Here is a 69,838-nt window from a genome sequence, read left to right as displayed (position 1 = left end):
CATAAACATGAGAATCTAACTAATCATCACATATTTATTTGTTGGAGTATAATCTCACAATCACCGTTGGATGCAGCAAGCTAAAATCAATGTCATTCTCAACAGCTGCAGATTTGTTAGAGGTTGAGCTCGTTCAAGATTTTATTGAGCTCGGCATTTTATTGAGCTCGGCATTTTATTGAGCTCGGCATTTTATTGAGCTCGGCATCATGCAGCACTTCGGCATGTTGATGCAAACCAAGAAACGGGAAGTAGCCGTTGGAACAGTTATAACTGGTTTGTTAACTAACATCTCAAGAGAGCCGTTGGAGGATGAAGGGACTGATATAAAGCAGACGAAGGCTGCATCTGAAAAAGTTAATCAGCTACTTCGATATTCAAGAAAAGAGTCTCCAAACTATCACTTGATTAGTTCTTGGTTTAGAATTAGATTAGAGGTGTTGAGTTCTTGGAGAGAGTTCTTGAGTAATTGTAAATCTCTGCATATTTCTCAATATACTGAATCATATTGCCTTTGGCCGTGGACGTAGATCTTACGATCGAACCACGTAAAACTCTAGTGTTCTTTCTTTTTTTCCGCATGGTTGTTGTTATCATCGATCTTTTGCATACTTTCATAACAAGTGGCGCCGTCTGTGGGAAACGCAATCGGAGTTGATATCGATGGCGACGACGAGGTTCGAAGCGGAGAAATTCTCGGGGAAGAATGACTTTGGTCTGTGGCAGATCAAGATGAAGGCTCTGTTGATCCAGCAAGGGCTCGATGAAGCGATCGAGCCAATTGATCCGAAGGGGAAAGAAAAAGAAGATCTCGATGAGAAGAGCGTGAGGAAGAAGGCTGAGATTGCCAAGAAAGCCCATAGCGCCATTATTCTCAATCTCACGGACAAGGTGTTGCGCGAGGTTGCGAAGGAAACCACGGCGCATGGGGTATGGACGAAGCTCGAAGCGCTGTACATGACCAAGTCGCTTGCTAATCGCCTATACATGAAGCAGCGCCTCTTTTCATACAAGATTCTTGAAGACCGACCCTTCGCAGAGCAGATTGATGATTTCAGCAAGAATCTGGATGATTTGGAGAATGTAGATGGCCCCATGAAGAATGAAGACAAGGCCATCTTGCTCTTGAATGCTCTTCCCAAAACATTCCAGCATCTTAAAGATGCAATGCTGTTTGGCCGGAATGCAGAATCTGGCATCACATATGAAGAAGTTCAGTGTGCTCTTCGATCAAAGGAGCTGGAAAAGAACTCTTCGACGACAAATGAAGGAAGTGGCAGTCAAGCCTTGAATGTAAAGGCTTTCAAAGGCAAGAAAAAGAAATTCAATCAGAATCAAAAGCCTAAGTATCAGAAGCAAAATGAGGAGAAGCGAAGCTGTCATTACTGCAAGAAACCTGGGCATCTCAAAAGGGATTGCTACTCGTGGATAAGGAAGCAAAACGAAGAGAAGGCTACCCAAAATCAGGCTGATCTTGCAGAAGACACAGATCCACCCCAGATCATGAATGTGGTGAGTGGTGGGATAGAGAGTTCTTGGATAATGGACTCCGGGTGCAGCTTCCATATTTGTTCCAACAAAGCTTGGTTTGAAAACTTTTCTGAGGCAACCGGGTCAGTAATGTTGGGGAATGATCAGATGTGCTACATCAAAGGCATTGGAGATATCAGATTGAGAGCTCATGATGGATCAACAAAACTGCTTACTCAAGTCAGGTACATTCCTGAGATTAAGAGGAATTTGATTTCACTTGGCATGCTTGAATCTAGAGGTTTCAGGTTTTCTTCTGAGAAAGGCTATATGAATGTCTCACTTAATGGAAAAATCTTGCTGATTGCTGAGAGAAGAAACAGTTTATACTATCTAGTAGCAGAAACTGTTGTTGCTTCAGTGAATCTTGCAGAGGACTCTGATATGAGTCTGTGGCACAAGAGGCTCGGCCATCTTGGAGAAAGTGGGATGAGAGAACTAATCCAGAAAGGGGTCATTCCGGCTGGAAGTGATCAGAGGTTCAAGGAATGTGAACACTGTGCTCTGGGAAAGAGCAAGAAGCTACCATACAAGGCTGGTAAACACACCTCCAAATTACCTCTTGACTATGCGCATTGTGATTTATGGGGTCCAGCTCAGCCTGCTTCTATGGGAGGAGGCAGGTATTTCATGTCGATAATAGATGATTATAGCAGAAAAGTTTGGATATACATCCTAAAGCAGAAGTCACAAGCATTTGAAAAATTCAGAGAATGGTGCACAGAGATGAAGCTGAAGAAATCCACCACTCTCAAGTGCTTGAGGACTGATAACGGGCTGGAGTTCTTATCTGAAGATTTTGAGTCTTTCTGCAAATCAAATGGGATACAAAGGCATAGGACAGTCCCGGCTAATCCGCAACAAAACGGAGTTGCTGAAAGAATGAACCGAACACTCCTCGATAGAGTCAGATGCATGCTTTTATCATCAGGCTTGCCAAAGATGTTCTGGGGGGAGGCAGTGTGTACTGCTGCGGTGCTAATTAACAGTTCTCCATCATCAGCTATAGGAAATGAAATCCCAGATGTCAGATGGTATGGTGGAGATAGAGAGTACAATCAGTTCAAGGTGTTCGGTTGTAGAGCATATGCCCACTGCAAGCAGGGAAAGCTTGATGCAAGGGCTCAGAAATGTGTGATGGTTGGGTACCAACATGGAGTAAAAGGGTACAGGTTGTGGTGCACTGAAGAGGGGAACAAGAAGATAATTGTGAGCCGAGATGTGATCTTCCATGAGCATCATATGCCATTCTTGAAGACTGAGGATCAGATGGGTGAAAGAGTATCTATTGATCAAGAAGTTCAGCATGGCCAGCCACCACCTAGTGATCCAGATGATCAGAATGGAGGTGGAGCTTCAAGTTCCCATAAAGCTTCAAGTCCACAGCAACCCCAGCAACGAGATCAGATTGATGATGATCAGAGATCACATATTATAGCCAGGGACAGAAACAGAAGAGAGATCAGAAAGCCAGCCAGGTTCAGTGATTATGAGATGAGTTTTTTTGCTCTCTGTGTTGCTGAGGTATTGGAGTGCTTAGAGCCATCCACCTATGCTGAAGCTATGTCGAGTAAGGAAAAGGAGAAATGGCTTGCAGCTATGAGAGAAGAGATCCAGTCACTACTCAAAAACCATACTTGGATTTTGGTGAAGAATCCAGGGACCCAAAAGCTTATTAGCTGCAAATGGATCTTCAAGATGAAGATTGAAGTTGGTGAAGTTGAGAGTGTCAGATTTAAGGCACGGCTTGTTGCTAGAGGATTCACTCAAGAAGAGGGGATTGATTATAATGATGTGTTCTCTCCGGTTGTAAAACACAGTTCCATCAGGATATTGCTTGCTCTTGTTGCAAAGTATGATTGGGAGTTACACCAACTCGATGTCAAGACAGCCTTCTTGCATGGTGAACTTGAAGAAACAATATATATGCATCAACCCGAGGGGTTCATGGAGGCTGGGAATGGATTGAAGCAAAGTAGTAGGCAGTGGTATCTCAAGTTTGATGAGCATATGATGAGTATTGGTTTCAGAAAATCGCAGTATGATAGCTGTGTTTACATCAGAGAAAGGAATGGTGTACCAATTGCTTTTCTACTTTTGTATGTTGATGATATGCTTGTGGCAGGAGCAGATCTGGGAGTGATTGAGAGAATCAAGGCTGAACTGGAATCCAAGTTTGAAATGAAGGATCTTGGAAATGCAAGGAGAATCCTTGGCATGGATATACTGAGGGATAGGCCAAAGAGAGAGCTCAGGTTGTTGCAGAGGAATTACATCCAGAGAGTTTTGAAGAAATTTCAGGCTGATGACTTCAAACCTGTCTCTACACCATTGGCTGCTCACTTTAAGTTGAGCATGGATCAGAAACCAAAGAATGACTCAGAGAGGAAAGAGCTGAGCAAGATACCTTATGCAAACATCATAGGAAGCATAATGTACACAATGCTATGCACAAGACCAGATTTGGCTCAGGCTATAAGTGTTACTAGCCGATTTATGTCAGACCATGGGAGAGAGCATTGGATAGCATTGAAGTGGTTGCTCAGATACTTGAAGGGTGCTTCAGATTATGGTCTGTTGTACAAGGCAGATTGTAAGGATCAAGGTGGAGCACTGGTGGGGTTTTGCGATTCTGATTATGCATCAAATAGAGATAATAGGAGATCTCAAACTGGATATGTGTTCACCCTAAATGGCACTGCTATAAGCTGGAAATCTGGATTACAACATGTGGTTGCTTTATCTACTACGGAAGCTGAGTACATGGCAATGACAGAGGCTGTGAAAGAAGCAATATGGCTGAAGGGAATCCTAGAAGATTTTGGGGAGAAGCAAGACACAGTGGAGATAAACTGTGACAGCAGCAGCGCCTTATGCCTTGCCAAACACCAAGTGTTTCACGAAAGAAGTAAGCACATAGATGTGCGGATGCACTTCATAAGGGATGAAATACAGAGAGGTGAAGTCAAGATGGTGAAAATATCTACTGAGCATAATGCGGCTGATATGTTGACAAAGCCGTTGCCAGCCATGAAGTTTAAATACTGCTTGGGGCTGGTGGGACTTGTGGAGTGATGAGTTTGAGGTTTTGTCAGAGGATTATGATTCATTGTTGATTCTGAGATTAAGGTGGAGTTTGTTGGAGTATAATCTCACAATCACCGTTGGATGCAGCAAGCTAAAATCAATGTCATTCTCAACAGCTGCAGATTTGTTAGAGGTTGAGCTCGTTCAAGATTTTATTGAGCTCGGCATTTTATTGAGCTCGGCATTTTATTGAGCTCGGCATTTTATTGAGCTCGGCATCATGCAGCACTTCGGCATGTTGATGCAAACCAAGAAACGGGAAGTAGCCGTTGGAACAGTTATAACTGGTTTGTTAACTAACATCTCAAGAGAGCCGTTGGAGGATGAAGGGACTGATATAAAGCAGACGAAGGCTGCATCTGAAAAAGTTAATCAGCTACTTCGATATTCAAGAAAAGAGTCTCCAAACTATCACTTGATTAGTTCTTGGTTTAGAATTAGATTAGAGGTGTTGAGTTCTTGGAGAGAGTTCTTGAGTAATTGTAAATCTCTGCATATTTCTCAATATACTGAATCATATTGCCTTTGGCCGTGGACGTAGATCTTACGATCGAACCACGTAAAACTCTAGTGTTCTTTCTTTTTTTCCGCATGGTTGTTGTTATCATCGATCTTTTGCATACTTTCATAACATTATTGAAAATAAATATCTAAGTAGCCTCAATTCAGTCAATTGATTGCAAACCGAAAGAGTGCATATAATAATATAATACGTCTGCTCGACATAATTGTGCTAATTAACAAACCTATATTAAGGCATGAAATAAAACCTAAAGTTAAGAACCTAAGCAAAAGTCCATTTTAATAATGGTACTGATTAATGAAGCCCAACAAAAGTTATGGTAGTAATAACACAGAAAGCCCAACTTGATCACTTAATTTAAGCCCAAACACTAAAACCCAAGCTTAAAAGTTGTAATCCTTCTTTCCCAATCTCAATTCTGATGGATGGGCGAATTTTTGATGGTAGTAAATGCAGGTAATGAATATAGATCACGACACAAGGAATTACGTGGTTCGATTTACTGAGGTAAATCTACGTCCACGGGAAGAAAGGAGGGCAAGATTGTATTGCTTGATCTGGTTTACAGCTTACAAATACAGACTTGCTATATGATCTTTGATGTCTAGAGAGCTCTTTTCTCCTATCTGATCTAAGTTCTATTTATACATTGAACTAAGATCGTGGCTTGCATCACCACTAACTAGGTCGTGGCTTACATCATCACTAATTAGGTCGTGGCTTACATCATCACTAATTAGATCGTGGATGTCGTGGAGGTCATGAGATCCTGCATGGGTCCACCACTAAATAGATCGTGTAGTGGAGGTCGTGGAGGTTCTGCATGAGTCCACTATCTCCCAGTTCGGTCGAATACTGAGACCGAACTGCTGAACTATTGCCGAGCAGCTTTTGCCGATCTGAGAGTAGAGCTTGATTGGTCGGCTTTTACCGAGCTGTAGGCTGGGGCCGAACTCTTTGGTAATGCCGAACTGATACTCTTCCTTGGGCTTTGGGCTGATGGGCCGTCACTGCTATTGGGCTTGTTTAGTACGTACCCCATCACTACCCCCCCGAAAAGCGAAGTGAATCACTTCGGCGAAGCGAGTCACTTCGGCATTCTGGATAAAGGTACGGGGGAGGCTGACGTCAGGGGACGTGCCTTGCGCGTGACTGCATTAAATGCGACAGTAAAATCCGGCCGTTGAATCCTGAAAAGGTGGGAGTCGAAACGGTGCGATGATTTTGAAATCTTCTCCGAATCTGATAAATACGTCCTTTCTTCATCATTTGAACACTTTTGCTATTGCTTCTTCTGCATTCTCTCTCTTTTGCGTAAAAATTTCCTTCCGCTTTCAAGAATTTCTTCAGAATTTCTTCAGACTTTCAAAGAGTAAGAACCATGTCTTCTTCTTCTTCTTCTGAGTCAGGTAGCGGTAGGAAAGGGGGTAAGGGGTCTTCTAGCCGGAAAGAATCCGGGGAGAAGACCGTAGAGTATTTTCACAGCATCTTGAGTAAGGATACTGTGATATCCTTACACGAAAAATATTTTTTTCCTGGGGGGAAGGTTGCGATTCCCGACGACCTTCATAGGGCTGACTCGCCGCCGGAGGGTTACGCCACCGTTTATGAAGCCGGCTTGGAATGCGGGCTTCGTTTCCCTCTTCCCCCTCCTGCCTTTGTAGAGCTGCTAGATTTTTTTCAACTCCCTTTAGGTCAGGTGACTCCGAACTCTTGGAGGCACTTATCGGCCTTTGCTGCCGAACTGCGTAGGCTAGATAAGGATCTGTCTCTGAGGGCAATCCTTAATTTCTTCCAGTTTAAGAGGAAGGGATCTTGGTTTTACTTGATCCCTTTACAGCCCTTTAGAGCCTTTTGTAAAACCAAATGGCCGAAATGGCAAAATCGCTTCTTTTTTTATAATAGGACTTCGGCTTCGGACTTTTCCTGGAGAGGGCCGAAGTCCGTTATTCCTCATCCTCGGGTAGAACCGTTGGACGAGCTCGAGGCCGAGCTCAATAAGATTCCTATGATTAGGAAGCAGTACCTGGAGTCTGAGCTCGTCAAGGGCGACTTCGTGTTCGACTCCTCGTCTTCGGACGAAGAGACCGAGGGTGAGGAATTCTTTTTTGTGCCTTACTGCTTTTGTGGCGAAAACTAACCTTGCTTTCTTGCTTTTTGGCAGTGAACATGCTAAATAAGATTAGCCGCAAATCCTCCGAGCTTAAGGAGCCGGAGAAACAGAAGGCTACCAGCTCGGCGCCTGATGCCGAGAAGAATCCGAAGAGGCAAAAGACCTCTTCTTCGGATCCAAAAAAGCCGGAGTCGACTTCGGCAAATAGGAAGGGGAAGACCCAGAAGCCCCCAAGAGCGCCGGAGAGAGACATCGTCTTGGCGCCCCCTTCGGAGCATGTCTGTGAGCCTTTTGCATGGCCAACGGACTTTGCCGAGGTAACTTCTCTTCTTGATTATTTGGCTTTGCTTCTTTCCTATGTTTTTTTGGTGGCCCCTCTGTTGACTCTTTCCTTTTTCCATTTTCAGAGGAATAGCATGCTCAGCAAGCTCGTCGCAGTCGAACTTTCTAAAGCGTCCAGCGACTATGCTGAGATGCAGAGGAAGTTGGCGGCTGCTCGTCACCAGGCCGAACAGGCTAAGGCAGACTTTGAGAAGGCCAGAGCTGCTAGGATCTCGGCCCAGGATGAAGCCCAGTTTGCCAAAAACCAGCTCGTCATCCAGCGAGAGCAGACGAAACGGAGGGATGCTGCCGCCGTGGTTGCCCAAGGGGAGGTTCTCCGTGCTTTCGCGGAGAAACTCTTTCTGAGCAATCAATTTTCGGCCTTTGTCGGTGATCTGCTGAAACTGATGACCGATAATGCCGAGCAGGGGCCCGAAGCCGTCCTGCCGCTGTACGGCCGAGAGATAGCAGCTCGTCTCCAGAGTCTGCCGCTCCTTGAGGAGCTTGCTTCGTCCTCGGTCCTGCTTTCTGCTGACCGAGTTCGTAGTTGCCGAGCTGACCGGGACGAGAATATGGAGGCTATCTTTGCCTCCTTAGGGCCAGTTTCACCCGCTCCAATTTTCCACGGAGAGGGTGAGACCGAGCAGCTTGATCAGCAGACCGGAGACAGGCAGGCCGAGCAAGAGGTGCTGCTGATCGGTGATGGGGGCACCGAGCAGGCTGGGGGGAGCAGGGAGGCCGAGGCTGAAGTTGAGGCAGACAAGGAGAAGGAAGCTGAACCTCACCGAGGAGCCGGAGACGAAGCTGGCGGAGTATGATTTCGTCTCCCTTCTCTTAGTTTAGTTTCTTCCTTCTTGTAAAATGGCCTTGAAGCCCTCCTTGTGTAAAAAAATTTTTTTCTTATGAATGAAAAAATTCTTCTTTCTACACTTGTGTCTTCGTATAGCTTTTCGTACTCTCTTTTACTCCTGTTGTGGTTTACTACCTGCTCAGTAAACTGAAATGCCGAACTGACATAGCTGCTTTGTATTCTTAACTCTTAAGGAGCTGGAGGTACTTCACTGGAAGCGGCTGTACTCTTCCGCTTTAGACGAAGCTGAGAAAAAAGCCATAGCTGACCAGATGAAGAATGACGAACTCTTGGCTTGTTTAGTGAAGCTGGAGGCCGACAATAAGGACTTAGAGTCCGAAAAGAAAGATCTGGAGGCCGAGCTGAATACTGCCGTCGCTGAGAGGACTGCGTATGAGGATTTCATCTGCGGACGCGGGGGAATGAGCATATCTGAAGTTCAGAATCAAGTTGATGAACTGTGGGAGGAGCTTCATGTACTCCGGAGGAACAATGCGCTGGAGAGCTCGGCTTGCCAACAAGTTGTGAAATCATTGCGGCGCTGGGCTTCTCGGTACGACATCGTTCTTTCCCGGCGTCCTTCAATCGAGAGATTCCTTAGGCATTTCCCGCCAACAGATGCTCATACTCCAGCTCAAACCTCTGATCCACTTGCTCAAAATCCTACTCCAAATCAGCAACGAACTCAGGAGCAACCGGAAACGTCAAGACGAGAACGGACTCAGGAGCAACCGGAAACGTCAAGACAAGGACGGACTGAAGTTCGTAGAGGAGCTGTGATTATGAGTGAGCAAGATCAACAAATGCTTCGTGAAGAGACTCTTCGCCGCCGAGGTGCCAGAACTTCCCGGACTCAAGGAAGAGGCGGTAGGTCGATCAGAGCATCTCGTCGACCTGCTTATTCTTCAGCTGCCCGGAATGGCCGAACTCGGCTTCACGAGGATTTTGTGAATAGATGGCTCAACTTTAGCAACCATAGACAGTAGAATAGTCCTTTGTAATGGCGTAACGCCTTCTCGTAGGGCAGCAGAATTATATGCCGAACAAGATTTAATAAATGAAATTTTCATTTCGCTTCTATCACTGCGTATTTACAGCTCAGCGAAAAAATTTCATCGTGCTCGTCCTCGGTCTTATGAAGTAAACTTCTTTGACCGGACTCGTCCTCGGTCTTATGAAGTAAGCTTCTTTGACCGGACTCGTCTTTGGTCTTATGAAGTAAACTTCTTTGACCGGACTTGGTCCTCGGTCTTATGAAATAAACTTCTTTGACCGGACTCGTCTTTGGTCTTATGAAGTAAACTTCTCTGACCGGACTCGTCTTTGGTCTTATGAAGTAAATTTCTTTGACCGGACTCGTCTTTGGTCTTATGAAGTAAATTTCTTTGACCGGACTAAGCTTGTGTCCTAATTTGGCGAGTTTTATCGCTCGGATCGGACTTTCCCTTGTCCTAATTTGGGGATCGGACTTTCCCTTGTCCTAATTCGGCGAGTTTTATCGCGTGGATCGGACTTTCCCTTGTCCTAATTCGGCGAGTTTTATCGCGTGGATCGGACTTTCCCTTTGTTGCAGTTCGTTTCAGACGAACTGCTTGTTTCTTAAGCTGAATTGTGGTCTTGTATCCTCCTTAAAAGCTTGGACTCACAATCGTTGGCTTATATATGTTCTAAAAAGGGGATCAGCCTTCGAAGAACAAGATACCTCAGTAACATTTGTAAGAGACGACACGCACATAGACAGACAAAACGCACATAGACAAACAAAACGCACATAGACAAACATGAAAAACAAGTAAAAAACAAAGAAAGCACATACCCCTAGGACCGAACTAGACACAAGACTGACTGACCGGACTGTCTCTTACAAATGGAACTTCTTGAGGTTGGAAATGTACCATGTTCGGGGTACTTGTTCTCCTGACATGTGAGTCAATTTATAAGACCCTTTGCCGAGGACTTCTGACACCCGATATGGACCTTCCCATGTGGGTTCGAGTTTGCCCAGCTTTTCTGCTCGGCTTACTTCGTTGTTTCTCAAGACGAGATCTCCCACTTGAAATTGCAGCTTTTTCACCCTTTGGTTATAATACCGGGCTACTTGCTCCTTGTACTTGGCTGCTTTTATGCAGGCCAATTCTCTTCTTTCTTCGGCCAGATCTAGTTCGGCTCTCAGTCCGTCATCATTCATTTCTGAGGAGAAATTTAGAGTTCGGGGACTGGGTACGCCGATCTCAACCGGAATCACGGCGGGCGGGCGGCTTCTCAGGATTGAGACGTGGCCCCAATCGGTCTTGCACCGGAGTCCTTTGAATCCTTTCAAAAGGAGTTCGGCGAGGATGTCCCTGATCGCCAAAAGGAGTTCGGCGAGGATGTCCCTGATCGCTATGATCGGGCTTCCTCCTGTCTCCTCGGGATGAGCTGTCTAAAGACCGTTTGCGACGGTCTGCCTCATCGGCACGGGAGAACTGGTCCGCAATGTCCCACATCTCTTGAGCTGTTTGCGGACTGCATTCCACGAGCTTTCTGTAGAGAGCTCCGGGCAGGATTCCATTTTGGAATGCCGAAATGACAAGTAGATCATTGAGATCATCTACTTGTAGGCATTCCTTGTGGAACCTCGTCATAAAGTCGCTGATCTTTTCATCGCGACCTTGACGTGTAGAAAGCAGCTGAGCCGAAGTGATTCGGGCTTCCGCTTTCTGAAAGAACCTCCTGTGGAAAGCATCCATTAGATCTCGGTAAGATCTAATGCTGCCTTGGGGGAGGCTATCGAACCACCTTCTTGCGTTCCCGATAAGCAGCTCGGGAAACAGCTTGCACATATGGACCTCATTGAGACCCTGGTTCGCCATGTTATACTGATAGCGTCCCAGGAAGTCATGAGGATTCACTAACCCGTCATAAGTCATTGACGGAGTTCGGTAGTTCTGTGGTAAGGGAGTTCGGGTGATATCGTCCGAGAACGGAGTCTTCAATGCTCCGTACATGGCGAACCCGACATCTCTTCGGTATGGAGGAGATGGAGTTCTCCTGTGATTCCGGTACCGAGGAGGAACAGGAACATGTCGGGGTTGAGGATTCTTCTTCCTGGAAGACACGGCACTACTGCGGTAGTGACTTTCATGTCTGGATGAGGAGGGAGAATCCACCGTTTTCGTCTCCGGCTTTTGGCCCTTTTGCAGGAAAATTAAGAATTCTTCCTGCTTCTCGGCCAAAAACAACTTGACAGCCTCGTTCAAATCGGGCTGCTGGGAAGACTCGGTGCGATGAGTCTTTGAGCGGTTTGTTCCTTCTCCGTGAGAACTAGAAGTAGATTTCTCCCGAGGCTGTTTTCCAGACCTGCGGGCTGGACTAGCTTCCTCATGGTTATCACGAACGGTATTATGGGTGTTACGTGATCTGGTATGCATTTTTTTGGTGGAAGAGGATCAAAAACTCGCTTTATCACAAATTTGGTTCTCTGTTTCCCACAGACGGCGCCAGTGATGGATGGGCGAATTTTTGATGGTAGTAAATGCAGGTAATGAATATAGATCACGACACAAGGAATTACGTGGTTCGATTTACTGAGGTAAATCTACGTCCACGGGAAGAAAGGAGGGCAAGATTGTATTGCTTGATCTGGTTTACAGCTTACAAATACAGACTTGCTATATGATCTTTGATGTCTAGAGAGCTCTTTTCTCCTATCTGATCTAAGTTCTATTTATACATTGAACTAAGATCGTGGCTTGCATCACCACTAACTAGGTCGTGGCTTACATCATCACTAATTAGGTCGTGGCTTACATCATCACTAATTAGATCGTGGATGTCGTGGAGGTCATGAGATCCTGCATGGGTCCACCACTAAATAGATCGTGTAGTGGAGGTCGTGGAGGTTCTGCATGAGTCCACTATCTCCCAGTTCGGTCGAATACTGAGACCGAACTGCTGAACTATTGCCGAGCAGCTTTTGCCGATCTGAGAGTAGAGCTTGATTGGTCGGCTTTTACCGAGCTGTAGGCTGGGGCCGAACTCTTTGGTAATGCCGAACTGATACTCTTCCTTGGGCTTTGGGCTGATGGGCCGTCACTGCTATTGGGCTTGTTTAGTACGTACCCCATCAAATTCTCTCCCCGATTCCCGTGCAGCTTTCCGAGCGCCAGAACCGCCCTTCGCCGCAACCTTCCCTGACGGCGAGTCTGAGTATGTTTTAGCTACTTCCTACTTGTTCAAATTCCATTACCGTTTAATGCTTTTTGTATGCCTACCATAAGATGCTAATAGAATCATTACACTAATCTCAAACTTATTTTAATGTAAATGTCCTACTAAATAGTTATTTTACTTCAATCATTTACACTAAATTCAAACCCAAAAGAATATTCCCAACTTACTTACTTTTTATATTTTTCAATTATATCTATATATTTTATCTAAACTACAAACTAACCATGACACTTTATCAACCCAAAAGAATATTCCCAACTCACTTACTTTTTATATTTTTCAATTATATCTATATATTTTATCTAAACTACAAACTAACCCATGACACTTAATCAATATCTTAAATTAAATTAAAAAATATAATAAATTTTATTAATTAATATAACTATATATGAAAGGGTATTATTTAGTAGAAAATAAAAAAAAATATTCAACCTAGAAAATATAAATACATTAATATTCTATGAAAATATTACTAACATACACTAATCTATTATAACTAACCTATGTTTCTGTGAAAATACACTATGAAAATTTAAAAGTGCTTTTTTGAGTTATATTATGAATTATATTATAACTTTGTTATCTATCTTATTATATTAACAATGTTAAGTTTAACTAAAAAACGTGTAATATGGGCTAGCCTACTATACATAACACAATAACTAACCTAATATTAATAAAAATAATTAGGGCGTGTTAGTTGATGCTTAATTGGCCTCAAATCTGGCCAATGCATGTGACTTGAGGGCATTCGGTGTTCCCTAGTACAAACCGCACGATCCAAGAGAAAATCGAGGGCCCGCACTGTTGACGCAGACTTTCGTCTTTTATAATTCACGGTCCGGAGTCAATATTTGAATTATGGCCCGCTACAGTATTCAACATTTGTGCACGATTTTCCAATTTTGCCCTTAAAATTTTTGAATTCCCCCAACCCCAAATGTCGTTATCATTTCTTCTTTCGGAAATCTCTCTTCTCCCGCACTCTACCACCCACTTACAACCATTCTAGGGCACAGAGGTGGAGGCAAACCCTAAGAGAACTTCCGATTTCTTCTTCTCCGACGCAGCAAGGATAATCGGTTTGTCGATTCGTGGGTTAAATCCGTTTATTGGTCTTCGATCTGACCCATTTACATTTTTCTAATTTAATCTTGTTTTTGGTTGTGACTAGTGTTATCCGACCAGTTTCGAGCTCAATTATTGACTGCACCCGTCGTCGACCGCAGTAGCTGGACGCGAGCGTAGCGTAAAGGTAAGGCGTATTAACTGTTCACCTCATATCGTTGGATTTCGTGGTTTTACTGTTGACCGCATATCATTTGAAGACGACTTAGGTATTATGAGTATGTAACTGTGAGTGATTTTTTTGTATACTTTTTGTATAACTTAGATGAGAAACGTCAGTATTTCAACCAACGGCTCTTCTTGATGTTAGAGGATTTGGTTCATCTGCTGCGAGTTGAAACCACAACTATAGTCCATAGGTATTTGAACTGTAAGAGTCGCCATAGGCGCTATAGTGTAATTAAAAAATTGCCTTTGCAAGTCAAGCATCTAGATCGGCTGGTAAATGCCACCGACTATGATTGCATTGCTAATCTGAGAATGGACGGGAATACCTTCGGTCGTCTTTGTCGTATGTTGTCCGACCGTTGTGGTATGACAACAGAAAAATGTGTTCCTGTGGAAGAACAAGTGGCAATGTTTGTTACTGTGTTGGCCCATCATCAAAAAAATCGTGTTGTGAAGTTCCAGTTCTGGAGGTCGGGATCCACCGTGTCGCATTATGTCAACAAAGTTTTGGCCGCTGTACTGAAACTATACGGGGTATTGCTGACCAAACCGGAGGTGGTAGCCGCTGACTGTCTGGACTACCGTTGGAAATGGTTCAAGGTGGGTTACGTGCTGGTGTCCGATGGGAATTGTCTGTGGGTGGGTTTAATTTATTGTCTACGTATCCAACTCTTAGAATTGTTTAAAATGATGTGCTATGACTGTCTTGGGGCACTTGACGGTACCCATATAAATGTGTTGGTCAGTAGTACAGACAAGCCACGCTATCGAACACGTAAGGGGCATATCGCAACGAATACGTTGGCGATATGCGATAGGGATATGCAGTTTGTGTATGTGCTCCCTGGTTGGGAGGGTTCTGCCGGTGATTCTCGGGTGTTACGCTATGCAGTCATGCAAGAAGGAGGGTTAAAGGTCCTACAAGGTTTGTACCTACTTCACGGGTCAACAAATGGATGTGGCCCCTTATATATTTTAACCAAACCATGCAATCCTCGCAGGATGTTATTACCTATGTGACAACGGGTATGCAAATAGCAATGGCTTCTTGACGTCGTACAAGGGCGTACGCTATCACTTGAAAGAGTGGGGTCCGGGTAACGCCGCTCCTCAGAACCCAAAAGAGCTGTTTAACATGCGCCACACGAAAGCTAGGAATGTTATAGAGCGTGTGTTTGTTGTGTTGAAGATGCGATGGGGCATTCTTCCTTGTGCATCATACTATCCGATCAAAACCCAGATGCGTTTAATAATGGCGTGTTTCCTTCTGCATAATTTCATACGCCGACAGATGCCTAACGACCCTATCGAAGCCCAACTTGATATGAACGTTGACTATAACTCAGTCCCCGGTGAGACGGACGGGGTGGAGTTTGTTCACCATGTAGAACCATCATCTGAATGGACACAATTCAGGGATGACTTAGCGAACGCCATCTGGCAACAATTTCAGCGTGCTTGATGTTAGGATTAGGATGTCGTTTAGAATTTGTACTTGACTATGTAAAACTGAACTTTTGTTTGTTGCTAACCGGACAGAGACGTTTGTGCTTAGTGGTCATTCACGTTTTCGACTACTATTGTTTGCAGTTTATCAATCAACATAAACCCTTCGTTCAAATATCTTTGAGGGTATATACCTCTGTGTGCGTGTGGCCACGGGAAGATGGTGTTGCGGCGTGCCGACAAAACAACGAAGTATGCAGGAAGGTACTACTACAAGTGTCCGGTTAATGGTGATCACCCGGGATCTTTCAAATGGTTTGACGAGGAAAGTACAACCGCAGAACATCCAACTGTTGGTCAACCACATACTACTGTACGCCCTACTAACTACCAACATAGTGACAAAGGTGTGACCAATCTTAAAACCCGATGCGTCCAATGCTTTGCCCGTAGGAATTATACTCATAATGTGTCGTTTACGGTGCTACTTGGGTTCATGTCTCTGGTTTTAGTTCTTCTTAGATTTGTGATTGGCAAGCTAGTTTGATTAAGCCGCATAAAGCGTAATCATTTTGTATTTGTTGAACAAGACAATGGTATGTAATGAGTGCATGGTTGAACTCGAACTATTCAACGACATCGCGTGGTTGTTTATATGACCACACAAACACGATAATTCAAACATGCAAACACACAATCCACGAGTGGAACATATGATAAAATAACGATTAGTAAACGCATTTCACAACACATACTCCAAACAGACCTTGAAACAACGTGTACATGAACCCACAACACATAAAAACAACCGACCATTTAGGACCCAACAAATGATTACGGAAATAACATCAAATCATACAAGGTACTTAAGCTTTTTCAACCCACACGTAGAAGGTAACCTCCAATGGATTAACAAGGGTGAAGTGGAGACAATCCCCGACCACAAGTCCATTGGAACGCCTGAACTGCTTCCACCCATGTTTGACCCAAATCATTGAGTCGGTGTGCATGAGTGACATCGGCCACGTATTATCCGTCGTGAGGAAGTACATCGGCGCTTGCAGTGCACCCATCGGGATATGTCGACTCCAAAAGCCGTATGGTATCATGAAGGTGCCGCTCAAATGGGCAGTTGTGATCGTGACGTCAAACGTAGGCCGACCATCCAAGTCTAGAGCATGTTGATCGTCCTCATAACCCGAACCATCAGTTGAATCTGTGTCACTATCTGATGGCTTGAAATCGTCAGATTTGTCGGCTCTGTCGGCGGGATATCCCTCATCCGGGACGTCCGCATAATCTACACAATATGTACATTTTTGTAAAAAAAATATAACACCGGCTTCCCAGAAAAAAACAACAGGAAATACGGTTTACGAATGACCTTCACCGTCAGTTAAGGGAGGAACGTCGGTGTGCACGTCGTATCTCTTCACATGGAAAATGCCAACATCAGCTATGATGAATATCAGAGAGTCATCATCTTTGAGTAGATTGTCTCGAACAAATTGCGGCCAACCTTCATGGAAGCGCGTCCCAGACCATACCTAAAGGAGTCGAACAGTCCAACCGACACCGTTTGGCATGACCAATCTACAATCCGCATGAAGTGTTGTCTCATACACCACGTCAAACTCGACCGGTATCTCCTATGCGATCAAATAAAGCAAGACGTTAAATTAACAAAGTCAAACAAAACTAACACCAACAAAACGTAGCAATGACCTACCGATTCGTCCATATTGATCACACGGGAGAAAACCTTAAGGAAGGACGGGCAACGTAGGAATGGGAGTCCTCCATTTGGCATTGGTTGCATCCCGACTCCAGCCATTTTGGTGTAATTTCGGACGACGGTGTAACAAAATTACATATAACGATATTTATGTACACTCCTCTCACACCTCGAGTTGTGTGAAATGCAAGTTGGCGTGGTCAAAGAAGCAAAGATTAATTGCAAGAATGCATTTCCCTTCTTTTCACATCGTTTAGTCAATTAGAGATGTCTCTTGTCACTCTTTACCACTATTTATTTACCCACTTGTCAATTAATTTTGGCATTACAACTTCATCCCTCACTCATTTCCCAACATCTCCACGTGAAAGTAATGGATCCCATCAGGGCTCACTCTCAGTACGTGTATCTCTACTTCGACGGATAGACTGAGGCCGACGACAACCTCCTCCTGTCTTTCATGGACATAGAGAATACCAGAGCTGAAGGTTTAGGGCAACAGGCAACATTCGACGAGGCATTCGTCGATGGCGTATACAAGGAGCTGGCCGAAGAGTTCACTGAGTGGCAAGAGCAGGGGGACATTATAGAGCGCATCACGTTCTTATGGAAAAGGTACGACACATTCTCATTTGTGATCAACTTTGATGGGACTGTTTGGCTATCGGCTGAAGAGTATGTGAAGGCGAAGGATGTCATTTGGGAGCAAATGATCCGGGTTAGTAATGTAATTTGTTTGTTTTGCATATATGTTCGACCGTAATTTGTTTTAACCTTGTATGGCCACGATTCGCAGGTCAACGAGTTCGTCATTGCCTACTACCTCCAAGATGAGACTGAATATGGGAATTTGTCGCGTATTTTAGGCCCTCCTAATGCGCCTGTCGATGACGATTTTGGTGAGGTGGTTGGTCCATCTAGCCCCGATGACGAATGAAGCCATGTTATGCTTGTAATCACCCAAGACTAAATTATGGTTTTCATGATGTGTTGTGAACTTAATGTTGTGTGCCGTGTGCTTGTTAGTAGGAAGATTATGCGTTTATGTTGGTGTATGGTGTGGTTATGTTTCAGTGACTGTGTGTTTTAGGTTTAACCTAGTAGAATGAATTATGATGTTTAACTGATGTGTTAATTTGTTAGTCATAACAAAATTGCATGCAACAAGCGAGTCCAATGACAACATTATGGTAACTAAGTCAAGCCCAACATAACGAATAACGTTCCGCAAACGGATAACAACAACGAACACATCTTCAACTCGTTACCTTAGACAAACTTCCATTAAAACACCTACCATCCCCACATAATCGACAAGGCATTACTCACATGTACTTGGGCTTCCCCATGAAAAGTATATGTAAGTGTATGCAGATTATGGCTCAAGGGGAAGACTTTGGGAGTAGTGTATAATGCATTGGGAGGTTAGGGCAAATGAATTACGCGTATTCGGTTAGATAACCAATGCTGATTTAGGCAATCTTCCTGTAACCATTCTATTCGAAAGATTGATGGGTATGTGTAGTAATTGTGGTTGTTCGATTCCAGGAATCAATGAAGATTTGCAAATTTATGACTCTGTCTTTTGAAAAGGTGGAGAGAAGAGGGAAAAGCTGGTGTTGACAATTGCGTGCAAGTGTACAAAAGTGATGATGGGTTTGGGTGGTTAGAGGTCATTCATAAAGTAAATGCTCTCCTAATTGGTTATATAAATATAGAGGTGCATAAATGGAGAAACATTCACTCGTACCACATCCGAACCATGCTTCCATACATCCCAATCCCCTCATTCATGACCGTCCTCAACATCCCATTGCAATCCCACTACCTATACAACGGCTTTTGGACGTCCAAAGTTGATGGTGTTTCATGAAGAATTTCCTACGCATTTCATGTCGTGTGCATCCCGAGAGATCCACGACTGCTTTGGCCTGGCGATCACCGAGGCAACAATATCCATTCGCGTGCGTCTTCTTGCCCTGCAACGTCAAACGTTCAACGAAATCATCAACACCAAAGGGACGTACTGGGATCGAGTCGACAACTTCGTGCATGCCGCGGACACCGTGTGGGTAAAGGTCATGGAGATGAAACTCTATTACTTCATAAAACCCTAACATGTTTATGTGGCCATTCATTTGTATGGCCACAACTTATTGCGTAGTAGAGAAACGCTTTCGCCACCGCATATTACTACCGTGGAGAGCCGGCGTACTACCGACTTGGTAATTTGTTCAGGACTGTAGGCCCTGTCCTCCCAGCACCGAGACAAGTCATTGAAATCTCGTCGTAGGGAGAGGACGCGTCTTCCTCAGAAGAGGCCAACTACATGGATGTTGATGATGATGAAGAGGAAGTGAACTCCCCGGCTGAACCAAGCAAACGAAACGTGCGTCGTAAACTGTTCGTCGAAGACGGGATTGAGCCGAATACTGGCGCCTCGACCACGGACGCCATTATAGTGTTCCTAGACGTTGTCCCCGGTGGAAACCTTCGTTCACGGTTCGAGGGGGGGGGGGTTTAAATCTCGCATGATGCTGGGAAACAATACACCTGCCAGGGTCGCAAGTGTGTCACCTTTTGCGAGCTCATGCGCTTCAAACTCGCCACATGTTTACGCGCGTCAAACACCGGAGTAGTTGTGCTGCGGAGGACTTGTCGCGGTTTGTTTTTTCGTTATGTTGCGTTATGTTTTCTATATTAGTCTTACCTTGGTTGGTTGCCTGTGTTTCCGAACTTTATTGAAGCCTTTGTCGTAGTTTTGTGTCCTCCGAACATTGGGTCGTCCGTGATGAGTCGGCCGTGGTTAAGCTTGATCTCTAAGTGTAGTACGTCGTTGCATTTTGTGTATAATTTATTATGGCTTGTTTTAACACCTAAATGCGTGTGTTGGATGCAATGGGTGTGGATGGCAACAATTTTTGTAACTATCACATCAACTACTTGGACCTTTAAATATGGTTGTGAAAAAAATTTAATAGCAGATCGTACACCTTAACCTTGCACACTCAATGAGCATGCGATTCGAATTACCAAAATTAGGCATGGTGCATTGTTACATATTACAAAATGAGACATGACTAGGTTGTCCAACAAAGACAAACTCTACTAGACATAATAGTGACACACATGAGCAAAGCTTAATCAAACACAAACACGGCAAGCAATATGTATACGAAGCTTGCATGATCATTGGTAACTCATTCATCATCTAACAGCGACAGAAGGTATCCAAGTTTAGAAGGTCCCGGCATTCCCATGAAAACCTCAAGACTCTGCGGTTTATCCCCCAGAATATTGCATAGTCGATACTTCTGTGCAATGGTGAGCCCCTCAACACCGCCTAGTTTATCGTATACCGCTTGGCAGGACTGCCCCAGATCAAAGTCGTACCCAATTTTAGACGATATGACTTCCAACCTTGCGTTAGTTGCATCATGTAATTTGGACAAAAAATCCATAAGAAGGACGTCAGGGTGAATGGCTTTACGCTTTTCTCCGCCGGATTTGGTTGTCACAGTTGGCTTGTCAGTATTCCCAGAGCTCATCTGATCGGCATTTTGGTTCCTCTTCTGAAATCGTGGTGTCAATCACCGAGACAATGACATATGGCAGTTCAGACTCACTTTCGTCACACTCGCTTCCTCCAGCCCTAGAATCGCGAAGCCGAGCAGCTGCAACCGAAATATTTTTCGCACCCACACCCGCTCGGTCTTTCCCGAAAATGCATTTCCAAGTTTCCCATAGAGGCCAGGATTTATGACGCATGAATTTGGCTTTTGGGTCAACCTTCCAAGAAAAAACCAAACAACCAATATTAACACACTTTCATCAGAACAAAGACAACACACAAGTTGTAGATCTAAACACTTTAATCACTTGTACAACATGCTCCCACTGTTTATTATCTATATCAATCTTGTAATCACCGTTAGAACTAAACCCTACTCCAGTCTGCTCCAAAATATTGCGCAGGTTTGTATAGCTTGTTTTCCACGCAGTGAGTTTGGATACAACGTGAGGCGTACCTTTGATGTCGGAAGTGGGAAACTCTTCACTGATGGCGTCCTCACACTTTTGTAGATAACCTGACCAGAAACCGTTATCGGATATCCATCCCATGGTTACCAACTCAACCGACGTCGTTGCTAATATCTCTTCCTCTCTTTGCGACCACATTCAACGAGTACGATCACCCTTCTTAAATTTACGAGTGGGTTTCGCAGTGATTCCTGTGGAACATGCACATATTCATCACCCTTGTTAAGAAACTGGCGAAATCGAAACGGTATGCAATCACCGATGTACCAAACAGTGACACATACCAGATGGTCTGCTTCCTGCCGAGGGTGCGGCACGGAACCCACCAGACTGCTGCGACATCATCAACCTGCATAACACGACGGCAAACGAATGAACGTAAGGTAGGAGTGCAGTATGTAACAACAATTGAACGATTGGGTAGTAATTCGTACACCAGAATAACGTTCACGTTCAGGGAGTATTCTAAATTCCATGTTGTGGTCAGCAACAAATGGAGAAGCTTGACTGTTAACCCGGTTGTAATTGATCACGTAGCGTGTATATAAGGACAGTGATAGGCGGCGGGAGTATTTGATTTTCATTTTGGAGGGTATTTTGACGTTTTCGACCTGTGTTTGCCGCACATATTTTGGAGGGTCGCTTTTGGAATTATAGCATACTATCAAGGTTATTTTAGGCAAAATGGGTGGATTTGACATGAAACTGCTCCCTCAAAATCGAAACACCAAACAGCGAGAATTGCAACATGAGTGGTGGGACCGACCACATTTATTTCTGTCGAGATTCATATCACACTCACCCATCTAATTTGAACCGAACGAGCCCATAGGTTATTAAATCTTATTTCTTCTTCTTTCCATCGCCAGTCTACCTCTGCGTCTCTCTTCTGTAAGTTTTTTCCATGTTTTTCTTCTTGAATTTTTATTTGTATTCCTTCCCTTTTTTATTTTGATAAATTTAGAATGACTCGGACTTGAATGCAATAAATCATAATCTGAAAAGTGTTTTGGTACACTTTTAGTGTAAACCTAAAGATAGGTATATTTTCTTCAAAAACCTATAATAGGATTGGTTTTGTAGTACCATTGAAGGTATTTTTCTAATGCATTTTAGGTTATACTGTACTGTTGGAGATGGTCTCCAACCATTTACTCCAAACTCAAATCAATTTTTCGAGTTTTGTCACATCAAACAGTAATTTTACTCCAATCATTTACATCAAACTCATACTCAAAAGAATTTTCAATATTCACCTACTTTTTTTACTTTTTCAGTCTTACCTAAATACAATATTTATTTAAATTACACATTAACCCCTCAACACTTTATCAAAAAATTTTCGAACTTAGTTAAATAATTTAAATACAATTGTTTATGTTATGAGGAGTATTATCTAATTTATTTTCCTATAATAATAAACATCATAAATTATTCAAAATAAATAATTAAGTATTAATTTATATAATTTAAAATAAATATTAAGTAATTTTTGACTAAATAATTGATAAAAAAAACCGCCTATATCCCAAAACAAGTACTAATAAATATATAACATAAACTTTCACTATTTTAAATCCATCTATATCCTATATACAAATACATGGAGTATAAGAATTTTTTTTATGACCGAGCCCATTACATATATGCTAATTTAAACAGAGATATAATTTTCTCTCTCTCTGCATTAAATTTCGCCGCTCCTCCTTCCCCCCTCTTCTCTCTTTTCTCGTTTCTCTCTGCATCTCAGAAAAATTTCTTCGCCAACTTCTTCAATCGTCAAGCATCTCCATAAATCAGGTAATTCCTAGCTTCTATTCCAAAATACATAATTATGAGGGTCCAATTGCAATTTTCAGAAGCTTCATAAAGTGAATTGCAGTAGCTACAGTGCTACTGCATCTTTGGTGCATCACTGTTCAAAAACTGAAATTTGGGTAGGGATATGGAGTATGGTTGGAGGTGAATTCTACTCCAAATATGGGTTTTGCAGGATGGGTGGGAATGCCCTTATAAAGAAAAGGGAATGTGACTATCCTCTTTAGCCTAATAGCTTAACTTAAGGCCTACTACTAGCTACTATTATTTTGAAGTTCAAACCTTTTAGCGGTTTAGGTATTTTGTTAATGTGAAAATAGTGCATAAACGTAATTGATGGATTGAGATGCCAATTCATTGCTACAATTGGATACAGATGGACTCAGACATCAAAACAGTTGAGCAAAGATTGAAGTCTTTCACCAGTCAGCTTCACACAGAATGTGGAATTCTTGAGAGACTCGTGTATAAACACAAGAATCAGCATCGGAGATCCTCATATTTTCAATACATTCTTAAGGTTTGTAATCTTGGTTATACTCAGTTTCTCCAACAGGTATATAGCTAATTGCTATGATACTGGTACAAGTTCTTATATGCGTGTTGTTTGCATAATAGGTAAGAAGGGATTTGCAACTTTTGAAATCACTTAACCTGGACGAGGTATTGGAATCCTCTTTTCTGGTGATAAATGGAGACAGGCCAAAACAAAAGGTTCAGCTTTTGGAAGGGTATTACTCTGCATCTTACTCTCTTCTTTTGTTCTACCTTCCTTTTTTAATCAATTTAACTCAAGTTACTATTGTCAAATTCCTTGTAAATTTCCATCCTTCAATTGATGTGGAACCCTCTCAGTATGAAATCTGAAGCTAGACTTTTTTGGTACAACAAAATCAAGCTACCATTGAACCATTTTGAGTTATATGTGTACTGAAAGACTACATACGCTTGATTGGACAATGAATTTTTTTTGGCTAATATAATATTCTGGTCCTGCCAGAAAGATGTGAACTTGGAGTATAGTTTCTAAGTGATCTATCTGGTGTTTCTTGTTATTTGTTACTTCTCCTCTATCCATGTATGGATTCATTGGCTTGGTATTCAGAATCATAAATTTCATATTAATCTTAGGTAGGCCAAGAAGTGGCCTTTTGCCGATGTCATGCTTACTGAATTTGTTTTGTGTTCTAAGATTCAACTAAATATGGCCAATGACTCCATCTTGCTGTTTTGGGGCCGAAAATTTTGTATTATAAATATATAATTGGTAGTTTATGTCAAATATGTAATGAGAAGTTTCTGCATAATTTCTCTTGTATGTAATGCTATAGAATTATTGTATTCTTGTTAATATTGTTGCCTACTTTCTGTAGTTTGAAGAGGAGAAAAACTAACAGTGGAAAGTATAATTTCCTGGAAAGGCTTTTGGGAGTTACCCGTCTATTGTCACAGGTGGTTTCCTTTCTTTCTCAATTTTGAGATAACATGATGAAGCCAGCATTTCTCATTTCTGGCTTTTTGTCATGCTTTTGCAGATTGTTGAGCCTTTGTTGAAGGCAGCTATGTATCCTTATAGTTCTCAACTGTTGATTGTGTTTGTGTGTGTGCACATATTTTTTCTTGTGCATAGGATAATGTCCGAACATGTCATGCATAAAACGTATTCATGTCTTCTTGTATGTCATACTATGCTATTTTTAAAAAAAATATATCAGTACTGTTCAATGTTAATTATACTTTATATAAGAATGTTTTGAGAGGTACTATAACATCTGCTTTTGCACTTCTCACCCACAGATTATTAGCAGAACTTCTACATTTGTGTGCAAAAATTATTGACCAATTTATAGTGTTCTCAAATCTCAATTCTGCCATTTCCAGTTCGTGGTTGTTGCCTTCCTGTATTTTTTAGTAGTGTATAATTCTTTCATTGTGGCTTCCATCAAATTGTGATGCAGTCTGTTCTGTCTGCCCTTTATTTTTCATTTATTTCAACTTTCGTAAGTTTATCTCTATGACCAAATCTACACAAGTTCCCTATGATTCTTGTTTCACCCCATCTGTTCTTAATGTCTTTTTTTTTTTGGCACAAAGTGGACATTGGAACCACCTAATATAGAATTTTATCCTTACAAATTTGTTTTTGTGAATATCTTAACTACGCAAAGAGAGATATCCAAGCTTCTTGCTCGGTCATTTTTCATGAAGTTTTCACTGGTGGTTTTGGCTGTGCTTGCACGTGTTCGCGTACTGGTTCAACAAGTAAGCAACATTTTCTGCAAACAGCTCATGCTGAATTTGCTACTACAATAATTAAATTCCTGTCGTGATCTATCAGATATTTGTTGTGTACATGACCAGATGACCTAAATGTGGATTCTCTTTTTTCATAAATTTTTTGAAACCATCTCTCTTTTTCTTTGGATGAGAAGGTGCTTTGGTTGAGGAGTGCAATGGCTGTAATTCTAGTTTATGTTTGAATTTGTCAAGGGTATTGTTCAGTAATTTGGGTTATTCAGTCGCCAATAGGAAGTGGCATGCTTCCTATCATGAAGCTATTCCTTAGATTGTCCTAACTTCATAAGGAGTCTGACATTAGTAAACATAGCTATATCCCAAGTCTAAGCAAGTAATTGATGCGTTTTCATTTATTTATAATTTCCTTATTTGCAGATGCTTCTTGATGCTGTTCTTCTATACAACACTGTTTCTTCTCTTTCTCAAAAGGAACAAAGTATTAAACTAAAACAAGAAGGATTTGAGGTCAGTGCACTCTTGTTAGTGTTTGAAGCAATGTATAAGCTACTGCAGCGTCTATGTTGGTTCTTGTCAAAAACTTTCCCCCTATACTTATCTGCATTTGCTTCTCTTTCATTTACTTAATATTAGGTCTTTAGAGAATATTTTCCAAGAAAGGTGGAAGCCAAGATTTTACTAGAGTGCATTTGGCAGAAAGATAAGTTTGTCTTAGTTGAGACGACCCACAAAAGAGAGGCCACTGGTGAAGAGAAGGATGAGCGAGGAGATATCTCATTGAGCACTCCGCAAATACTATATGAGAACATTGAGGTTGTACTTGGAGGTAATATCCTAGTCCTTTTCTTTTTTCACCCTATGATGATTTCATTGCAATGATTTAATACATTACTTAAATTGAACTTCTATGATGGTTGGGAATGGGATTTATAATCTCATTTATCCTTTATGTTCTTTTGATTTTTCTTGTAGCCATATCTATTTGGTACTTCATCTGAGTGATACTTGTTGATTGAATGTATAACACTTGACCAGAGATGCTTTTCTCGAGACTGTGTTATCATTTTGTTTTAAATGGTTTTGTACACGCTTCAGAGGACCATGTTAAATGCATTGCTTCTAACTTCTCATCCCGGTTTGCTTGGTTATGTTTGTTCTTGTCCTGCTTTAGAGCTGTACTTTGTGCACAAATAGCTTCGTCTTTTGCTGAAATAAACTAGTAATATACTACAACCTTTTCTCATGATATTTTTTCACATAGTTGATGATTCTGGGGCTGCAGCATCTGTACTTCCTGCAATCGATACAAACAATGTTGAAGAAAACTATAGTGATGCTGCTGGATTGAAAAAAGATGAGAAGAATGTTTCAGAAGCTTCAGATATGGCTCCATCTTCTGCAAATATAGTTTCCTTAGAAGATGTATTCACCAATTCATCAGCTGGATCGTTCTCTGACACAAACAGAAATAAGTTAGCTGGAGATGTTTCATGCTCCGAATCAGAAGTCACTCGCACAGAAACTAGCCCGCCTGCTATTTCAACCACATCAACCCTCTCAAGACGAGTCAAAAAGGAAACAAGTAAGAAGGTTGCTTTTGTAGCTGTTAAACAACCAGCCCCATCAACTACAGATCAATCGAGGTTTCCTCTAAAAGGCACAGAGAGGAACAGTAACGATCTATTTTTCAATCTCCTTACTGGTGGGAACAAGAGTGGTCTGTTGTAAGTAATAGTGGCCTTTCAGAGTTGAGATCGGAGCAGCTGACAAGTAACTTGTTCGCAAATTTTGGATATGATCCTCAGAAGTCATGGATGTCCTCTGGCTGAACCATTAGCCTTCTACAACAACTAAGGATGGATGCTGTGCATGCTGGCCTGGCCTTGAGGGTACCCTCAGAAAGTCAGAATATCTGTTCAGTGTAGATCAAATCTGATTGATTGTTTTTGGTTTAAATATAGAACTTTATTTAAGATATTATTGATACTGAAAAAGTGCATATTCATTATTTAAATAGGTTAATAGTAGTATTGAAAAGAGTTACTGAAATTGGATATTTCAACACTTAGATTGTGAGATATTAACTCTTTCTGAATCCATCTTTGACATCTGATTCTTTAATTCTTTTCTTGTTTCAACTGTAACATCAAGTTATTACAAAGTGGTCATTTCATAAACTGTAATTTTATAAGATTTTATTCCAAAATCATTAATAGGATCTAAAGAGAAAATGACACTACTTATTTTCACAAAACTCCAATAGTGTGCGACATTGAATTTAAACGAAAAAGGTATCGACGCAGACTAAATTTTTTTGTTTCGGCATGTTGAAATAGAAGTAGGAACATGCTTGATCCAAAACACAACACACTATAGAATGAACGATTGAATGTTTGTTTATAATTGACTCATGACCATATTAAAATCAATTTTTTATTCAAAAATTGGTTGTTTTGTCATATTAAACAGAAAAGGAAGCTTTATTGATCATGGTATCCCCATTTAATATCCACTACTGAATGCTTTGTACACAAGCTAAGTAAAGGATTGAAAAACATGAAACTTGAAATTACTTTGTACATCAACTTGAAATTTAGCTAATAACCAAACGCTTCAAATGGCAAAAATATGCATGCATACCAGCCTTAATAAACCAAATCAAAAGAACACAGACAGCATTTTCATCAACTTGATATTTCGATTTCATCAATTTACAAATTACAAATGTGTAATGAAACCTCAGTTAAATTTGAGTGCAACATTCCACTTAATTTACGAGTAAAGAGAGCCCTTGCTCATAAAACAAGCTTGGCTTCAGTATATTCAGTCTTTTTATAATGGCAACATGAGAATACTTGAGCAAAGACTGCAGCCGATAGTTTGTTTCATCCTACAGACAACTTGGTATCACAGAATGGCAATTTCCGAATGCTTTTTTGGCGGGGAAGAGATAGCATCACCCAGTAGAATTCTCATGCAGCAGAACATACTCGCGGCTGCAACATCAAAAGTTGGGTAATAGTTGTATCAACAATTGCAATCACAGAAGTAAGAGTTGCTTGATGAAATGACTCAGTGGATAACAAACATAAGGGATTATAGATAGTCGCATAATTAAAATGTAGACAAAATTGTATTGTGTGTAGAAAAGAGCTATTGTAAAAACCAGTTACAGATAATGAGTAAATACAGGTGATTGTGTTTTAAGAATCCATGCGTGTGTCATTTTAAGTAGCATACCTGCTATTGCCAAATTTGATAGTGTCTTTCTCAAATAGTTCATAATATCGCTGAGATTCAAGCCGCTCATCCTGAAAAGAGGATAACTGTAAAGTCAGAATATAAAACTAAATAGTAGTATAACATTAAATTCAAGTTCAATTCCTACAATGATCGTATATAATGAAGCAGAGAGAAGATTATTAATTCAAAAAGTATTCCGAAAAGCTGCTCACATTGACAAAAGTCCCATTGGTGCTTCCAAGATCCATCAAGTAAGGCCTAGCAGAAAGCAAAGCAGCAGAACCTATTAGTTAGAAAGAAAGAAAACAACCAGCGCAATGCCCTCTTATTGGTGTAAAAAACTAAGATTCCTAGTCACACCTCACTCGTTTTGTCACGCCACCATCTGGGTTTTCCTCTTCCACTTGCCTTCAACCATACGAGTCCATAAAAAGGTAAGTACATACAGCATGCATTATTATATAAGTAAATAAGAAAGAGGTAGTCCTACCTATACTGAAGAACAGAATGTTGTTTACTGCAGGATGGATGATCTGTTGGGATGTCTGCAACCCTTCTCTCTCTGCCAAAAAGATAGCAACTTTGACGGTGTACATAAAGAGGATCTGCATGCCAAAGAAAATATAATATTCAATAGTTCTTTAACATACAGTCAATTTTAAACCAATGACCAGATACAAAATGGCATCCGGGATGAAATTGGGCAACTATCAATCAGGACAATAACATTCATGAAAGAATAACAGCTCAAAACATCATACAAAAAGACAGATAATTAGGGCATGTAGTTGGAGGTGGGGGGGGGGGGGGTTGATAAAGAACCACACGTGAAAGAAAATCTTTTTCTTTTCCAATCAGAAAGTGCAGGGGTCAGTTTGACTATGAACATAAAGTTAGGTTGTTATTATCACACGATATGATATCCAATCAAAGTTTACCATTGAGCACTTCACCACCCTTGAAAACATACAAGCGCCACCTTACTTCTGGTTTGCGAGCATCAGGCGGCTCATTGAACAGCAGTGTTACACCTGACGAAGCATCAAATGCATCAGCAGAAGCAACATAGAAAATAATATCATCAAAACAGAAAAGGTAGAAGAGGTGTTAATTATGGAGCCTAATTTATCTCCTACCATGTTTAGGATGTGTTTCCTTGAAGTATTTTTTCCTTGTGATATATGTTTCCTAGTTTGACTAGAATTAGGGCTCTCTAGTTGCTTATAAATAGAGGTGCTCCCTCATTGTTAAATAATGCTTATTCTGAAATTATATAGTGAAATCCCTGGCTTGGCATCGCCCCCAGACGTAGATACACATTGTATCGAACTGGGTCAACAATTTCTTGTATTCATTCTCTTTCATATTCGTGATTGCCTGTGTTTATTTCCCAACAGAAGGAAGACATAACAGAGAGATTAGACCTTTAGAAGTAGCACCACCATTTACAAGCAGGTAGAATCCACATAACGTCTACTTACTTGGTTACAAACGTTTTCATGAGTTATCAAATCTCTTATCACTTAAATTATCGATTGCATAGAGCATATAGACTAAATTAAAATTAAGGGAGCTTAACTACAAAGGAAACGAAAAGGTAGGGAGCTGAACTACATATGAAAAGAAGAGACATACTAGTAAATAAGACAGGAAAAAGTTGAAGAACAAAAAGGCTGACAAAAAATCTTGATGATAAAAGGCGATCCCATTGTACCTTTTACTCGATTGGTTTCTGCTGCAAGTTTTCCAGACAACTCAAATGAAGGTTTATGCTGCTGCACATGTAAAGAAGTTTTCCAGATAAAAAGCGAGATATTTAAAAATAATGCCCATAAACTATGGTTGTTCAAAGAGAGTTATATGTTCCATTGTTCCTTTTATTTTATTTAAAAGGAACGGTGCGTGGCTAAAATTTCTGGACATGTGTTTTGAAAAACAAAATAAATGTGGAAGAATGGCATAAAAAATAGTAATTCAGCAAGGAAAGAAAGATACCTTTTCCTTTGCTTCCAAGGACTCTTCCACAGCCCTCATCTTAACTAGAGCCTCGCTTTCACCGTTACTGCTTTAAAGATAAAATGAAATAATGTGTCAAGAATTCATATCAGGCATAAGTATACAATGCTTGTATACAATATCCAAATAAATAAATAAACAAGCAAGAAGAGGTAGCACAAAAAGGCTAGACCCAAAAAGTAATCATTCAGACCGGGAACAAGATTTAGTCATTTAAAGTCCTAAAAAGCAACAATTAAACATTGAACAATACAGAGTTTACAGACCTTACAAAACCAGTCACTAGCCAGAACTACTAAAATAAAAATTAATGTAATTATAAACATGGTGTTCAATAAGTAACTCACCGATCTTCATCATCTCTTGAGTTCGTCAGCTGCAAGCATTTAAAAAATTATCAGATGTCCTAAGATCTTCCTCCAGCAAATCAAAAAATAACTAAAACTCAATTTGAGTTTATTGTGAAAAAAAATAATACTGTGACTAAAACTTTTCAAAAATACTACAACAGTATTTGTCAACAAATGAATACACAAGACATCCAAAATTGAATCAAACTATTAGCTTTTCAAAAACAGGAAGAAAGATAAATCATTGGGGATCAAATTCATTTCATTAACAATTTAAAACAAGCCTAACACAAATATACCAATTACTCAATTAGATAGTTAAATTGTGGAGTTGAAACATATTATGATGGGTATATACTATATAGAAAACTTTTCAAAAGTAAAACCATCCTTTCCATAAAGCTTATATGCATCAGTTCTCCATTAAATTATGGCATTCATGCTAATTGAACAACCCAGCAGAACCAAACAAATTTCAGATTCATGTCTAGTATTATGACAGTTCCTGAGATCATCTAAGTGCATAGGGTTAATTTGATCTACATTTCTAGTCATAGGAAATACAAAGTCTGAATGAGAAGTACACAACAATAGACTCGTTTTTGTGCTTATCATGTCAAAACAAGTTATCTCATCAATTAAAAAAATTATATATTTCCACAAGACAGGAACAAGGTATGGGGAGTGGATATCACCAGACACCTCATTACGTCCTCTGTTGTCAGCGGCAGAAGGAGATCTAGATCTTCGCTGTCCCATGCGGCGACGATCAGAAGGTGAATGGGAGCGTTCGTGTCTGGATCTAGAACTATTACCAGCATCATCCCTTCCTGACCTTCTCTCTTTCTTCTCAGTTGGCAAATGCCTGTCCAATTCCTCTTCCTCACGAGCAGCCTTTCCACTCTTCCTATTGTGATTTTTCTCGTATTCCCTCTCGCTCCCTTTATCAGCATCTCGTTCAGATTTAGCTCTTTTCAGTCTTTTACTACGTGGTGAAAGAGGCGGCAGAGACCTTGATTTCTCCTGATTTGGAGATCTAGTACGGCTTGAAGTCTTTTGTTTAGCATGAACAGGGGAACGAGATGGTGATTTTTTCGGGTGTGGGGGTTTGGTGCGAGTGTGAAGTCTCTCCCTCACAGGTGAATGAGATGCAGGAGATCTTGATCTAGCACGTTTCGGTGATCTAGTACGACTTGAAAGCCTGTCTGCATTAGAACTCCTGTGCTTGGGAGGAGATTTCCCTTTTTCACGAGCAGGAGATCTTTCTCTTCTAGATGGGCTTCTCCTACGAGGAGACCTATCAGTTCTGACAGGAGAGACAGAGTTGCGGCGCCCCATTTGATAGCTACTCCAGCAATGTAGCTTATCTACATATATATAAACCACACTGGCAAGAAACACACAGCATTAAATTGAAAGATTAATCATTTATAACAGAGACATATAATTTCACGAGCATAGAACAAACAAGTATACGAAGAAAGTATGAAATATTTTACATCTAATTTCATGAAGTTAAGAAGATTTAAGAATGCAGACACTGCAGTAACAAATGCGAACCACAACAAATACCAAAAACACGAGAACGTGGTTACCATTTAGTATAGGGCATATTATCGAGGATCAATACTCTTAGGATGGAGAATATTACACCATGGGATTTATTATTTCAAAAACCAAAGTATCAACAGAAAATGCCAGAAAAAGCAACACTTACGAAAAACATGATAAAAAATATAAAAAGTATCCAACACTTCTTCAAAGAAATGGTAAATGAGAGTTTAATAACGAGGAAATACCTAAAAAAGTTCACGGTATGGGTTGCTTCACTGAATACAGGGGAGAAATGGTGGAATAGGGCATGGGGATGCAACAGCCTCGCTGAAGAAGATTACAGAGGAGAGGAAACGGCGTCGTAGCATCCTTCATTGTTCTACTAGGCTTATCAAACTATTGGGCTTTCTTATTGGGCCTTCTATATATATTTAAAACAACTTCCACAAAATACGTACTAGTACTAATCCTTTTACCAACCCAAGTGTAATTTTTTAAAATTTTTCCAGGACGTAACAATTTATAATTTATTACATAGCTTGTTAATTATTAGCTGTGTGATAGGATGGTAAATAATTTTAATTTAAAATTACTAATTTTTATGAATGAGAATCGTTGTGAATCGATTGAGTGCCACATAAATGAAAGTATTATAGTACTAATATCGTACAAAGATTGCCATTTTATTCAATTTGCAAACACGAGAGTGAGAAAAAAATAAGGCCAGACATAATCAATGCTGCTTTTTTAGTAAGGATATTTTGATTTTGCATTGCAAATTGAAAGATAATAAAATAATTAATCAAACTGAGTGAAAATTAATCTTTTAATTGGATGATTAATATGCGCACCAAGCTATCCATTACGAATGATACATTAAACATCTGATTAAGTTAAATCATTTAATCAATTATACTTTACTACTTGAGTTACGTTTAATAACCAGATTATCTAAAATATTAGTATGTATTTTAAATTTAATATTACAATTAATTTTTTTTTTCGAAAAATGTAGTAGTAGCACTTCATTTTCAGTTGAAGTCTAATTGGAAGCGTCTACTAATTTAAATATCAAAACCGAAATTGGATTTTTTTTTAAGTGTATATCAAAATTGACTTGAACAAATATCGAAGCACTAAACATATCTTATCCATACATTAATTCAAAATGATGTATTCTGTAGTTTTTGGTGACGAGTGGAATGAATTATGAACCTGCTTGACAGTCGAATCATGTTTGTGTTTATCAAAAGAATCAGATATGAAACTTCATAATCCTTCCTCGGTTTACTCTCAATAAGACAACACAAATAGGAAAAAAAAAGATGATTAAAATATTATTACTGGAGAATAAATTCACTTCACTATAGAGATATATTATTACTACTTAGAGCATCCACGATAGCGCCTAGTGCACCGCCTAGCCGAGCGCCGGCGCTAGGCGGTGCGCTAGGCGAACTATTGCAGCCGCCTAGCCGATTTCGCGGAAAAAAACCGCCTAGCGCTCGGCGGATCCGCGGCGCTAGGCTGTGCGCTAGGCGATCCGCTAGGCGCTATTGCAGCGTCCGGATCGCCTAGCGCGAATTTTTAATTTTTTTTTTTGTTTCCGAAACACTATATATACGCGACTTGCCCGTCATTTTCATTCGCACCACTTGTATTAACGAGTACTCTCTCTATCTTAATTTCTGTACAAGATCAACACCTAGAAATGAGTAACGCCGGTGGTAGTGGTGGGAGTGGTGGGGATGCTGAGGAGTACGAGCGTATAATGACCGAAGCGCTAGATGCCTATGCGAACCGTGAGATTGATCAATGGATGCAGAGGGCCTTGCAGCCGGCGGTACCTCGACCAGTGGTACACCGCCGAGCGGTGATTGATCGTGATCACGTAGCTGCACATCAGCGCCTATACGAAGACTACTTCGCACAGGAGCCGCGGTTCAACGCCAACCTTTTCAGGCGCCGTTTTAGGATGCGCAGGTCCCTGTTTATGCGTATTGTTAACGGATTGGAGCAACGATATCGGTATTTCCGCTTTAGGCACGATGCGGCTGGCAGACCCGGCCACACTCCTATTCAAAAGTGCACTGCGGCAATCCGGCAGTTGGCCTACGGAGGAGCTGCAGACATGTGGGACGAGTACCTCCACATCGGTGAGACGACTGCCCTGGAGTGTATGAAGTATTTCTGTCAGGGCGTGATTGAAATATTCGGTGAGCAGTACCTTCGAAGCCCTACCACCGATGACTGCCGGGATTTGCTGCGGATGCACGGGGAACAGCATGGGTTCCCAGGGATGTTAGGCAGCATAGATAGTATGCATTGGGAGTGGAAGAACTGCCCCGCCGCCTAGAAGGGGATGTACACTACCGGCTACAAGGGAAAGAATCCCACGATGATCCTCGAGGCCGTAGCTGATTACCGGCTGTGGATTTGGCATGCGTATTTTGGGATAGTTGGTTCGAACAACGACCTCAACGTCCTCAACTCGTCGCCACTTTTCAACGAGCAGTGTCAGGGTGTCGGTCCGGCCATCAGTTTTGTCGCCAACGACAACCGACATGATATGGGCTACTACTTGGCGGATGGGATATACCCTAGGTGGCCCGTCTTTGTGAAGACGATCCGATGCCCAGGAGATGAGAAGAAGGCCTACTTTGCTGCACGACAGGAGTCGGCGCGCAAGGACGTGGAATGCGCATTTGGTGTGCTCCAGGCTCGATGGGCGACAGTTAAGGGGCCAACGCGTTTGTGGCACGTCGACTGCATTGCTGATATAATGTACGCCTGTATAATCATGCACAACATGATTGTCGAAGATGAAGGTGGACAACTGACTGATTGGGCCAACGACGATAATGAAGCTGGTCCAAGCCACGGCGTTGCCGCCCCTAACGTACGGAGTGGGGTACCCCACGATGAAGACGGCCGCCTCCAAGCACATGCCGACATGCGCCAAACGGAGGCTCATATTCGACTCCAAAAGGATTTAATTGAAGAGTTATGGGCGCGGAGGACTGCACGACGTTAGTTTTTTTTTTAATTATGTAATTTTTTTTAATTAATGTACTTTTTAAATTTTATTAATATTAGTGAATTTTCTCGTTTTTGTGGCGTAAATTTAATTCCGTATATTGTGTGATTGTTAATTATTTCATTTTATATAATTGTTATTAGTGATGTGGCTATTGATGTGGCTGAGCTATTTATGATGTGGCTAGGCTATGACTGAGCTATTTATAATGTGGCAGGAGGATTTTTAGTGCTGATGATGTGGCAGTGGCTAGGCTATGGCTATTGTGGATGACCTTCGCAAAATTAAAAGTAATTTCTATGGACAAAAAAATATTCAAACATAGACGGACGAAGTGGAGTAGTTTTTCTGAACCAATATTTAGTTTTAAAAGGAAAACCAATAGTCATCCAAAACTTGAAAATACTTTTCATAATTTCTATACTCGAGGTATATTTTTTTAAATCGACTCCTGATGTGTTCCTAAAAAAGACATTCTACCATTTCGGGTGATGAGTATACTAATTATTCAAGGATAAACACAATCTTCAATGTCAAAAGACTTGAACATAACACAACAGAATGAAGTAGAAACAGGAAAAGAAATGAAGAATATGCTATTCAAAAAGATAATGCATTTGTTCCTTTAATCCATAAGCAATCGGAAAAGTTAATTCAACATAACACATGACACTTATAACGTAACAACGACTATATAAAGAATTTGAGCATACAACAAAGTTCACTTATAAAACTTCACATATCATAATAGGTCGTAAGGATGGATGCTGCTACTGCAGCTTAGAAACCATGAATCTTGATATAGTCCTTCTTCACAATTCCAGCCTGCAATCCAAACCAATCACATAAATACACAATTCATGCATACAAAGATTTTCATAAGTATAAACCATAAGATCCAGTTTTACTACAAAAACTCTCGCGCTCCAAGCAAAACATTTCATCATTTCCCTTCTCTCACAGCCCTCATTTGACCCATTTACTTCAAGATAACATGCTCACATCACATCTAATAACAAGAGAGATATAAGGTAATAACCTGAACAAGAAAAGTAGAGACGTTCTTCCGCTGATCACCTTGGAGTTGAATAACCTGTACAAAGGAAAAAGGTCAGTTTCGACATGTAATGAAGGTGAAGCGTAAATGTTAGCACAGACTTGGCCTAGTTCTGGATCCTGGACAACAGTTCCATTGCAGCAGAACTCCTTCTTAAGATCCTTCAAGATTTTGTTGTAGCTAAACTCCTTCTTCAATCCCTGCACAGTTGTCAGGCTTTTCCGACCATTCCGCTGCTGTACCCGAATGTGTACGTAATCCTTTGACCCAGTGCTAGAGTTGTCAGCATTTGCATCAGTAAAAGGATCTGTGTTAACAAAACCAAGTCAGTCAATGGGACGAAAAGGGAAGATTGCCTTCCAATCACTTTGGCTTATCCCAATTTTTCAGTCTACTGTTAAACCGTAAGTATTACCACAAATTCAACCACTGTATGGAAAACCTCTCCATATATGAACTGAAGAAAGACTTGCTCAAAGAATCAAGAATACAAAAGATAAGCATACCAAAAGTAGTGGGAATCTGGATATCAAGATCAGACATGAAACTTGGTTGATGCAGCAAACTGACACAGAGAACAAGATTTGAGTGGCTGTAATGGAATGATCAGACCTGTAAGCAATAAACCTAAATTGATGATATAGTTTTATAAGCATGTCAAACCCGAATATAACATAATTTTTTATTGTTCCACAAAACACGAAATTAAAAAAAACAATACTGATGCATTAATTTTATAACAATATATAGTTCACCATATAATAGCACATTTCAGCATATGATATATTCTTCAGATGCTTATCAGAAAGAAAACTCTCACTCTCCCTATAAAGTGATCTGTTTTAGAATTTTTAGTGAAAAAAGTAGCAAGACTGCAAGAGCATGCAACATGAGACCGAGGAATTATTCTTTCAACAACATCAACATGCTGGCAACCAGACAAGGTAGAGCAAACTTATGCAACAATCAAACCTCAAATACGAAACTACAGATATTACATCCAACTCCTTTACACTTGAACCCAAAAAAAATGGAAGGAATTACGATAATACCCAAATAGAACACTAAAGAATTAGCCTTCAGATTTTACTCGAACAAACTATTTTTTCATGAGTTTTCACGAACAGAGCAATAACTCAACGGATAAGATTGCAATAAAAGATCGACCTAAACCCTGATGCCAGGAAAGGCATAAATCTGATGAATTTCTTAAAATTCAACATATAGATAAATTTCATGATGAAATTCTTGATAATTAATGGTTTTCTCAAGAATAGATAAAGGTTCAACAATAAAAGACGATGGATTGGAACAAATATCAATCTTAATACAACCAATTGATACCCTAAACCCTAATTCCAAGAAAAGCACAAATTTGATTAAATTCTTGAAATTTACCGAAAAGGAAAACCCTAAATACTATCTGGAATAAAATAATAAAGCAACTCGCTGTGACGGTGTTTAATCAACAATCAACAGAAAAATCAAGCGCTGCGGTCGTCTACAGACCGAAAATTTAATTGGATAAATAGGGCGGAAAAAAGAAATAAAAGGCCGCACCTTTAGAATCAATCGAGAATTAGCAATCGACAGATCCAACAAATACTGGAGATAGAGAGTGAAAATGGGGGCGAAGAATACCTGATCTGATTGAGAAGAGAGAGAAGGGAATGGGTAATTATGAATACAAAAGAAAGCTAATCAGTTAACATTGAAGTCTTATGCGGTTTTTATAGCCGACTCAAAGAAGCCGTGTTTAGATATATATACCAATAAAAAGTATTCCCTCCGTACTATATACTACTATACTCTTTTCTTTTCAGTCTAATTTTGAAAAAAAAATTCTCTAATTAATTTAAACTCATTTTCACTTATAATACTTTAATTATTTTTTTTCTTTCTGCTTCTTTCTATTTTTTTTTGTTTCTATCTCTTTTTTATTTAATAAATTGTGCAATAAAACTCGTGTCCAACTAAAAGTGCATATTTTTATTAGATAAAGGGCACTTATGTCTGGCCAATTGTGTTGCTATAATAAAACTGAAATCGACTAGGAATCGGTGAGATTCGTTTTAACACATTACAATTCTCTAGGAATTGGTGAGATTCGTTTTAACATATTACTATTCTCTATGTCAATAATTTAAAGTCTCTCTTTTATATGTTGAGTTTAAAATAAAGTGTGAATGTAGAAAGTGAGAAGCACGTGTTAAAAATGGAAAAAGTAAATATTTATAATTTAAAGTCCCACTTTTATATTGGATTCAATTAAAAGTGACTAAGAGCATCTCCAATAGAAATAGCACAGCCATAGTCTAGCCACAAACTCCTCCTGCCACATCAGCAGCACTAAAAACTCCTCCTGCCACATCATCAGGACAAGCAACTGGACAAGCAATAGGCCAGCCATAGCCTAGCCATAATAAACAAAATTATAAAAACAAATAATTAACAATCACATAAAATACGGAATTAAATTTACGACACAGATACGGGAAAACTCAATAATAATATTGAAATTAAAAAAGTACATTAATTAAAAAAATACATTAATCTAGAAAAAAACTCCTCCGCCACACACGAGCCCAGCCGCCTTCGCCTCACTCCTCGTCGTCGTAGCCGTCGCCGCCGCTATCCGGGACCCCCAAATCTGCGGCATCTGAGCCCGCGTCTGAGCCCCCCACCTGTGCCGCGGCGGGATTCAAATCGGCCAGCATACTCACGAGCATTGCGTGAAGAAAACTCTTCTCCTCGGGGTCAGTTGCCGCCCTCCATTCAGCTAAGATCTTGTACATCTGAGCTCGCGTTTGTTGATGCGCGAAGAAGAGGAGCTCGGTTGTCGACCCGCCAACAGGGGGGATGCCGATTGGACCTCCTGGGAGGCCGGGCGAGCCGTTGCGCCCGCCTTTGACCAACCGGGCGAGTGCGGCGAGCAAACGTGGGAGGGGACGGGAACTCATGTACATCCTCGGGGAGGTCATGGGAACCGCCGCTGCTGCAGCTGCTGTAATCACCGGTATAGTTCAGGAACTGCTTCTTCGGCCAGCCAATATCGACACCTGCCCGAAACTTCTCGGAGTCCATCAACACCTCATACCAGTTCTAGTAGGTGAACTCCTTATAAAGCCCGGGCACAGGGAAGGCTTTCTCCGCTATCCTTCTGTAGTCGTCCTCAGTTTGGCCACTGGTCTCCATGCGGAGGGTGTTGGTGTACAAGCCCGAAAATCAGGAGACCCCGGCCCTGATTCGGTCTACCCCTTCCGGTACTCCTCCTCGCTGCGTGGCCTCCCCTCCGGGCAAAATGCCTTGTAGGCTGCTGCTATTTTAGCCCACAAGTTGACGATCCTCCGATTGTTCGAGGAGGGGGGATCATCGCAAACACTCACCCACGCCTTGGACAGCGCGACGTTCTCCACGTCCGTCCACTTCCTTCGTGTCGGGCTGTCGTCATCAGCCGGCTGCGACGACTCGCCGACCACCCTCTTGCCCTTCCCCTTCTTCTTTTTCTTTGGCGCGCCCCGACCCCGCCCTACTTTCCCCGTTTGAACGGGGGTGTCCGCATCCCCGAGATCTATCCCCAACTCCTCTAAGGAGAAAGTATCACACCCAGTGAACTGCGTCTCCGATGGGGTCGATGTGTGCGAAGAAGCAGTCATAAAATCAAAACTGGGGCGATATACGTTGTCCCCCCCGGCGTCCGCTGCATTCTCAGGTACCCCGGAATCATCTGCATCCCGAGTGCCCACCCCGACATCATCTGCATCACGGGTTGCATCCCCGGTACCCCCTGCCCGCCCGGCATCGGCGGCCCCCCCGGCATCCCCTGTCATCCCGGCATATCACCCCCGGATGCCATCCCGGGCATCATCTGCTGCCAAGGGTACATGTTGTAGTACCCGGCCATCGGACCCCATCCACCTCCCACGGGTACTGTGGGAGTTTGAGACCCGCTCGTCCCTAGAGTAGGCTCGTTGTTGTGCTCCATTTCGCGTTGTTGCTCTTGTACAGAAATTAAGATAGAGAGAATACTCGTAAAAACAAGTGGTGCAAATAAAATGACGTGCAAATCGCGTATATATAGTGTTTCGAAAATTAAATAAAAAAAAATCTGCTGGTCGATCGCTCACTGATCGGGAGCTTGCAATGGCGGCCAGTCGATCGGCAAGCGCATCGGCAAGCGCTCGCCGTTTTTCTCACCGATTTGGTGCTCACCTGCTGCAATAGTTCGGCGAACGCCAGGGATCGGCTAGCCGGTCCGCTCGCCGCCATTGTGGATGCTCTAAAGATGGGCTACATCAAATCAGACTTCCACAAGAATGGACTTATTAAAGCTAGGACATATCAAATCAAACTTCAACAAGAGTCTACTTATTAAAGTGGGACTTCATCATATCAGAGAATGATGATCATTATATATAGGAGGATATTGGTCTCTAAAATTATAGAGTGAACTATATAAAATGGTCCATAAACTATGCGTTTCGCATGCGAATGGTCCCTGGATTTAAAAATATCATGAGTAATCCATGACTAAGGTATAATCACATTCACAATAATTTTTCACAATTCATCACAATTTTGCACTAAAAATGCCCATAAAAGCATGGAGGGCATTTTCAGACTTTCATATCTACGCACTGAATATGATACGATATTTTATCTATCTCTATCTCTCTCCCTAGTATTAAATATGATATTTTCTTAAAGTTCGAGTGCCTGAAATGAAATTTTTACTTCACTTTTTCAATCACTTTATGTCAGATCCTCTTTTTATTTTTTATGTATAATTTAAAATTATAAATCATACTTAGTTATAATTATAGTTAAAGTTATATTATTATTATTATACTAATAACTAAATAATTATAGTATTCTTATTTAATTTATTAATCATCTAATATTACATGTAATAATTATTATTATTACTCATAGTATTTTATTATTAGTACAAGACATTCATACTGAAGTTCTAAAATTATAAGTTATATTCAATTATAATTATAGTATTATACTATATATTAAGAAAATCTTAGTCTAATAATTTAAATTATGTTCATAATAATAAATATAATAATTGATTATTTTCATTATATTTTTAATTTTTAATTTATTAATCAATATATTGATTATACATTTATATGATTATTATTGTTAATCAACTTATTTATAATAATTTAATTATTATATTTTTAGTTTAGTGTTAAAATGTATATAAAAGTTAAAATCTTGATAATTTTCAAAATATAGGAAGGTAAAGTTGTTAGAAATCATATTTTCAGGATTTATTTTTCTATAAATTATTTTCCTATCAATTTATTTTCCTGTCAAACAAATTGAGGAACACATAAAATTGGTGAAGTAGATACCGTCCGATGGAAACAACTGGTCTAGTTAAGGAAGCCCAAAATCAAAACCCTACCTACAACATTATAAAAAAAAAAACATTATCAAATTCAATTGATTCAATCAAAGACTAAAAAATGTGAGAAAGAAAGAGTAAAAAGAGATGATAAAATGTAAAAATTTGACTAAAATAGACCTTAAGGGTTGAAGAATATTATGGACAGAAAAAATATTTAAAATTTCAAAAATCCTTCTAACGATATTGTATTAAATCGGGCCGTAAAAGATTTTATAGCAAAGTATAATTATTAAAAATGCAGTCCTCTCCTTGATACTATATGATACTAAGAAATATTAAATTATAGTTTCAAAAATAATGGATACTCCTACTTTTTATATTTTCGGTTGATCACACTTTAAATTTGTGGTTGATTGGAAGAGAATGATTAGGTCATCTGCAACGCTGTCTCTTATCCGTCCCTTAACCGTTCTTAAGTTACTATTCTTGGGCCCCTTTGTACTTTTTTACTCCATCTATTAATTAAGGGACGGAACCTGCAACCCTCTATCTCTTATCCGTCCTTTAACCATCTCTTAAATTACTATTCATTCAATTTCATTTTTTATTTTTATTTCCAACAAATTCAATTAATAAAAACACACTTCATTAAATAGAATAAAATTACAAAATAAAATAAAAATACAACTTAAAATTCAAAAAAATAATAAAACACATAATTAAAATCCTAAAAAAATTAAAATTACATAATTTAAAATATAATTTTATAGAAAATAAAAAAACTACTCCGCCGGCGAATCACCCCCGAAGGCGGTGGAGGTGCACTGAAGCCACCTGGAGGCGGAATACCAAGTTGTCTTGCCATAAACTCAATTCCGGCAAGATAGGCTTAGTATTTGGGAGGCGTCATACGGGAAGTGTCCGCCATTGTGGCGGTCATGTACATGGACATTAGGGAGTTCGAGGGTGCCCCCGAGCCCGCCTGGCTTGATTCGGCTCGGCCCCTCCTCCCTCTAGCCGCCTTCGCCACATTTCTCCCTTGCGGCCGACGGCGCCCACGGGAGGACCCCCCGGCATCGTCTGTCGTGCCCTCAACCTCCTGCGAGGCAAACTCTTGTGTGGCGCTGCTCGAACCGCCATCACTAGACGAGTATTGGCCACCCGCCGTGTGCTTCGTGCGCTTCGAGGTCAAGCCCGAGCTGGACCGGACACCGTCGGCCCACCTTTCCTCGTCTTTGACGACCTCCCAAACATCGACATGTTTGAATTGTTTGCCGGTGTCGTCGAAGTAGACTCGCAAAGCCGACCTCAGAATGCCGGCTCCCGTTGCTCCGCTTTGGTAATGAGCTGCTTCACTCTTGTAGATGGCGCAGAAGTTTTTGACCTCTCTGTCGACTCGGTCAAAGTGAGCGCGGAACATCTTAAATGTGCGGCAGCGAGACCCCTTCGGCCTAATCTCGTGGTATCGTGGTAGGCCTCGGTGACCTTTTCCCAGAAGCACTTCCGGGATTGTTGATTCCCGACGATGGGATCGTATGAGACGTTGATCCAGGCGTTGTACACAGCCAGCGTTTCCTTGGGGCTATACGGATGCCGGCCTAGATCCTCCTCCTCCTCCGCCTCCGCCCTGGAGCTTCCACCGCCTCGCCCTCATTCCGGAGTGGGTTCAACCGAATAATACTCCCTAATCTGGGATAATCCCTGCGAATACCTCGGGGCGGAGGGACGGGCGTATGCATCCATATCAAAATGGGGTGGTTGGTACCCCTCGGCGTCGACGAACCCTGGGTGCCCGGCGTCGACGAATCGGAACCACCACCTAGGACATTGTACATGCCCCCTAGTCGCCGAACGCGTTGATGTCAAACCCGTCGGAGACGCCACTGCCAGAGTTTCCGTCGTCGGACATTTTGTGATAAGAGGTTAGATGAAAATTGGAGAGGAAATTGAGATGATTTGGGAAGAATAGATGTGTATTTGTGTGTAAAATGAGGATGAATTAGGAGTATTTATAGAGTACAAAAATAAAATAATAAAAAAAACAGTAATATTACCGTTTTTTCGATTTTTTATTTATTTATTTTTTAAATTCGAATTTTAAAAAAATAATTTATTGCGTCAGCGTGACGATGCCCACTCGCGGGCCGGCGAGTGGGCGTCACGCATGGCGCCGGAGCGCGCCACGTCGCGCGGGCGCGTGGCGAGACGGCTCGTCATCCGTCTCGGCGGGACGAGACGCTCGGCGGGCTGGGGACGAGACGGGACGCTGCAACGCGTCTCGTCCCGGCGTGACGGGGTTACGAGCCACCCGCGTGACGCGTTGCGGGTAGTCATAGTTTGTTGTTATAAGTATGCTGAAATGGGTATTGTGTGAGAAAATAATCAGTGATGGTTTCTTCTCAATACATCATTTCCTAACAATTAAGGAGTTTAAATTATAACGAACGTAACAAGCTATTAACAAATAATACTAATAATTGGTTCTCCTAATTCATTTTAAAGAAACGTAAGCTAGAGCTTGTAGAATAAAATTAATTAAATGCAATATGTACTAGTAGTACTTTTCTGCACTTGGTAAAATGAAATTAATCACCTAATATTTTAGTGCTATTAATAATACTATATGTATATAGCTTGAAATAAAATAAAATATGAAATTATTGATGTGGATACGAAAGTTACAATGAATAATAGTACTTAGTTCATTAGTATATGAGGATCACCAATTAAAAGAAAAGTTTCCATGTTTTAAAACAATGAATATATTTAAATTTACATCATATAATTTCTATATGTAGCAGGTGATTATCATGAATTCATTTATCAAAATATTATTGACTAGACATATTAAGTCATATTATCATGAGATATATCTTGGCCGTTGAATTTTTTTTATCGTAATTAAAATAGTCCCTCCGTCCCAAGATAAGTGAGCACAAACTTTTCGGCACTAGATTTAAGGAAATGAGATTTTGTTAGTAAAGTGGAAAGTGAATAAAGTAAGAGAGTTAATAAAGTAGAGAGAAAAAGTAAGAGAGAGGATCTCAAAAAAGGAAATGACTCACTTATCTTGAGACGTCCCAAAAAGACACGTGAGTTGCTTGTCTTGGGACAAAGGGAATAAAGACTTAGTGCGAAATAGCATGATATTATGAAAATGAAATATTACAAAAAGTATTGATAGAAATTATATTTTGAACGTGGCCTACATATCCTAGCATTTATGTCAATTATACATATTTTGTTATCAATCCTTTTCAGGATTCAGTTGCAAACTTGTGGCCATTAGTTTTCACATTTGTAATTGTGCGAATATAATTCTCAAAATAAAAATTATTTAACATACACCAAGTTATAAATGTACATCATAAAGTAGTTTATCTGATCGATAGCATTTTACAAATAGAATTACTCAACAAATTTTTATTTAGTTTAAGAGCATCCACACTGGTTGAAATCCGACGTCCGTCCGTGCCAGCGGCGCGGCAACCGCTGCTCGCCGCTACGCTCTTACCGCTGGCACGGCGCTGCTCGATGCATCGAGCACGCCCGTGCCAGCGAGCAGCCTACGTGTCACCCTGTGATTGGCCAAAGACAATGCCGTTGGCAATTTGTTTTTTTTTTAAATCGGATTAAAAATAAAAAAAATATTTTCCCACTTCCCAAAAAATTATATCCGTTTTCTACCCACTTTTAATTTATTTTTCAAATTTTCTCCAAAAATACACATTTTCATCTATAAATACCCCACTTCCACACCAAAAAATTCACACCACACTACACAATTCTCATCTAAATTCTCTCATTTCTATTCTTACAATTCTCAATCTTTCTTTCACTCACAACAAAAAAATGTCCGGCTCCGGCGATCACCCCTCCGGCTCCCATGGTTGGAACCCCGATTGGTTCGGTTCACAACCATTTCCTAGTCCGGAAACGGAATATTCTGCCCCTCCTCAAACCCAAGGTTCGCAAGTTCCGGGTGGCTACCGGCCTTACCCGTCGACGACCAAGATGCCCCTGAAGGGCAATACGGGTGGACAATCACCCATACCTAGAGCGGGAGGGAGCGGCCACTCTCAAAATCCTCCTCTTCCTACTCGTGGTGTCCGCACCTCGTACACTCTGGGGGAGATGGAGCAATTATTCAAAGCGTACTTGTCAATCTCTGAAGATCCGGAGGTTGGCACGAACCAATCCGGTGACCATTATTGGTGGCGCATCTGTCGCCGGTACAATCAAAACCGGCCGACTGGAACAATCGAGCGCAACGAGAGTATGGTGCGCAATGCCATATACAGAGCCAATGAAGAAATCCAAAAGTTCCAGGGGTATTACCTCCAGGAAGAGCGGTCGGCGGGGAGCGGCCGAAGCGAGCTTGACATCATTAGTTCCGCCTTGGCGACCTACCAATCCATGAACTATAAGCCGTTCAAGTATCTCAACATTTGGTAGGAGACGCGTGCGCATCCGAAGTATAGGGGAGGCGTATCATCCTCCTCTAGCTCCTCCTCCAAACCGTCGAGGTTGGTATCCCTATCCGACATCGGCTTCGAAGATGTGGCTAGTCAACTTGCCGGAGCTAACTTGGGTAGCCCCGACGCCGGCCCGAGCAGTTTCCAACGCCGGCCGCAAGGAAGGTAGAAGGCGGCGGCCAACCGCCTTCGCGCCGCGACTCCATCCGCCTCCGCTCCCACTCCCTATGTGCCACCTCAGCCCCCCACCAACTCATTGTGGGGAATTTTGGCCCAACTCAATTTGGCCAATAGGTCAACTATGACCCCCGAGCAACTTCGATCGCATGCGACGATGATACGGGGTCTCCAAAGAACATTGGGGGTAGAGCCGGATGAATAGTCACCCACGGGGGTAATTTTTAATTTTTACGTGTTTAATTATGTAATTTTTAATTTTTAGGATTTTAATTATTTTATTTTTAATTTTTAGTATTTTAATTATGTAATTTTTAATTTTTAGTATTTTAATTATGTAATTTTTTTTTTGTAATTTGTAATATTATTCCGGGTATTTTTAATGCATTTTAATTTTATGGAAATATTTTTATTTAAATTGAATAATAGAATGGTGGGACCCTTGAGCTTGTCCTTGCGGAAGAGCACGGATGTGAGTGTTGTGTTCTTGCCTAAGAGCAGAGAGTAAAAATGGACCGGGCCCACATCCGTGCTTGTTGGTAAGAGCACGGATGTGGATGCTCTAAGCGTGAACCGAGTAGCATTTTTTTCAAATAAATACTCCTACTGGCTACTACTTAAGAATCAACGATTATTCTATTTTTAGTTAAGATACTACTAGTACAAAATAAGAAATTTGAAAATGGTAGATATTATTGAAATAATGACAGATATTGCTTGATTCAAAAGAAGACGAAGTTCATTTAAGACAATTTTCCCTATTTCAAAAATAGAAAAGAAAGTTGAATAAAAACAAAAGAAGAAAGCCTGGTACCCTGTTTGGCAATCGGCGTTATCCCGACACCACAAATTTCCCATTTAGCTTTCAAACATGGCCTTCGCTGCTTCTTCATCCTCCGCCGCCACAGCTCGCTACAGCGCCCAATCCGACCTCGCATTCCGCATCCCTTCCAATCCGCCCAAATTCGCCCCTTACATTTCCGGCCACACCCCTCCAATTTCCTGCAAGATGGCGGCGACGGCGGTGGACAAGGAGCTCAACGCGGAGGCGCTGCAGCGGCCTGATGCTTTCGGCCGCTTCGGGAGATTTGGCGGCAAGTATGTCCCCGAGACGCTGATGGCTGCTCTCACGGAGCTCGAGGCCGCCTTCAATTCCCTCGCCACTGACCATGAATTTCAGGTTTTGGCTGGGAATCTTTTCTTCTTCTTTTTTTTAACTATTGAAGATTGATTTTTTTTTTTATTGCAAATGTTGAATGTTTGAGTTAGGTTTTGATTTAACTGCAACGGGGTTTTGGGTGAATTCATATTCATTTGATGTATTTGATTGCTTATATAGGGAATGCATACTAATATGGAGTATATGCTTTCCCGTGTTTATATGTTTGAGAAGTGCCCCATTTTGGAATGAGTAATCTATCTCAGTTTTCTTGCTACTGTATAGCTTCTCATTTCTTATTCATTCAAGAAGATCTAGAATCGATTAAAGTATTAGATGTCCCAATAAAGAAATCAACAGACTTAGTATGAGAGAGAGATAGAGAACGACTGAGTGACTGAGGTGGTTCAATTTGGCTTTCACAGAGCGGAGTGGGGTTGGTCTTTGTGAGTCGAGTATGTTTTGCCATTCCTAGGAAATTCCTTTTTTATGTGATGATATTTCTGTTAAATGTATGAGCATAGTAGTCGTGGTGTAGTGATGAATATGATAAGTATATCTTTTGAGTAGCTTCCTTATGATACAGACAATTACTGGTGACCCTCGGTTGTGTGTTATTTTTCTGGTTCTTTGTTATTGAATGATTGTTGGACTGATTGCAGAAAGAGCTTGATGGGATATTGAAAGACTATGTTGGAAGAGATAGCCCTCTTTATTTTGCTGAACGACTCACAGAGCACTACAAGCGCCATGATGGAACAGGGCCTCACGTGTATCTTAAAAGGGAAGACCTAAATCATACCGGTGCCCACAAAATTAACAATGCTGTTGCCCAGGCTTTGCTTGCTAAGCGTCTCGGAAAGAAGCGCATCATTGCTGAAACTGGAGCTGGTCAGCATGGTGTTGCCACTGCTACTGTTTGTGCTCGATTTGGCTTGGAATGCATCATCTACATGGGTGCTCAAGATATGGAGAGACAGGCCCTTAATGTCTTCAGAATGCGACTTCTTGGTGCTGAGGTCTGTTTCTCCAAGATCTTTTACTAGTTCTTGAATATTTTAACTATCCTATCCACGTTATTTGGCTCTTTTGGGATATGTATGTGTCGTTCACCCTCATGTAGGTTTTACCTGCAAAGGTGGACTTTGATTGGGTCTGGAAGACCATTGCCAAGATCATGTGCATTTACAAGTACATTATGTTCAAATCTTGTGGATAGCTTGAAATTGTTTACTTTTTAATCATCGATACCTTAGGATACTTTAGAGGATTGTGAGAAGTTGATTTTTGCATTGATTCAACATGTCAAATTACTGATAAACCTCTAAAGACATGCTGATCTTAGAGTTCCTATCAATCTGCCGATCTTATCATACGGTCCATTGAAGAGCTCCACACATGTGTGATTCATCTATGGTCCTGTCAGTTGATTATTTGCATCAGCTCATAATTTGAAGTTTCTTAATTTCACGATGTAGGTTAGAGCAGTTCATTCTGGGACTGCAACTCTGAAGGATGCCACATCCGAAGCTATACGAGATTGGGTGACCAACGTGGAAACTACTCATTACATCTTGGGATCTGTGGCCGGGCCACATCCATATCCCATGATGGTGAGGGAGTTCCATAAGGTGATTGGCCAAGAAACCAGGAAGCAGGCCTTGGAAAAATGGGGTGGCAAACCTGATGTGATTGTTGCTTGTATTGGTGGGGGTTCAAATGCAATGGGAATCTTTCACGAATTTGTTGAGGATGAGGACGTCAGGCTGATTGGCGTGGAGGCAGCTGGCTTTGGCTTAGACAGCGGCAAGCATGCTGCCACTTTGACTAAAGGAGAGATTGGGGTCCTGCACGGAGCCATGAGTTACTTGTTGCAAGATGAAGATGGACAGATAATCGAGCCACATTCTATCAGTGCTGGGTAGGAGCCTCCTTTATTGCATCGTAAAAAAGATGGAATTTCAGTGTTAACATGTTAACTAACATTGCTTTATGGTTATATAGGCTGGACTACCCTGGGGTTGGACCGGAGCACAGCTTCCTCAAAGATCTGGGACGGGCCGAGTATCATAGCATCACCGATGAGGAGGCATTAGAAGGTAACATGTTGACATGATAATTGTCACGTTTATTTGTCCTCACAACGTCATCTTAGAGGAGTCTTTGCCTTCATCTCCTACGTCCCCTAATCTTTTAGCCGGCCTTTGATTGCTCTGTATATGCAGCGTTTAAGAGATTGTCGAGGCTAGAGGGCATTATCCCGGCACTGGAGACGTCTCATGCACTAGCGTATCTGGAGAAGCTATGCCCGACGCTGCCGGATGGAACTAAAGTCGTGCTCAACTGCAGCGGGAGAGGAGATAAGGATGTCAATACAGCCATCAACTATTTAAAGCTTTGAGCCAACTGCCATTCTCAAATCAGCTTCTCTTTAAAGACTGCATGTTTTTCAGATGAAACTTTCTTTATAGAGAGATGATTGCTGCCATATCAAAATTATCATGTTACCTCAAATAGTAATAAATATAGCTCTCCGCTTATTCTCTCACTTTCCATTAAGTTGTGCAGTCTATTAAAGTTGAAGTGCCTCGTTTCATGATGATGAAATATTTAAAAACAATTGTTCTCCGCCTTGATCCAACAACCTTTAGATTTTACAAAAGCATATTTATCACTAGACTAAGTATAAGTATTGATTTTTGATTTAGATCTAACAAATATATATCGAAAGCAATAAAAGCTTTTTTAAGGTGCAAAATCAGTTGTCATACATCGAACTCACAAGCAATGTTAAATTGACAAATTTATCTATATGTGAAATTCACTTCTCTAATGTGAACTATTATATTCCATAAAATATAACCTTTACTAATTCAATAATCCGAATTAAGCATGTGTCATTATAAAATTATAATTCTATTTAATTTTAGAAAATACTAGATTTTAAAATTGTTTTGGGCTGTGAAAACATATTTTTTTCTTTAATTGACTCGAGCCTTCGTTGTTGATTTAATTTAAGTTGGAGTCGTGGACGACTTAACTTGAGCCATGAATCATGATTGAATTTATTGCATAACACAAGCATGTAGCAATTCAACTGCATGTTTCATAGAATTTTTCATATTGCCAGAGAGAGTAAAACCACAATTTTAATATATCCCAAAAGAGACAAATAAGTCAGATAGATGATGTATTTTTCTTATTTATCCTCAACCACAAATGCCAGAATTTCATTCATCCATACACCTTCTGCTAACATGATAAGCCTAACAAATAGACATTTTGATGAATTCACACAATTGCTTATTACAAACTATCTTCTCAACCTCATCAAGTACGGCAAAACAAGATCCCTAATCAAAACTATATCAATTCCTCATTATTACTATCTACAAGTAAAGCCGCTGCTCCACTTGGTTCACGAACGTGGTCGGTTTCCTCAACAAACTCGATCCACTCTCGAGCACGCCAAGTTTTACCAGTTTAAGTTACAGATTTCAAGCCTCCCAGTCATCACTTCTTCGCCTGCAGAGTATAAGCTTGTTAAATCTACGCATCCATGAAATATCTTCACTACTAGGCCACTTTCAATTTTGGGGTGAAAATAATGGTCTAGTTTACCAACAGTTACAAAATCGTGGCTGACAAACTTCAGAATCAAAGTTATACAAAACACGTGCGCAACTTTGATGAGGCTGTGATAATGAAGATGCATCGCTGTTAGATAGACCATACGGCAGCATTGGTTGGTCATAACAGGTTTGTGTTTGATGTACTATTTCCTCGATTATATAGATCCTCGATACTGGGGAACTTCACAATGTTCACATCACATTTCAAGATGCTAAGTAGATTGAAGTTTAGTTATTGACCAGTATTTTCTCACAAAAAGGGGGATAATTCTGCAATGCCTTGATTACTGCACTAAGCACAACAAAGGCGATTGAAGCTATTCAGGAAGATACAACTTTCAACGGAACCTATTTTCAATTTACTTCCTATCCCGGCGCTCATTTGATCAGTGCACACCACATACACGATATGACCGTACAATTGTGCACATGGCATATACCAATAAAATGATGAATGAAATTATATCATGATATAAGAAAAGACAGAATCAGAACAAGAAGGCAACATAACTAAATATCCCTGTAGTCACTGTCATTTGTGCGGGTCAAACTCTTATCTTTAGTAGAAGCAAGCAGATAAACGCCAGAGATACCATACGGAAAATAGCATATAAGGCAAAAAAAGAGGAGACAATTACCTGAGAATACAAGAAAGTGCCAAGAACTGCAATTGCAGCACCAAGAGCATTTACGGGTTGTACAGGTGTCTGGAAAATAATGATCGAGGAGACAATGACCGAAATACGTTTCATTGTATTTCCAATGCTAAACGTCAAAGGAGAAATCTCATCCAGCGACATGTATGACACCTGGTTATAGAGATGGTAAAATACACTCTGAGCCGCCATCCACCTATGTCCAAAATTAACCGCACAAAACATCACCATCATGGAACAATACAAACAAAATTGGCTCAAGAAGAAAACAAAGTTCACTAAAAAACAAGTTATCTTGCTTCCTGAAATCCAACACATAGTATTGAAAACTATGTTCCTACATATTAGTAGTATAAATCTTTTAAGATTTTTATAAATGAAATAAATGCTATAACATGTTTAATCGAAAGCACATTCTTTGGGTATAATTTGTGTCGTAATGACTGATAGACATATCAACTACGAACAAATTACTTAAATGTTTGTAAGAAAGCATTGGATTTGGAACCATGAATCTTGGTATATCCTTGGAAGACAAAACAAATTAGCTTCATAATCAAGCAGAAGAAAACACTTTATCACCATGAGTTATCCAAGGAATTATAATAAAACAAAATAAACATTGTGATTACCAGACGATCTGTGGTCCGATATCAGACAAAGCTTGCTGAAAGCCTGCAGCCCACATCTGTGGTCCCTCCACAGCAATTGCAAAGGGGGTGAGAATTACAAGAGAAAGCATTGACAAGCAAGCATAGTAGTTCATTCCGCTGACCGACTTCCCCTTCATCCCCTTCTTGGAGAATATATTCCGAAAAACAAACGCCAAATTCGAGATCATGGCCCCCATGAAACCTGATTTTGACATAGACATAAAAAAACAAACAAGCAAGCAAAACCCCTCAGAATCCACCAACAATCTCTAATAACCAGAAATCACATGATTCAATGCAACTAATTAAAGACACATCAATTTCTTCACCTAATCAAAAAGCAAAAATTGGACCGCAGGATTAGTAGGTTAGTGAAAGTTACCAATCATGTTGAAATTGAGCTCGGTGAGAGCAGACAGACCGCAGCCGCCGATGATCGGAATAAGGGAAAGGTAAACCGTCGGCGGGAAGGTCTCACCCAAGATGAATCTCGAAACCAAAACGCTGAAAGCAGGCTCGCCGCTCTTGATTATGTGAGTGAAGGAAACCGCCACCTTGGACATGCTCACAGTCGCCGCAACATGCCCAATTGTGTGCGCAACAGCTACCTAAACATCAATATCATCGAAACCTTTAACCACAAAACACCAAAATCCAGATCGCGGAAACCCCTAACAAACTAATTAAACCTAAAAAAAACTTACCGGAAAAAGCGATTTCCAAAATTCGAGATCGGTCTTGGGCGTCTCGGCGATCCGCAGCGCCCAGGAGACGAGCATGATAAGGGAGCCCGCAGCCAGCGAGAGCGTCGACGTGAGCCACGGATACGGATACGCATTCAGCACCTTTTTATTGTATATGTTGAACACCACATTCAAGCTCCACCACGTGGCAAAGTAAATTCCGATCTTTATCTTCCTCGCTGATTCAGATCGGGCGTCCGCCACCGGCTCCGATCGGCCAGCCTCATAGGCCGAGCAGCCGATAGAAGTAGAAAGCTCCTTCCTTTTTCTCTCTATCGGCGGCGCCCCTATGTGCAGTGGTTTAGAGAGAGAAACAGCAGAAATTCGGGGAAGCCGTAGTGATGGCAACACCGGCAAACATCCCGGAGTGACCAAATTTGTCCGGGAAGTGATAAAATGGGAGCCATGGCTGAATGAGGCAGGTTGCTTGAGAGAGGAAATCATGGTAGAATTGAGAAAAAGGCGGAAATATTGATTGGATTTTGTTGGGGGTTTGAAAGAAGATATTTTGGAGAGGTATTTGTGTGTGGAAAGTTTGAAGCTTTGGTAGTTGCAAAGGTTAGTGAGAAGAGTTAGGTTTATGGAATGTGTTAACTGAACGTAATCAAACCAACCACAGCACTAAATAATACAGTAGCTGTAATTATCCCAAAACCAAGAGAGAAAGAAGAAGAGAAACAACGGCAAAAAAAGGAAAAGAACGGAAAAAAGCAAAGAAAAGAGAGGCATACATGTACTAATTTTGTTTAAATACACAACCGCAATAGTTATTCACAATATCGTTTTAATGATGATAATACATGACCCAAAATTTATTTTAAAGTCGTATCTCATTTCAAGCCCAAAAAGGTGCTTCAAACAAACAATATCCCTTTACATTATATTCCCTAAATAAGGATGTGATTTGTAAATTTGGAAGTCCGACCGTTAGTCATTACTCATTACATATATGTGATTTGCATCTTGTGATTCTCATGAACATTTTGCAACAAACAACTGCAACTACATTTTATTTATTATAGTTCACGAGTTTAATAGATTAATTAAAATATTTCTGATAAAATGAGGATATCAATTTGAAATTTAAAATGTTAATTAATCAACCTAAAAAATGACCAGAACAAATAAAATTGATTAGCTGGCTGTTAATAGTTTGTTCTCATCATCATTTTCTTCTATTGCATTTATGGATAGAGCCTAGAGGGTACTTTTGTGGGCATATTCGTTTGTTAATTTACATACCATTAGAAGTGAGAATCTAGAGAATATTACTTCGGATCTTGTTGTGCCTAGACTTAGCAGATTATCAAGAACATTAACAATGTGCTTTGTCCTAGCTTACTTCTTAATTAATAATCTATTAATGTCCTAAATCTTTATTAGGAGAGCTTGATCAATCTTGCTTTTTCCACCAATTTGTTTTGAACAAGTTTTTGAATAATGTACAAGTAATAAGAAAAGAACCACATGCAGCAGACATAACTAGATCAAGGAGAATCTGCGCTTATATATTTACTTAATCCCATCTTTTTTTAAAAAAAAAAGTCAAACCATATGATCATCATTTAATTTATTTAGTAGTACTAGTATATAGGATAATGAATAAAAACTAATTTAACAGATAAATTAGGGAATATTATAATAAACTATATATATATATATAATTAACTATATATATTTATTTATATATATATATATATATAATACATTATCATGAACGTTACATTATTATATATATATATATAGGTCCATGATCAATTGAGATTTTTTAGGCTAATTGAGAAATGAGATGCAATATTAGCCACTCATTTTTATTAAATGAGTGGTCCAGAATTTGCCACATGAAAAATATTTTTAGATTAATTAATTATAAAATGGCGGAATGGTAATTTCATGTTTAAAATGGGTTGTTCAGCTTGTGTTCTCCCTCTCCTTCCCAAATCACCGACGCAGATCCACGACCCTCACGTCCACGCGGCCCTTCCTCCTCGCCCTGAGGCGGCGCCGCTCCTCCTCCGTCAGGAAGCCGTCGCTGATCTGGCTCGCCGGGATCGAGAGGCGGTTGTGGTTTTTGCTCACGTCGGTGCGGAACAGCTCCTTCTGAATCACCAGCGTCGCCGGCGCCGTCAGCTCCTTCCCGCGCGCCATCTCCTCGATCGCCCTCCTGAATTCCTCCGGCAGCTGCGGCGGCAGCGGCCGATCATGTTCCTGATGCGGCGAATTTTGCCTTATACTCCTCGGCGGCGCTAATTTGGATTGCGCGCTGCGCGGCGGCGGCGAGTACGTCGAATTTGTGGCCTTCTATTGTGAACAACAGAACAAGTCTTCCACATCTTTCAATGTTAAATCCCTAAATCCCATGAAAATCTGTCTCTGCGGCGTTTCTCGGATGTTGTTTATTTGTTGAAAATCTGCGGCATTGGCTGTTGGTTTTTGGGTGAACAAATTTGCTGTTGACATTATACTGAAACTTCAGTTGTAGACATTTGCTGTTGACATGTTGAAATGTAGGAGATGCTGGTTTGTTGACATTGTGAATTGAAGATGAAAATTTAGGATGACATTTTGTAGGTGCCTTTGGAGGTCTGTTGACATATTGACATTTGCGTTGCTAGTGACATTTCTCTGAAATTTATGAATACATTATGGGATGTTTTTTGCTGACATTTGTGGAATTAGCATGAGAACATACCTTGAGCTTCGTAAGACATATCCATAAAATACCAATTTGGTAGATGAGATTGTATAAAATATTGACATGTCATGTCAACTACGGTACATATCGTGTCAACTACACGTACAAGCCATGTCAACTGTGTTACAAGTCATGTCAACTACACGTACAACCATGTCAACTGCACATAGAAACCATGTCAACAACAATTATAAGTCATGTCAACTAGACATACAAGCCATGTCAACAATCCGACACATTAAAACACGAAATGACACTTATACCCCCGTGTTGACATAATGTGATAGCTGTTGACATGTCGTTAATCTTGTGGATTAGTGGCTGAGATTGCATCTCATTTCTCAATTAAGCTAAAAAATCTCAACCTAACAGGACCCTATATATATATATATCGATTAAATACGATTATACGAAAATACTACGTGACCATTATATTTCCAGTGATACTATAATAATGAAACTTCTTCTTTTGAGCAATGGACTTTGACCAGTTGGATATAAAGCCACAAACACGCCAAAATTCGGGCCAAAAGTATAATTATCCCAAAATATATTTTTAGCAAAATTATAGTAGAACTTAGTTAAATTCTGATTCATCCACAATTTTTAAAAGTAATTGAAAAACTACGAAATTTGGACTTTTCACAGATATCCAATAACAACTTTTTTTGCGACGTTTAGTTTTGGATAATTTGCAGATAAATCATGAATTTTGATCGATTTCTAGTTAATTTTGCAATTTTAAAAATTAGCCCTTAAGAGGAACTTATATCTAATGTGGCATTAGAAAGGAAGAGACCGTGAATTTTATCATTTTTCTTAACACACTTAGCAAATAAATCAATCACATCAATTTAAAACACATGTAAGTCAATTAATAATATATAGTACAAATTAAAAATCAAAATAGTTCATCATCAGAAAATTGAGAAAGTATTTAAATTTATGATTGTTTATACTTATTTTAAAGTTACTAACGGATAAAAAGTTGATCAAAATTCATAGCTTAACCGCAAGTTGACCTATAGTTTTTTAGCGATGTATTCATATCCGACCTATAAGTTGTCATGATCAAACATAATCAATTCAAATTTTTAGAAATTCAGATTATATAATTCAACATAAACTGCGCACTGACGGTATAAAATCTAAAATTCAAAATCAATTTGGTACAACTTCTAGTTGGAAAATATTTAGCACAATATGAAAGTGGCTTTTCATTTGAAAAGAATATTCTATTATTCCATTAGCATTTGAGACTTGCCATTTGACTAATACTACTATATTTAAATTTGAAATATCCTTATATATTGCATGGAACATCTCATTTTCCCTACGAAATATTTAGGAGCAAAATAATGCATGATTGGTAATTTTATTTATCAAATAAAAGGTTTATAAATTATATGTTACTATATCAGGCCTCACAAGGGGTATTGTATGGTTAGACTTTTAAATAACATTAAGGTATAAATAATAATAATAATAATAATAAATAAATAAAAAAGTTGACACGGTGCAGAATAAAATTTAAGATTGTTAATTAATCAAGTTGCGCGTTTGAATATTTTAATGTTCCTATATACTTTTATTGAAAGTAAAGGATTGTAGATGGTACAGTGGATAAGAAATTTAAAACTGAATAATATTTGATGAGGAAAATTCAAATTAAAACTCGTAAAGTCAACCGAATGACGAAGATTCCAATCTAGACTCATATTTGTAACGATGAATATCAATTAAATTATAAATATACTATTATTCAAATATGATTTTTGATTCTGGATCTTGACCTGTTTGGAGTAACACAGTCACAAATCACAATTAAACTGTATTTACACATAAGTATTAATGAAAGAGAGAAATTACCTCAAATGATAAGAGGACCCTATTTATAAGAGAAGTTTGAGAGTTTAAAACTAAAATGCAAATGAATTTCTCAATAAGTCCTATATTTCTCGAGGAGAAATAATGTTCAAACATGGTAAAAACTGGAGGCACCTAAAATAAATATCTTCACATTTAGGACAAGTAGGCTCTTGTGAAAATACTTAGGAGTCGTTTGGTTACTATGTTTCGCACAGATTAGGATTCGAAACCATGGTGAATCCTGTGTTTGGTTGCCAAATGAGTTTAGTTCAAAGCCCGTGTTTCCAAGCGAGGCCCGCACTGTTCAGTTGGTTTAGTCAAGATCCGGAACTCACTCCATACCCCCAGATTGAGTCCATCTAACCTCGATTTCTGCGACCAATAATTCAATTTCTTCTCTTTTCCCCTTCTTCCTTCTCATTTCAAATTCAGCTTTCCCCTTCTTCCTTCTCATTTCAAATTAAAGCAAAGCTGAATTGACTTCAATGAAGAAGACCCCTACACCACAAGCTTCCCTGAATCGGAGAAAGAAGAATTGACCAGCAACAGGCGACAACGACGGTCGAGGTGCGACGGAGAAATCTACGGTTAGTTTTCATTTTTTTCTCTTGGGTGAATGTTTTGCTTCTCCCTTTGATTTTGTAGCTTCTAACTTCATTACTCTCTCCATCCAAAATAAAGTGAGTGCTGCCAGTTTCTACATTTCGTTGTTTTTTTTTTGTTTTTTTTCGCCTGCATGAATGATACACTTCGTTACAGAAGTGGGATGAAAACAAGGTTAAAATTGAATAAATTCACATATGCATAGAACACTTTCTAGTTCTGATGTTGGTATTTGCGATGCCTGATGTGTGTGTACGAAGCAAATCTGTTATTTGTAGTGTGATGCTGTTGCTTTGTGTTTATGTTGTTGTTTTATACAATGGTTGGAACACTTGCGTTATCGCATTTGTAAATGGCACGACAATGTACATAGTTCGTTGTTCTTGAGGTACTTACCATAGGTTTGAATAGTGCTATGATTTATGTATCATTTTCCCTTTTTCTATACTTTTATTGGATGAATTGTCTGATAATTCTCAAATCAAATGAAGTAGTGAGGTGTTGAGGTGATAATGAACTCAAAGTCAGTCCTCCGAGTTGATTAGTTTGCCTTGCTATCTGAGTCTTTGGTGTTTGAATAGATAAATGTTGCAAATTCGTTCAGTCAGATATATGGTGGACATGCTTCTCTGATTGTGATGTTCAGATTCAGCTCAACTGTGTTTAGAATAATGAATTTTATTTTATTTTTTCTGTGCAGAAAATATCACTCATCGACGTTGTATGTTTATCATTCATGGCACCTCCGTTATCTACCTCTACATCCATTTACCTTATGGTAGAAGACATAATGAATCTTTTCCATATGCAAACTACCATAATCTTGTATTTTTATTTTAGGCAAGGTAGACGTATGCGTAGACGTCATAGGCTGCACTTGATTAGGCATTACTCTCTTATAGACCGGATTCCACCACAAGTCCGGCATATGAACAGACTTGTATCTGTTAGCGACATTGACTGCTTAGTCAACCTTCGAATGGATAGGAATACCTTCGGGAGATTGTGTCTTCTTCTAAAGGAAGTTGGGGGGTTTCGAAATGGTAGATATGTATATGTGGAGGAACAGGTTGCCATGTTCCTAGGGATACTTGCATATCACAAAAAAAATCGTATAATAGGTTTCAACTTCAAGCGGTCTGGTGAAACTATATCACACTATGTGCACCTAGTTTTAAGAGCTGTTATAAGGCTACACATAATTCTCTTACCTAAACTGGAACCTGTCACGGATGACATTGGCGACCCAAGGTGGAAACATTTTAAGGTACTTTGTGTTAGGATTGGTATACTGAAAAGCATATTTCGAGCATGTTGCACGGATAGAATTGCTTGTATACAATAAACTCTACAATCCACTTTTAACCCAAGGCGAGAAGAATTAATTTTATCTCATTGGTGTTTGCTTGTGCATTTATAAGATGTATCTCAAACATTTAAATGTATAAGAAGCAAATAAGCCTAATTCTTCTGCATAGTAGACTGGTCGTGAACGACGTTCACAGAAGGTGACGCAGTCGGTCCTTTGTAGAAGAGAAATAGAATTTCGCAACCTAGATAGGCTTTGACTACCTATCGTGAAAGGTTGCAGTGTCAGTCCGCATGTTTCCTTACCTTAGGAAATAAACGACACTGGTGTGGTATAGCACTGAAGGATCTAACAGTTGAGATAAGTCTTTCTTGCTATTTACTGAAAGACGAGGTCTCGGTGATTGTTATTTCTTAATCATTGTTGATATAACATTGAGCATACGATATTGATTATGCACTACTTTGATTTATCAAATGGTGCGGATTTTTCACAATCCAAGAATCCTGATATCTTGGGTAGTGGTGATTAATGTCTAGAGGTGCTAGTATTGTTATTGCAATGAATCGTGTGCTGGGTGAGTCCAGTTTGATAATATCCTCAAGAGGTGTTCGAAAAAGGTTTTATTATTCAGAAACCCGGCCGGTTGGAATTTATTCCAGAATAATAAATAAAGATTTTGAACTAGACAACTCTTGGAAAAAGATATTAATTAATTAAAGTCAAATAGCAGGCTTAAATTAATTAATGGATATTTATATCTTAAACATGGGAAATAATAAATTAAAGAGGTAAAGCCCGGATTACTCGTAATTTGGGATTGGACGGGCAGTCAATATTATTATACTATAGTGGATGATAATAATATTCTGTTTGGATTTAAATTAAATTGGGGCTCAATTTAATTAGTAAAAGTCCAACAGGTTTGGCCCAAGTCCAACCTCCATGGATCCCTAATCTGGCTCATTATAACTCAATATAAAAGGAGATTATAAAGGAGATTATTAGTGAATTAATCATTAATTTTCGTGCTCCCCTGTGGGAGTGGACGAAAAATCGGTTTTTGAGAAAACTGATATTCTGTCTTCTTTCTGATCAAGTCCTTTTCGATTCTGATAAGCTTTGCCCACCCAAAGGTCAGATTCTGAGTTCGGGATACAGATTAGAAGATTCGTGGTTGAGTACGAAGAACATCACGTGGAGAAGGCGCAAGCAATCATCGATTCTTTGGAGAATCAGATCGGTAATTCTAAACCGTAGGAATTCATGTTTTAGGTTTTAATTCCTTTTACATGAATTATGTGCGTTCTTGGATGCAATTCTGTGTTTAACATGTAGTTAATTAATCCCATAATCGGTCAAATAGATCCGTAGATCTGATTTATTTGTGAATGCATGACTTCCGCTGTGCAAGGGCTCCAAACCCCAACAATTGGTATCAGAGCCACAGCGCTCCAAACCCAACAATTGGTATCAGAGCCAATTTTTGGCTCTGATTATGTGGATTAATTTATGTTATGTGAATTGCTTGAATGCCTGATTTTCTTCGTGGCGTGTTCGTTGTTTTTTTTATTTTGATTGAATGAACAATGAATGACGAAGAGTTGCAATTTGCCGTGTGTACGCGTTCGGTTATTTGGGAAATTAATTCCCATATATGTAATCTAAACTGATTTGTCTTTTTAATGTAATGATTACATGGAAAGATTGTTTCAATCACTTAATTCAATTGTGATTTGGTAACGTGAATTCGCTTTATGGATCTGTCCAATTGAATTGATCGCGTCTGTTCGGGATTGACGGCGATTCATTCGCAATGGCGGCGGCTGTTTTTGATGGCTGTTCATGGTCGAGAATCCGGAGGCATTGCAGCAGTGACGAGCACGACGCTGCAGCAACGGCAGCGTCGTCGTCACGCAGGCTGGAGTCCGGCGAGGCACGACGAGCGACGTCGACGCAGCAGCGTCGGAGGCGTCAGGCTCGTCGAACCCAGCGGCGGCTGTGGAGAAGTTACAGCAGCGGTGGCGGTTCGAGTGGGAGCCTTTCGTGGGCAGTTCCGGGGCTCGGATGAGGCTGTTTTCACAGCAGCTGCGAAGCAGTAGGTCCGATCAGCACTCCAGCAGCAGTGGCGGTCCAAGTGGGAGCTCGTTGGTGGTGTCTCCCGGGCTCGTGTGGGCGGTGCAACTTTCTGAAATTAGTTGGGGTTTCCTAAACCCTAGGAACTAACTTTGGAGAAATATTCAAAATTAGTTAGGATTTCATAATCCTAGGAATTAGTTTTGAATATATTTCAAGATATAATTTAGAATAAGTTTTGAATATATCAATTTAATTGGATTATCTATAAATATAATTTTTTAATTAAATTATGGATTAATGTGATTTTTATCCTTATTTTATGGATTTAGATAGATTAAATTCTATCTAAATAAATTCTAGATAAATTAGGATAATAATTAATTTTATTTTGTCTTATGGATTTATATAGATTTAATTCTATGTGAATAAATCCTAGATAGACTAGATAAATAATTAATTATATTTGGTTTTTATCCTTATTTTATGGATTTAGATATATTTAATTATATCTAGATAAATCCTAGATAAATTTGGATGAATAATTAAATTTATTTCTGTCATATGGATTTAGATAGATTTTATTCTATCTTGTTGAATCCTTGATTGACTAAGATAAATATTAATTAAGTTTATCCATATCTTGTAGATATTGATAGATCTATATCTATCTAGAATATATCTTAGTAGATTTGGATAATAAAAATCCATGTTTATCTTTATCTTGTGGATATTTATAGAATTAATTCTATTTAGAAAATATCCTAGTAGATTTAGATAATTAAATGTATCTCTATCTTGTAGATATTGATAGATTTATATCTATCTAGAATATATCTTAGAAGATTTAGATAATTGTTAATCCAGTATTGTAATTATCTTTTGGATTTAAGATAGATTTAGTTCTATCTAGTTAAATCCTAGTTGAATTAATTAATATTAATTCTAGTTTATCCTAATTTTATGGATATAAATAGATTTATTTCTATTTAGAAAATATCCTAGATAAATTTAGATTAAGATAATACAAGATAATCCTTATCTAATTGGATTTTGATAAAGTTAATTTTATCTAGAATAAATCCTAATAGATAGTATGATATATTCTAGTTTCTTATTCAAATAATCTAAGATTTTCTTAAATCTTAGAGTGATTGGATTTTATCTTCATCTTATGGATTTGGATAAATTTGTTTCTATCCTGAAATATCCTAGTATGATTTAGATAATGATAATCTAAGATCAGTCTTATCTTGAATTTTAGGATTTGATTTTATCCATGTAAAATCTAGAATAATCCTAAGAGGATTTAGATAGATTCCATTCTATCTAGATAAATCCTAAATTAGTTCGGATAGTCATTATCCAAATAAATCGTATCAAATCCGAAATTCCTATTTTGGATAAGATAAGGAATTAATTATTTAATTAAATCTCCCTAGATTTATTAAATAATTCCAATAATTATCCAGTGTGATTAATTACCATAAAGTAAATAGATTTATCTGTTTATTTGGTGTTAATCTGGTTTAAGTGGATTATCTGTCTTTTCTGCTTATGTGATAATTATGCAAAAAACATGTTTAAAATGACTAAGCGATAATTACAACAGTGTGTTGTATATGGTCTCCATAAATTGGTCTATATATGAAGCCGTTTCTAATATTATCGCGACCCACCTTAGTGGGAGCAATAATCCTACGAAATAGCAAGTTCATAAGATTAGACTTCTTAATAGTAAATTGTTTAAACTAGAAGCGAGTTTCTAATATTATCGCGACCCACCCTAGTGGGAGCCATAATCCTGTGAAATTGCAAGTTCATGTGTTTAAACATATTTATAAGATAGCTATGGAATTTTGTTAGTGGCGTACGACCTTCCCTAGAAGGAGTATCAAAACAGAAATGAAATTCCTAGATGCTAATATTTAGGGTAAAAGCTTAGGCAATATTTGGCGGCCATGCCACCTTAGTGGTCTCTGGACTATCCGTCGGTATTGTGACCAGGAAATTGTTGGAATCCGAATTTGTATGACCTCCCTAGAGACGTACTTATTTTGGTTTTCACGGTTGCGAGATACATAAATTGTTTTGTGGTTGTTTGCAATTATGTATCAAGCATAGTATGCGATAAATAGTTTTATTTCTTCTCAGCCAAATTCTTAATAATGTCTGCGAACCTTAAAGAAATCAAACTCGAAGGCCAAAATTATGTAGACTGGAAATATAAAATGGATAAGATTCTCATTGCTGAAAAATTAAAGTTTGTACTCACCAATTCATGTCCTCCATTTCCTTGACAAAATTCTACAAAGAAAGTTTAAGAATGCATTTTATGCGTGCACTTGGCAAGTTCTTTGAGATAGAAGGTCAAACTACTTTCTTTTAAGTAGTAAGACACGTCTTGGTTTATATTGATGAAAGAGGGATATCCAATGAGGACGTTGTCCAGATTCTGTTGAAGCATCCAAAAGAGTTAGAATATTTTGAAGAATCTTCTGATTCAGTTACTCAAATAGTTTTTATACTTAGTTCATCGCCAAATGTAATAAGAAGTGAGTACAAGAAGGTTGTTACTGAAAAATTGGAAACCTTCAGCATTGTATTCACTTTATTACTTTTGGAGGAAGATAACATGATAGTTGACGAATTCATTAAGGCTGCATCTTTCCTATGTCTTAGTTCAATCGAACAGAAGACTAGCAATGGAAAGAGGGAAGAGCTGAATTGTCATCAATGCCTGCTAGAAAGCAAGAAAGGCAAGAAAAATTTGGTGAAAAAGCAAAGAGAAGATGCATTGTAAGTCGGATTGACCACTTCTATAGAAGGACAATGACTTAGATAACAATGCAATTTCTAAAAGAGAGATCTAGATCCAGTTGGGCAGTTGTTGCAGTGGGAGCTATTTTTTTATGCTCACTTTATTGTTTTGTTTTGATGTATAAGACTTTGTTTTATTGGTACAGTTTAGTTTGGAAAGAATTCAGTTTCAGTTTCTAAACTTGTTAATGATTAAATGATGTTCGATGTCATTTGATAATGCGTGCATTATTGAGAAATGTGGATCGAATATCTATCATAGTACCATAGAAAAACAAATTATACATCATAGTATCTAAACAATATAATTGCAAAAGATTGAGTTTAACACCACAGTTCAGCTTCTTAAACAATGAATGATAAAGTATTTATGGTACTTAATCATAAGGCCAAGAAAGTACTTAGTAATTGTTCAAACTGATTTTGTCTAACTCAAGTGACTATCGAGATTTTAACAACTTACTTGTTAAATAGCTTGAAAGTCAAGTAAGTCTGGTTGATGCACAATAAGTTAGAATCTTTTGGTGGATCAAGGATTCAGAATACTTATAGAGGTGCGACATAGAAAGACTAGCAAGTCTTAATGGTTTATACCATAGGAGACGGGCAATGAGTTAAGATCAATAGTGGGAGCTAAATCCTAGTTGACTACTCCAAGCATTCTTCTAAAGAATGGGATAGTCATATAAGAAGATATCGAAGTCTCTCGAAGACAAGTTCGATAAGTGAACAGTTTTACTCAATAACACCTTATCATTGATGGGATATACGTTGGAAACAACGAGTTATACCATAAAGAAACTACCATAACATCAGTACCTTCTACAACACACGAGTTGTGGACTAGAGGTAAGTTTAGTCCAACACATCTCAAGGTATGGAGTTATTCCAAGACATGTTTTGGAAAAGGTATCCAAGTAATTGGAGTTGTGTACTGAGGTATGTTTTAAGGTTGTCCCAAATGATAGAAAAGGTACAAGTTCTATAATCTTCACGTCAAGATATGTGTTTGTTTACACGAATACTAGATTCTTTGATGAAGATTATGAGGAGAACTACAAGCTTAACAAACATGATAATTCTCAAGATAATGAGAATATCTATTTTCCATCTTAACCAAGAAGTCATACCATTAGAAACTTATGCACTACGAAAATCAACGTTTGTACCTAAGATTGTAAGAGTCGTGTCGTAGTGGGAGCGTTCTTAGCGAACATAATAAGTTCATGGGTCTAAAAGAGTCTTAAGACTCAGTCTTAGATCAACTTGGACATAATCCCTGTAACTACAAGGACGCAATGACTTTTTCAGATAATCATTCTTGATAAGATGATAGATTCTGAATAACAATCTTAAATAGACAAGAATGTTTGCAAGACTTGCGATACTACCCATAGACTATTTCTGTCAGTGGGAGCTAGTGTACCTGCAAGTGTAAGCATGGATCTCAAAAGGCTAGAATAATGGCAAAGGGTTATACCCAGAGAGAATTATATTCTCGTCTGCCATTTTTGCCTAAGTCGATCTGTATATTGTCTATTGTAGCCTACATAAATTAGGATGTATGTACTATGATTGTCAAGACAGTTTTCTTTAAGTAGAAGTCTTGAGGAGATCATCTGCATGGAACATCTTAATGGTTATGTAATACATGGCAAGAAAGTTGAAAGTGCCCTATATTTGGTATTCATGGTACTCTACGATGACGACATCGATAAAAGTTGATAGACAACTAAGAGGGTTATCTAGCGTAGGAAACTGGTCGTCTACCCAGTTTAAGGATGATGGATTTAAGATAATCTAGTTACATTCTAAGCATCTGTGTCATCAGATTGCTAGAAAAAGAATGTATGTTTTCTTAAATAATCTTACATCTACACAATACTTAAACACTTTAGCATTGAAAATCCTAAGAAAAGGTTTTTCTATTTCTAGATGGAATTATTTTGTCTCTAATCAAGTGTTTTTCGACATTGAATGAGATCAAGAAGAATGAGACAAGTTCCATAATTGGAAGTCTCATATATGCTATGATGTGTATTAAGTTAGATATTAGCTTTGCCGTTGGCATAGAAGCATGATATCATTTTAACCATGGCCAAGGACATTGGATTGGGTAAAGAATATACTATAGTACTTGAAGAAGATTAAACGGTATGCTCTAGTTTACCAGACATCCATGTTATGTCCTTTAGGTTACATCGACTCGATTTTATAATTGATCGGTGATCGAGTCATCCTCTGACTATGTGTTCACTTTAGGAGTTGAATACTGAGACATGAAGGAGTGTTGATCAAATCATAGACTCCATCATGAAAATTACAAGTGTGGTTTCATCATAAACTACTAAGGTAGTTGTTAATCTCAGTAACTTCCTAATAGCTTTGACCGTGAATCCGAGTATGCCTATGAGTATTATATTTTGTTATGATTACTCTAGCCAAGTGTCTAACTCGAGGGAAACACGATCTGATAAAGCTAAGCAATCACATAGAGATGAAGTATGAAAATAATTAAGGATTAAGTGCGCAGCAAGACGTTATGGTTTCCAAGATATCATCAGAGAACAACCTGGCAGAACTTTTCACAAAAAGCCTATATGACAACATGTTTTACACATGAGGTGAAAAGTACGGTAGTTCGATGTATCATGGCCCGAGACCTGCTTAGAGTATAAGTGGGAGAGTTTTGGCAGTGGGTATACTCGAAAGCATGATTTTGAGTATAAGTGGGAGATTGTTAGGATTGGTATACTGAAAAGCATATTTCGAGCATGTTGCACGGATAGAATTGCTTGTATACAATAAACTCTACAATCCACTTTTAACCCAAGGCGAGAAGAATTAATTTTATCGCATTGGTGTTTGCTTGTGCATTTATAAGATGTATCTCAAACATTTAAATGTATAAGAAGTAAATAAGCCTAATTCTTCTGCATAGTAGACTGGTCGTGAACGACGTTCACAGAAGGTGACGCAGTCGGTCCTTTGTAGAAGAGAAATAGAATTTCACAACCTAGATAGGCTTTGGCTACCTATCGTGAAAGGTTGCAGTGTCAGTCCGCATGTTTCCTTACCTTAGGAAATAAACGACACTGGTGTGGTATAGCACTGAAGGATCTAACAGTTGAGATAAGTCTTTCTTGCTATTTACTGAAAGACGAGGTCTCGGTGATTGTTATTTCTTAATCATTGTTGATATAACATTGAGCATACGATATTGATTATGCACTACTTTGATTTATTAAATGGTGCGGATTTTTCACAATCCAAGAATCCTGATATCTTGGGTAGTGGTGATTAATGTCTAGAGGTGCTAGTATTGTTATTGCAATGAATCGTGTGCTGGGTGAGTCCAGTTTGATAATATCCTCAAGAGGTGTTCGAAAAAGGTTTTATTATTCAGAAACCCGGCCGGTTGGAATTTATTCCAGAATAATAAATAAAGATTTTGAACTAGACAACTCTCGGAAAAAGATATTAATTAATTAAAGTCAAATAGCAGGCTTAAATTAATTAATGGATATTTATATCTTAAACACGGGAAATAATAAATTAAAGAGGTAAAGCCCGGATTACTCGTAATTTGGGATTGGACGGGCAGTCAATAATATTATTATACTATAGTGGATGATAATAATATTCTGTTTGGATTTAAATTAAATTGGGGCTCAATTTAATTAGTAAAAGTTCAACAGGTTTTGCCCAAGTCCAACCTCCATGGATCCCTAATCTGGCTCATTATAACTCAATATAAAAGGAGATTATAAAGGAGATTATTAGTGAATTAATCATTAATTTTCGTGCTCCCCTGTGGGAGTGGACGAAAAATCGGTTTTTGAGAAAACTGATATTCTGTCTTCTTTCTGATCAAGCCCTTTTCGATTCTGATAAGCTTTGCCCACCCAAAGGTCAGATTCTGAGTTCGGGATACAGATTAGAAGATTCGTGGTTGAGTACGAAGAATATCACGTGGAGAAGGCGCAAGCAATCGTCGATTCTTTGGAGAATCAGATCGGTAATTCTGAACCGTAGGAATTCATGTTTTAGGTTTTAATTCCTTTTACATGAATTATGTGCGTTCTTGGATGCAATTCTGTGTTTAACATGTAGTTAATTAATCCCATAATCGGTCAAATAGATCCGTAGATCTGATTTATTTGTGAATGCATGACTTCCGCTGTGCAAGGGCTCCAAACCCCAACAATTTGTTCATTTTAAGAACACTTTGTTTATGTCAGATTGCTTCCGAGTTAGACTTAATTATTTCTCTCCTTCCAAACCCTTGGTTTCCTGTCTTATAATGATTCATAGGGATGTATTGGAGCTTTAGACGGAACATATATCAACGTTCTTGTCAGTAACACTGATAAGCCACGTTATCGCAATAGAAAAGGTCAAATCGCAACTAATACCCTTGCAGCATGTGACCGCAAAATGAGGTTTATGTATTTTTTACCTGGTTGGGAGGGCTCAGCCGGTGATGCTAGGGTGCTTCGAGATGCAGTGACTAGGGAAGATGGTTTAAAGGTGCCAAAAGGTTGTTATACATATAAATTCTTAGAAATTATGTATATAGGTTATGCCTTTTAATAATATTATGTTGTTGTATACTAATGAGAATATGGTTGTAAGTCTTGATCTAGGAAATTACTTTCTATGTGACAATGGATATGCAAACGCGGAAGGTTTTCTGACTCCCTTTAAATGCATTCGTTACCATTTAAAGGAATGGGGTGAAGGCACACAAAGAGCATTTCGTTCATATTCCTCTCGCATAATAGGGTCTATTTTCGACTACCCAATGGCACGGCAAAATAATATACGATGCAAACAAATCCAACACAACAACAAAATGTAGATAACATCTTGCAACACGAGATGCACAGATGATGATTCACAAAATATCTAAAGCACCTCATTCGTGTAATTAAAGGCGACGACCATCTTCAAAATCTAAAATCTACCACATACCTTATCTATCTGTAGTTTAGGATCGGTAATACTTGCAGTGATTTATTGATGGCCAATCGCCACCGAGCGTTGAGGTCTCCGACGGCGCCAAAGTGTGAAAGCACTCCCGCCCAAATTTCAGCTTGGAGAGGGAACGAAATGAAATTA

General features: G+C 39.5%; 7 protein-coding genes across 13 annotated transcripts; 3 read left to right on the top strand and 4 right to left on the bottom strand.

The window, feature by feature from the left end:
* The first annotated feature begins 14,757 nt into the window (after positions 1-14,757).
* Positions 14,758-15,397, top strand: LOC121803793. The gene is made up of 2 exons (XM_042203397.1): positions 14,758-14,860; positions 14,937-15,397. Exons 1-2 carry the CDS (start codon positions 14,758-14,760, stop codon positions 15,395-15,397), a joined length of 564 nt encoding a protein of 187 aa, XP_042059331.1.
* Positions 15,398-22,805: 7,408 nt separating this feature from the next.
* LOC121802777 lies at positions 22,806-27,328 on the top strand. Of its 2 annotated transcripts, none has more exons than XM_042202472.1 (9): positions 22,806-22,957; positions 23,352-23,495; positions 23,594-23,706; positions 24,349-24,427; positions 24,511-24,539; positions 25,144-25,237; positions 25,649-25,738; positions 25,865-26,057; positions 26,514-27,328. In XM_042202472.1, the coding sequence occupies exons 2-9, from the start codon at positions 23,352-23,354 to the stop codon at positions 26,957-26,959; spliced, it is 1,188 nt and encodes a 395-aa protein (XP_042058406.1). In that variant the 5' UTR covers positions 22,806-22,957; the 3' UTR covers positions 26,960-27,328. The 2 variants fall into 2 exon arrangements, with proteins under 2 accessions (XP_042058406.1, XP_042058405.1); XM_042202471.1 differs by having other exon boundaries at positions 26,493-27,328.
* A 581-nt stretch (positions 27,329-27,909) lies between these two features.
* LOC121802466 (FHA domain-containing protein DDL-like) lies at positions 27,910-32,774 on the bottom strand. Of its 4 annotated transcripts, none has more exons than XM_042202140.1 (11): positions 32,640-32,774; positions 31,543-32,227; positions 30,838-30,866; positions 30,470-30,539; positions 30,189-30,249; positions 29,413-29,505; positions 28,965-29,079; positions 28,835-28,882; positions 28,687-28,732; positions 28,472-28,542; positions 27,910-28,227 (listed from the first exon to the last, which is right to left on the bottom strand). In XM_042202140.1, exons 2-11 carry the CDS (start codon positions 32,176-32,178, stop codon positions 28,188-28,190), a joined length of 1,209 nt encoding a protein of 402 aa, XP_042058074.1. In that variant the 5' UTR covers positions 32,179-32,227; positions 32,640-32,774; the 3' UTR covers positions 27,910-28,187. The 4 variants fall into 4 exon arrangements, with proteins under 4 accessions (XP_042058074.1, XP_042058075.1, XP_042058076.1 ...); XM_042202141.1 differs by having other exon boundaries at positions 30,189-30,246; XM_042202142.1 differs by having other exon boundaries at positions 30,470-30,536.
* A 3,251-nt stretch (positions 32,775-36,025) lies between these two features.
* On the bottom strand, positions 36,026-38,213 carry LOC121802825 (protein translation factor SUI1 homolog 2). 3 transcript variants are annotated; one of them, XM_042202527.1, is made up of 5 exons: positions 38,130-38,213; positions 36,995-37,100; positions 36,590-36,795; positions 36,471-36,524; positions 36,026-36,256 (listed from the first exon to the last, which is right to left on the bottom strand). In XM_042202527.1, exons 2-5 carry the CDS (start codon positions 37,029-37,031, stop codon positions 36,212-36,214), a joined length of 342 nt encoding a protein of 113 aa, XP_042058461.1. In that variant the 5' UTR covers positions 37,032-37,100; positions 38,130-38,213; the 3' UTR covers positions 36,026-36,211. The 3 variants fall into 3 exon arrangements, with proteins under 3 accessions (XP_042058461.1, XP_042058460.1, XP_042058462.1); XM_042202526.1 differs by having other exon boundaries at positions 38,049-38,204; XM_042202528.1 differs by having other exon boundaries at positions 36,995-37,115; positions 38,049-38,201.
* Positions 38,214-47,273: 9,060 nt separating this feature from the next.
* On the top strand, positions 47,274-50,209 carry LOC121805167 (tryptophan synthase beta chain 1-like). Its single transcript, XM_042204956.1, has 5 exons — positions 47,274-47,682; positions 48,324-48,680; positions 49,140-49,582; positions 49,666-49,760; positions 49,887-50,209. The coding sequence occupies exons 1-5, from the start codon at positions 47,374-47,376 to the stop codon at positions 50,060-50,062; spliced, it is 1,380 nt and encodes a 459-aa protein (XP_042060890.1). The 5' UTR covers positions 47,274-47,373; the 3' UTR covers positions 50,063-50,209.
* A 629-nt stretch (positions 50,210-50,838) lies between these two features.
* Positions 50,839-54,057, bottom strand: LOC121802787 (glucose-6-phosphate/phosphate translocator 1, chloroplastic-like). The gene is made up of 5 exons (XM_042202488.1): positions 53,307-54,057; positions 52,985-53,210; positions 52,582-52,804; positions 51,932-52,145; positions 50,839-51,186 (listed from the first exon to the last, which is right to left on the bottom strand). The coding sequence occupies exons 1-5, from the start codon at positions 53,787-53,789 to the stop codon at positions 51,175-51,177; spliced, it is 1,158 nt and encodes a 385-aa protein (XP_042058422.1). The 5' UTR covers positions 53,790-54,057; the 3' UTR covers positions 50,839-51,174.
* A 1,229-nt stretch (positions 54,058-55,286) lies between these two features.
* LOC121803792 (B3 domain-containing protein At2g24670-like) lies at positions 55,287-55,831 on the bottom strand. Its single transcript, XM_042203396.1, has 2 exons — positions 55,811-55,831; positions 55,287-55,646 (listed from the first exon to the last, which is right to left on the bottom strand). Exons 1-2 carry the CDS (start codon positions 55,829-55,831, stop codon positions 55,287-55,289), a joined length of 381 nt encoding a protein of 126 aa, XP_042059330.1.
* Between the last annotated feature and the right edge of the window lie 14,007 nt (positions 55,832-69,838).

The sequence above is a fragment of the Salvia splendens genome, chromosome 5 (assembly GCF_004379255.2).
Source record: "Salvia splendens isolate huo1 chromosome 5, SspV2, whole genome shotgun sequence".
NCBI lineage: Eukaryota > Viridiplantae > Streptophyta > Magnoliopsida > Lamiales > Lamiaceae > Salvia > Salvia splendens.
Note: the sequence above shows the minus strand (reverse complement) of the source record. Positions and strands in the feature narration are given on the sequence as shown.

What these genes read in the sequence shown, in the direction of transcription:
- LOC121802466 (XM_042202140.1), bottom strand. Translation starts at nt 32,178, where the DNA reads ATGGGGCGCCGCAACTCTGTCTCTCCTGTCAGAACTGATAGGTCTCCT. An exon ending in CATTCTGTTCTTCAGTATAG is followed by an intron (nt 28,883 to 28,964) that starts GTAGGACTACCT and finishes GTATGGTTGAAG; the next exon opens with GCAAGTGGAAGAGGAAAACC. An exon ending in GGCGTGACAAAACGAGTGAG is followed by an intron (nt 28,733 to 28,834) that starts GTGTGACTAGGA and finishes GCTTTCTGCTAG; the next exon opens with GCCTTACTTGATGGATCTTG.
- LOC121802825 (XM_042202527.1), bottom strand. Translation starts at nt 37,031, where the DNA reads ATGTCTGATCTTGATATCCAGATTCCCACTACTTTTG. An exon ending in CCAGATTCCCACTACTTTTG is followed by an intron (nt 36,796 to 36,994) that starts GTATGCTTATCT and finishes TTGTTAACACAG; the next exon opens with ATCCTTTTACTGATGCAAAT. An exon ending in AGGATCCAGAACTAGGCCAA is followed by an intron (nt 36,525 to 36,589) that starts GTCTGTGCTAAC and finishes TCCTTTGTACAG; the next exon opens with GTTATTCAACTCCAAGGTGA.
- LOC121805167 (XM_042204956.1), top strand. Translation starts at nt 47,374, where the DNA reads ATGGCCTTCGCTGCTTCTTCATCCTCCGCCGCCACAGCTCGCTACAGC. An exon ending in TGCGACTTCTTGGTGCTGAG is followed by an intron (nt 48,681 to 49,139) that starts GTCTGTTTCTCC and finishes TTCACGATGTAG; the next exon opens with GTTAGAGCAGTTCATTCTGG. An exon ending in CGATGAGGAGGCATTAGAAG is followed by an intron (nt 49,761 to 49,886) that starts GTAACATGTTGA and finishes CTGTATATGCAG; the next exon opens with CGTTTAAGAGATTGTCGAGG.
- LOC121802777 (XM_042202471.1), top strand. Translation starts at nt 23,352, where the DNA reads ATGGACTCAGACATCAAAACAGTTGAGCAAAGATTGAAGTCTTTCACC. An exon ending in TAAAACAAGAAGGATTTGAG is followed by an intron (nt 25,739 to 25,864) that starts GTCAGTGCACTC and finishes ACTTAATATTAG; the next exon opens with GTCTTTAGAGAATATTTTCC. An exon ending in CATTGAGGTTGTACTTGGAG is followed by an intron (nt 26,058 to 26,492) that starts GTAATATCCTAG and finishes TTTTTCACATAG; the next exon opens with TTGATGATTCTGGGGCTGCA.
- LOC121803793 (XM_042203397.1), top strand. Translation starts at nt 14,758, where the DNA reads ATGCAGTTTGTGTATGTGCTCCCTGGTTGGGAGGGTTCTGCCGGTGAT. An exon ending in AGGGTTAAAGGTCCTACAAG is followed by an intron (nt 14,861 to 14,936) that starts GTTTGTACCTAC and finishes CAATCCTCGCAG; the next exon opens with GATGTTATTACCTATGTGAC.
- LOC121803792 (XM_042203396.1), bottom strand. Translation starts at nt 55,831, where the DNA reads ATGTCTACAACTGAAGTTTCA. An exon ending in TGTCTACAACTGAAGTTTCA is followed by an intron (nt 55,647 to 55,810) that starts GTATAATGTCAA and finishes TGTTCACAATAG; the next exon opens with AAGGCCACAAATTCGACGTA.
- LOC121802787 (XM_042202488.1), bottom strand. Translation starts at nt 53,789, where the DNA reads ATGATTTCCTCTCTCAAGCAACCTGCCTCATTCAGCCATGGCTCCCAT. An exon ending in TTTGGAAATCGCTTTTTCCG is followed by an intron (nt 53,211 to 53,306) that starts GTAAGTTTTTTT and finishes ATTGATGTTTAG; the next exon opens with GTAGCTGTTGCGCACACAAT. An exon ending in ATCGGACCACAGATCGTCTG is followed by an intron (nt 52,146 to 52,581) that starts GTAATCACAATG and finishes TTTTGGACATAG; the next exon opens with GTGGATGGCGGCTCAGAGTG.